Source organism: Sminthopsis crassicaudata, chromosome 1 (genome assembly GCF_048593235.1).
Source record: "Sminthopsis crassicaudata isolate SCR6 chromosome 1, ASM4859323v1, whole genome shotgun sequence".
In the NCBI taxonomy this organism is placed as follows: Eukaryota; Metazoa; Chordata; class Mammalia; order Dasyuromorphia; family Dasyuridae; genus Sminthopsis; species Sminthopsis crassicaudata.
In genome coordinates, this window is record NC_133617.1 from 115,743,145 (window position 1) to 115,815,233 (window position 72,089).

The 72,089-nt window shown below is 34.4% G+C and overlaps 1 protein-coding gene across 1 annotated transcript; it reads right to left on the reverse strand.

Moving 5' to 3' along the window:
- Nucleotides 1-7,066: 7,066 nt before the first annotated feature.
- COLEC10 (collectin subfamily member 10) lies at nucleotides 7,067-57,835 on the reverse strand. Its single transcript, XM_074266558.1, has 6 exons — nucleotides 57,556-57,835; nucleotides 21,959-22,030; nucleotides 19,478-19,549; nucleotides 14,438-14,491; nucleotides 11,950-12,045; nucleotides 7,067-7,648 (listed from the first exon to the last, which is right to left on the reverse strand). The coding sequence occupies exons 1-6, from the start codon at nucleotides 57,701-57,703 to the stop codon at nucleotides 7,260-7,262; spliced, it is 831 nt and encodes a 276-aa protein (XP_074122659.1). The 5' UTR covers nucleotides 57,704-57,835; the 3' UTR covers nucleotides 7,067-7,259.
- Nucleotides 57,836-72,089: the final 14,254 nt, after the last annotated feature.

Genomic DNA, 72,089 nt, shown 5'->3' on the forward strand with positions numbered 1-72,089 from the left:
TGGTGTTTGTGCTCAGCTGCTTGTGTTTGGCCGCTTCCCTCCTGTTTCCAATTTTCTGGAGATCTTTGAAATTATCTTCTGCTGATAATTTGTTGCACTTCCAATATTTGTGGATTCTGTTGGTCCAGAGTTAATTCAGAGGTTGGATTTGCTAGTCTGAGGGTTGTAAGAAAAGGTTTGAAAGAAACATGTGTTGTCTGTGCTATCTTGGCTCTGTCCCCAGAAGTTACCCTCATTATTCTCATGTGAACAACTTCACAGTCTCAAAGGTCTTTCCTCTCCAATCCATTCACTAGGGGCAGTCAAATCAATTTTTGCTAAAGTTTACATGATTATGTAATCTCCCCTACCTAAACACAATAATCTTCAGGAACCTTGTTTACATTTGGGATCAAATATGCAGTTCTCCATTTGGTATTTTAAAACCTTTAAAAAAAGTTTTAGTATATTTTTGTATGTATGTAAGGCAATTAGGGCTAAGTGACTTGATCTGTGTCATACCACTAGGATCTGAATTGTCTGAAGCTAGATTTGAATTCAGGTTCTCCTGACTTCAGAGTCACTGTACCATGTAGCTGCCTAGACATTTTAAGATTTTTACTACTTGCTCTCTTCCTAACATTCCATTCTCCTTCTACTTAAATTATTCCCCTATTCAAGCTCTATGATCTAGATATAATTGCTGATTGCTGTTCTGTATTTTTTCATCTCTTTATCTTTGCAATAGGTGCACATTTCTGGAACACTCTTCATCATCACCTTTAGCTTCTTAGAATCCCTGACTTCTTTCAGCTCAAATTTTAATTTTTTTTTTTAGGAAGTTTTCCCAACTTTCCCACCCACTGCTTCCCAACTGCTCCTACTTTCTCCTCTGGGATTATCTTTTGGCTATTTTGTATTTTCCTAGATATACTAATATAAGTACATGCTATCTCCCTCATTAGAATGTAAATTCCTTTGCATGTACTAAAGCTCAGGAAAGAGACATAGGCTGTACAAGTAGATCTAGGAATCATTTACATGGTGATGACAATTGAAAAATTACCTTAGGAGAGATCACCAAGATTTTCACATTTGCTTTGTCCCTTTGCAATTAGCATAGTGTCTAGGACACAATAAATTATGAAAAAATGATTGTTGATTGATCACTTGACTGATTGATCTTGAACAAATTACTTTATTCCTCCTTTGAGCATTTTTAAAATGCTCTTTATAAAGTTCTACCATCATTTCCCCAACTTAATGACTGTAGCAAAATGAAAAAAAAAATGACCAAAACATGGATTTATCCTATACCAGGATTTTTGTATTTAGTTAATCTTTCTGACTATGAGGCTCATGCCTCTTCACTTCTCATTTAGTTGTACTTAGACTTTTCTGATGATTAAGCTCCAAGAAACTCATTATTAGGGATACCTTCTTTCTGTAAAATCTAAGTCTTGGTGCTGAACCTCATCACTACCTACTATCTCTTTGATTGGAGAGTAAGGCCACAAACTCCAAATCTCTCTTTGAAAAAAGGAGTATTAGTTAGGAAATCTACTCATTTCTAGTTTGTTTGTTATCCCTTGATATTTCTTTGACTGACTTCTTTTCCTGTTGTTTGCATTGTTGAGTTTGTTGGGTATGTTGGTTTTTTTCTTGGTTTTACTGGCTTCACTTTGCATCATGTCTTATAGGTTTCCTTTGTTTCTTCAAATTTATCATATTTGTTATTTCTTACAAGGATAGAATAGTCTATTGCATTTGTTGGAATACAAGGGAGAGTTGCTGAAATACTTGGGAGCCACCTGACAGTGGCTGGTTGAAGATCCAATCCAGAATGGATCTCCTCTTGTGATAGGATGATACAAGGAGACTGAGAGGCAGTTGCTGTTCTCTGACCTCTTTGACTGAGAGACCATTGAGTTATCTGATCTATCTCCTCTTCCCTCTGCCTCCAATTTATTTCATTCCCAGTCTGCAACACCTGTGTCAACAAAGGCTGCCTTTCAAATCCTTCAGATGTTATGATCCACAGCTGTGGAGGTAGTCGGAGAATTGACCTGCCCCTTAACAGCATTGATATCCCAGAATTTGTTTAGCCATCATCCAAATGGTACATATTCTAAAAGAGCTGCTGTAAATATTTTCATATATATGGGATCTTTCTTTTTGACCTTTAATTCCTTGGTGTATATGGATAAAAGTAGTACATATGGGTTGAAAGCTTGGACATTTTAGTCACATTTTGCATTCTAAATTATTTTCCAGAATGGTGGAACCACTTCACAGATATCACCAACAACATATTAGTTTGCTTATGGCCATAATATGCCATCATGTGTGTCATCTTACCTTTTGCTTTTTTTCCAGTTCTAGCTATAAGAACAATAATGAAATTAATATCATTATTTCTGGAAAGGACATGAGAGTATTCAGTCATTTGTCCATTCAGTCATCTGCCTTCCCTCTCCAAAGTACCTTGGCTACTACTCCTGTATGTACATTATCTTCCTCTATTAAAATGTAAGGTCTTGAGGGCAAGGACTATTTTAATTTCTTGTATTTATATCTTTAATACTGAGCAGAGGAGTTGACACATAGTAATTACTTAATAATTCTATTCATTTATTTATACATTGTTCCCATAGTCATTTTGCCAACAACTAGCCATTTTGAGGGGTAATTTTTTGTGAATTTCCTTAAGATGAGATGAAATCTCAGAAATTTTTTAATTTGAATGTCTCACTCTTGTTAATATCCAAAAAATAGTTTACAATTCTAGCTTAAGAACTTTTCATAACCTTATCTATGGGGGAACAGCTCTTGGTTTTACATAAGAATGGGGACTAGACCTGTCATTTCATTGGTACAAGTGATTCCCAAAATAGGAAAATTCTTCCACCAATGCAATTTGTTACTTTCTTGGCATTTTATTGTCTTAGAGAATTGCCTACAACAAGGTTGAGTAATTTGCCCAGATCATTCATCCAGGGTGCTTGAGAGTTGTGTCTTGAAACCATATCTTTACTTTGAAATCAGCTCTATACATTTTCCCATTCTGCTTTTCCAATCTGTGTTAATTCTTTCTATATGTTAAATTCCAGAGTACTTTTATGAATGAAGACAGGGTAGGATTGACAATAGGTAGAAAAAAACAGAGGGTAGAATTTGTAGAGAGGTAAATTTCAGCTTTGCAGAAGGAAATTCAATGGGCTACCTTAGGAATTAGTGGATTTCTCATTGGAGACCTTTAAATGGAGGCTGAATACTTTTTAAATAATATCAAAGGAAAAGATTCCTGATTAGTTAGAGGCCAGATTTGTTGACTTCTGAAGGCTTTTTCAACTCTGAGATTTTATGACTAAATCTTAAATGTGAAGAAATTAGAAATGATCAGACTAGAGGGGAGAAGATATAAGAAGCACATGAAGGCTATCTTCAAATGTTTGAAGGGACAATGTGGAAGAGGAATTAGTCTAGTTCTTATCAGCATGTAAAACTGGAAGCCTCAAGTAGAAATTATGCAGAAGAGGGAGATTTTGTTCAATGCAAAGAAAAGGTTTCTTACATTAAATGTTTCCAAAACAAGAATGACCTCTCTTGGGAGGAATAGGTTAGCTATCATTGGAGGTATTCAAATGGAAGTTGGATGAACTCTTTTTTAGACAAACTTCAGGTTGGACCAGATGACTTCTAGATCTCATTCAACTCCACTTCTGATTGTTTGATGCCCAACATAAAAGAGAATGTCAATCAGGAAGCCTGTTGAGCACTAGGATCTAGGGAATATAGGCTTACAACTATCAATGGTCCCATCCATTAACTTGGTCTATCTTCTTGCTGACCTGATCCTTATCTTCATATCCTGCTTATATGGAATCTGAGATCTGACTTTTCTCCTATTTTTCAGCTGCTTCACTGATAACCTGAAACTTGATCTCTTCTTCATTTTAGACATGGCCTCCTCCAGTGCTGTCCATTTGCTGCAAAATCATTCAACTGATCCCTTAGCTTCCCCCAAGCTAAAGTAATAAGCTGCTTGTTATCCTTACTGGAGAATTGTATTACACATATGTGTCTAATATGTTATGTTTCTGAAAAGTTAAATACAATTCAGATTTTGGTAAGTCACAATTTAAGTGCATCACATTTTCATTTTTTAAAAAGGTATCTGATATGGAATAATTTTGTGATTTGAAAAAATGTTTTCAGTCAGAAAAAAATGTAGATTTTTAAAATGTTGATTCTGTAAAAACCCATACTTGTAGGGAATGTTAAATAACTATAATAAATTGTAAAGATCATCCAGTCCTGCACTCTCAATTTACAGATGAGGAAACTACCAGTTTAGATGTGTTTAACGATTTGTTTATATCATATGCTCTAGTTAATGGAAGGATAGGAACTTGGAGTAAGATCTTCTGACTGAAATTCCAGAGTCCTTTCTACTATACCACATTGCCTCATTGTGTTTTCATATGTAGGATTATTTTAAGTGAACCACACCTGTAGAGAGCTAAATAACTTAAAAATTAACCCAACAATTATATTCAGAGACACTGAAGATTATTTAAAGATTATTGACTACACAAGGAATTATTTTAAAAGGGATTGGAATAAATTGTACAGATTTTAATAGGGAATGTACAAAAGTAGGATGGAAATATAAGAAAGAATATGTAATCTTAACTATAAATAAAACATGGCAAACTACCTTCATTTCTTTTTTTCCTCCCCACCAGAGAAGAACATTTTGGTAATACTGACTTATAAGAGTGACTAAACTAGGTAATTTGTTTGCATTTTTAAATATGTAAACCTACTCTGATGATCAAAGCATGAAGGTATACTGGAGGGTTTGAAGAATTGTATTGAAGAATATGTAGGCTCTGTTAGATGAACAGCTATAAGGATCTGCTTAGTGATATATTGGGTTAGGTTGTCTAAAGACTAGTTTAACAAAGAATCACCAGGAGGTTGGTTTCTTCCTCACAAATATTTTCTGCCATACAGTAAGAGGAATCATGGTTATTCTTGAATTATATTAGTGCAGAAAGAGTCCACACTGATGAAATCATAAGCCTTTAAAGTACTGAAGAAAAACAAACCAAATCGTATATTGGAAAGGAATTCAGAGGGTATACAGGTAAATCAATACCAATGTTCACCAAAAAAATTCCATGAAGTGGTCAACCAATATTTGCTTTAAAACTTTCAGTGGAGGGAAGCTCACTTCAAATTATATCCCATTTAATTGGTTAAGCAATCATATATTATAACCAGTTGTCATGTTCTCAATTATAACTAAGTAGTTTAAGTTTAATGTAGGGTATTCCCATTTACTCTAGCATTTAATCAGCCAATATAAATGTTCTATAATTTGCCTTTAATGGGAGATTATAGAACTTCAGGTACAGTTTTATTGAACTTTCTGTGACTGTTTTACATGAAAACTCTACTTATGTTGTAGTTCAAATCATAATATCCAGGATTCAATAAATTTGCATTCAAATTCTCTTCAGAACTATTTCTGTGATGTAGCTCTAATTCGCTGAGCTATGTCTCAGAAGATAAGCATTACTCTATAGACAAGTTTAAAATCAATAAATTCTATTTGCTATCAATGTGGAGTAGAGTAAGAGAATAAAAGAAGAAACTTGGCCAATGTTTTCTATTGTTTAACTCAACTTCAACAAGTCTTATTTTTCCTACTATAATATAAACCAATTGAGGGAACAGATTACCTTTGATTCTTCATATATAAATATAAATTAATTGTTCTCAACAGGGAAATAAATGAAAGATAGAATTCAATGGCTCTTGTACTCTCTTCCAGCTCTGGATCAATGGCCCTATGAATTTCAGATGGTGATTTTTCCAAAAGTATGGATCTAATCATGTTATCCCTCAAACTATTCATAAAACCCAGTAGCTTCTATCACCTGGAAGATAAAATATTAAATTCTCTCTTTGAATGATTTCAAAGCTCTTCATAACCTTTTCTTACCACCGCTTTCTTCTTCCCCACTGCTACTCTCCATATCCTGCCCCAGCTTTCCAGTTTTCACTCCCTCAGGTACTTTGTGATTTTACCATGACATCTCCTGATTATTAGTACATTCACTGACTTTTCCCCCTTCCCTTCATCACCAAGGATGGAATTTTCTTTTTCCTTTTCTCTGCCTCTTGGATTTCCTGGCTTCCTTCAAGTCCCAGATCAAATCTTACCTCCTATAGGAAGCCTTTTATGATCATTCAATTCTAGTTCCTTTTATTGTTATTTAAAATTTATTATATATTTATCTTGTTTGTCATTGTTCCCTCAGCTCAGTATATCTTCCCCAACTGCTCAAAAGCCAAGTCAGTCTTTTTTTTTTATTTCCAGCACTTAGAACACTTCTTGACACATAAGTATTTAATAATTGTATTACTACTTAATAAGTATTTAATAATATAGTGATTGAAATGTCACTATAGGGATCAAGAAATAATTTGTGTAAGATATGGATCCCGAATAGCTTTGAAGGAAACTATGAATGTTCTGAGATGGAAGTGAGGAAAGAATTCATTCCAGACCCAGAAAACAGAATGTGTAAAGCTGCTGAGATAAGAGATAGAATGTGATATCAAAAGAGTTTCAAAGACTGCAATGAAGAACATGTGAAAGGAACTAATAAAAGACAGAAATAGAAAGATAGGTTCTAGACAATTTGTAGGGGTTTTTAAATGGCAGACCAAGAATTTTGTATTTTGTTCTAGAGGGAAAAATGACTTCAAAAAATGTGAGAGTATGGTCATATCGTCATTTGAGCAATATTAGTTTAGCAGCTGTGTGGAGAATGGATTGAAGAGGGAAGAATAAGAAAAGAGAGATCTATTAGAAAGCTATTGCAGCAGTTTGAGTGAGAGGTGATGTGAGTGTGTGTGTGAGTGAATGAATACTTGGAAGTTCAATGGCTATTTACATAAAACTTCTCTAAGTCCCTGAGTAGGATATGGAACAAAGAGTAATTTCAAAAAAAAAAATTCTAACCTAAAGTTGTATTCACACAAGAGCCTGAATTCTCCTTAGATGCCCGTGTTATCTGGTGAGGACTTTATTTAATAACAAACTTTTTTTGAAAGCAGTAAAGGGGAGAATGGTTACGAAGATGCTAAGCTTCAACGTGACATTGCTTACAATGGGGGAGGAGGGAAAATCAAAACATATTGAGGAAAAAGATTATTAAAAAGTTTAGTCACAAACACAACCACAGAGAAATGGCATCAGAAGCTCATTTCTTTTTCACAAATTCACAAACAAAGTACATGCTGAGGTGGCACTCTGTGTCATTCCAGTGGCCAGAACTCAGCATCTCCACACAGTCCTCATGACCATAGGGGTCACTGGGCTCACCCTCTTTCCAATTGCTGTAGTTTTGTAGTGGAGTATTATCTGTGAACACATACTGCCCTTCCCTCTCTAAATCATTCACTCCAATGAACACCCTGAAGAAGCCGCTGTCTGAGACGTATTTAGCAATGACTTGATTGGCCCTCTCATCCTTGGGCATGGCTAGCATCCCTCCACGGATTCGGCAGTGGGTCAAGGACTCCCTGTAGCTCTTCTCTTCTTGTACAATGTAATAGAATTTTTCATCTGTTTCTTTAATCCCAGCTATAACTTTGGAGAGAAAGAAACACAAGTAGACTTACTTATATTGACAAGGAACAAAAACAAATAATATTAATGATAATAATAAAATATTGATGGTGGAAGTTTTGTTCAGCTCAGACTTTGCTTATATGATTAAAAAAATAAAGACAATTCTACTTTGTTTTCCCTTTCATGGTTTCCTATCCTTTCACTCTCCTACTGAGCTTTCTAGCTAGAAACTTTTCTATCCAGCCCTTTAGCTGTGAACCCTCTCACATAGTATTCCAGTCATCAGCCCTCCCACCCAGTATTCCAACTGTGCACTATACTAAACAAAATGAATGAAACAATAGCAATAGTGAGGTTTATAGTTAATTGCTTAGGGTATCCACTTCTGACCAGATACAAGAGTATAAGTCTAGATTTAAGCAAGCCATGAGCATGCATTTAAAGAGGACTATTCTCTTTCACCCCAGCCAATTTCTAACCTGTTTCTGCCAATACTGCTGCTGCTGCTGTTGCTGCTGCTACTACTACTATACTGTGCAAGAAAATCAGAATAAAAAAGGAATTTAACAGAGCCAATATATATCTGAATTGGAAATACAATAAACAAGCAGAAATAATATCAAATCTTCCATGAACTAAATGCAATTCCCTTCTTGGGTCACTTTCATTCAAGTTTATGAAAAAGAGAGCTACCAGGAAGCTTTGTGGTCAAATCCCTACCTGTATCAAAAATTGAATTAATATTGTGGTCCAAATCATACCCAAATGCATAAAACCATAGGATAAGGAATTCAAAACTGGAATGACTTATTGTGTATCAATTAAAGTAATATGTATAAATTGCAAAAAATTATAGTCTTATATAACTGTTATTCTTATTCTGCTGATGTAAAAACAAGACTGCTCAGTAGGTACAATAATGGGTTTAGAATCAGGAAGACTAATCTTCATGAGTTCAAATCTCACTATGTGCCCTGAACAAGTAAGTTCATCCTGATTGTCTCAGTTTTCTCATCTATAAAATGACCTAGAGAAGGAAATGGCAAACCACTCTAGTATATTTGCCAAGACAATCCTGAAATAAGGTCTTGAAGGATCAAACATGAAAAACTATTCAACAATAGTAGTATAAAATACAAAGCTTATTTTGTTATCCTGGTTTCCCCAGCCCCATCATTGTTAGGATATGACTTCTGCATTTGGAATGGAATCTTTTGAAGTGCATAAATCCACGCTCTTTTAAAAGTTAGGCATATAAAGTCCCAGTCCACTAGGGAACAATTACTGGGTTGTAGATATAACAGTTCCTCTATTAGTGCCTAACTTGATGTCAGGAAATACTGTATTCTCAAAAATAATAGAAGCCATTGTTATGTCTTTTAATAAAGTACCTTGGAAGTTGTAGTCAGGGATGGGGGTGGGGTAGCAGGAAGGAGGCAATAATTATCCCCATTTTATAGGAGGTTATAATAAGGCATAAAATATTTAAAAGGCTTGTCAAAAATCAGACAGCTAGTTCATGATAGAGTTGAGCTCAAGGCCCAAATTTCCCAATTCCTGGTACTCTAGCTATATGTTCATGTAAGAAATCTTTTTCAGACTATTCTACAGAAATATGATGTCCTATGAAAGCTTTATTGAGGATTTTCACTAGTGAAAGATGCTTTGGAGGAATTATTGATGTCTAAGTTTCTTAGAAATTATTTCTGAATTCACTTCCTTCCTATTTGAGTCAAATTAAAGCCATGTCTTCAACTTGTAGCATTGCATTATTATTGTAAGTACAATTGAGGTCTGTGTCCGAAAGAGGCCAAAAATAAAAATTTATGACATTTGATGTATTCTGACCCAAAGAGCATCATAAAAAACAAAGACAAATCTTTGATTATATTTCCCACAGCATCCAACCCTAACCTCACTATTTCAATATTCATTATTTACCCAATCATTATTTTCATACTTTTGAATATTTTAATTTTTATATCACATTATTATTCCATATCTTCATTTCTTAGAATTATTAATTTCTTTCAATATTCAAATAAAATACCTTCTCTTATAGGAACCCTCTCTGATCATCCAATTATCAATGGTCTTTAAAGCAATTTATATTTATTTGCATCCATGTTATATTATTCAGGAGATTAAATTCCTTAAGACCTTTAATAGGTGTTTTTCAGACCTATATCTCAAAGATATCATAAACCAGGGGGAAATTTTGTGCAAAGTATTGGTAATTGGGGTAAATCTCATTCATTGTGGAATGACTGAACAAGCTGTGACATGTGAATGCAATGAAATTCTATTGGTTTTTTTTAATAATAACTTTTTATTTTCAAAATGCATGCAAAGATATTTTTCCACATTCATCCTTGAAAAACCTTTTGTTCCAAATTTTTCTCCCTTTCTTCCCCCAACACCCTTCCTTAGACAGCAAGTAATACATATAGGATAAACATGTGTAATTCTTCTAAACATATTCCCACATTTATCATGTTGCGCAAGAAAAAACAGATCAAAAGGAAAAAAAAATGAGCAAGATAGAAAAGCAAATAAACCTCAACAACAACAAAAAAATGAACATACTAAGCTGTGATCCATATTGAATTTTCTTAGTCCTCTCTCTGCATGCATATGGCTCTCTCCATCACAAGTCTATTGGAATTGGCCTGAATCATCTCATTGTTGAAGTGTTGTCCATATGAGCTGTTATTGCTCATATATAAAGTTCTCTTGATTCTACTCACTTCACTTAGTATCAGTTCATACAAGTCTCTCCAAGCTTTTCTGAAGTCATCCTGCTGATTGTTTCTTATTGAATATATTCAATGATATATATATATATATGTATATGTATATGTATATATATATTCTATAACATTCATATGCCATAACTTATTCACTATTTTCCAATTGATGAGCATCCACTCAGACTCCAATTCCTTGTCACTACAAAAAGGATTGCTACAAACATTTTTGCACATGTGAGTCCTTTTCCCATTTTTATGATCTCTGAGATACAGTAGAGAAACTGCTAAATCAAAGAGTATGCAACAGTTTCTTTCTGGACTTATTGGAACACTGTTGTTCTATAAGAAATGATGCGGTGATTGAATATAAATCAGCACATGGTATATTCACTGCTTTTTTCTGATTTTTTTTTTTGTGCTCCCATGGTTTTCCCCTTTTGTTCCATTTTTTTCTCTCCCAACATGATTCATAAAGTGTATTAAAAAAAAACTAAAAAAAAAAGAAATGACAAGGGAGATAATTTCATAAAAACCTGGAAGACTTACATGAACTGATGCTGAATGAAGTGAAAAAAACCACGAACATGTTAAACATGTGCAATTCTTCTAAACATATTTCCACATTTGTTATGCTGCTCAAGACCCAAGCAAATGGCAACAATAAAGAAGGTAAAAATATTATGTTGTGGTGATCAAATATTAATGTACATACTATTTTCTCAAAACCATACATTCTGTTACATCATAAAGGTATAGAGATAGCATTCTAAGATAGCATCTAAGTTCATTCCTTTGGACCAAAACTCTGGCAGGCTTTTTATCAAAATGTAAAGGGTGGGACAGTTAGGTGGGAGAATAGATAGAGTACCAGCCCTGAAGTCAGGAGGACAGAAGTTCAAATCTGGGTTCAGACACTTAACACTTCCTAGCTGTGTGACCCTGGGCAAGTGGGCAAGACAGCAAGACACTTAACCCCAATTGTCTCAGCCAAAAAAAAAAAAAAAAAAAAAAAAAAGGATGTAACCAGAAAGGGATTATCATCATAGAAATAGCCAAGTGAGGATTAGAACCAAAACACCACATTTAGTTGCTGAATTTATTTTAGATATAATAGTTCATGAAATACAAGGGAAGGGTTTTGATGTACATTGAGAGAGACAATTCTCCCCTCACTGGTGAAATTGAAATAAGTCCTAATATTTCAATGATAGTGTTTGTCATAGCTACTACCCAAGAAGTCTTAATTGAGATGTATAGAAGAAGGGTTTCCTTTGTGATGTAGCCAGAGTTCATTTTTAGGGGCATTAGTTTAGAAGGGAGCCACTTTGCAAAAAAAAAAAAAAATGCTGAGGCATACAGAATTTCACCTTTTAGTACTGTTATAAAAGCAAAACCATGTCATTGAAGAATTTTGAAGACTTCAGTGTCCATACCCAAGCATTTCCTTAATTACTAAGTCATTGCCTTGAATGTATTCAAACCATTTTCAACTTTAATGACTTGCATAGCAAATAGGCAATAAAATTATGGTGTAGTTTGAAAGCATTCAAGAATGCATAAAATACTCACCATTTTTGACAAACTTCATTGATGTCTTAAGTCGTGCAACACTGATATCCAGCTGTCCAACAACTTTACGGTATCTTCCACAATCACAAACAGTACCTGAGTAATTTACAGGGAATCATGAATAAACCAAAAAATATACATATATGTAGAACTGCTTTATTTGAGCATTATCTCATTAATGCTTCACAACCACCCTCATATAGAGGTTCCATAGAAATCATTACTCACATTTTATACTTGAGTAACCTGAGGCTTAAGTTAAATGACTTGCTTCTGGTTTAGTAGTTACCAGGTGATTCTACTTTGAATATTCTTTCCATTACTACTTCTCTTAATGGCTTTTGCCTTCCATTATCTCTTGAAGCAGCCCATTTTATTTTTGGCCAACTTTGATTTTTAAAGTTTTTCAGTACATTGAATATAAATCCTCTTTCCTGCATTTAGTTATTTTAGTCAGTACTAAAATATTTCAATTGGATTAAGGGAAATAGAGATTGTTACTTGGTCAAGGTCACATAATTGTAAATGTCTGATACCAAATATAACAGTTCTTTCTGACTTCAGTCCTATCACTATCTTCTCTGTATCTTGGGATGACTTTATTAATTTTTTTAAAATTGTGGCTTTTAGGAGGTTGTTTAAGGATTTTGAAAATGTGTAACTGTTTAATTGGAGTCAATTCAAATACTTAGGTTGTGAATTATCTATGCCATTCATTTTTTCTGTCTCATTTCTTTCTCATGAGAACCTGAAACCTTTATTACTAAGCACAGAGAAAATCTGCTCATCTTTCTTTAAAAAAATATTTACTTTGTCTTCATCAGCAGTGTTTGGGTATTTTTATTGAGAAGGCAGTTAAGAAAAGGCAACTGATAAGAGAGAGGGATATTACACTGAGGTATTTTATTATTAGTGCTCTCTCTGCCTTAGGGAGATTGAGAGGAAGAAGGTAGCTAAAACTAAAATTAGATAAAATGATAAATAATGTTAAATCTTTCAGAGGAAAAAAAAATACTATACTTATCTAGCAGTAACTCAGGTGTTGGGTAATGGAGTCAAATTAGAGTAGTTGATCTTCTGTAAAAGAAGAAATGAGCTGGTAGGGAAATCTTGGTGGAATAAAAATATATTAGAGCTCTCAAGGATCTCAGAATTCAACTTTTCTTTTGAGATTATTTTTGTTCTAATTTCATAATCTTATATTTTTCTGTTCACTTCATTTTTTAAAATTCCCTTATCTTGCCTTCTAGACTAGTGATCCTTAATGATTTGGCTTAATGATCCTGACACTCTTCCATACCCCCAATTTTTCCTACACCTATCTATCCCACCAAAAAAAATACCTATTTCCTGTCCAACTCCCTTATAACTCTGCTGTTAGGTAACAGGGTAGTAATATAGAAATTATGTATCACAGATGTGAAATAACTTCTTTAAGGTCACAGAATGGGTTAGTGGCAAAGCTGTGATTAGTGGTGGCTCATCCTGGGTATCGCTGATTGCCAGTCTAATGTCTTTTGCATTAACCATCTCAAACTTGAAGGGATTTTAATGAATATATCTGGATATTGGATTTTCAGTTAGATGACTTTTTACAAAATCTCTTTGGGGTAGGAAGAAGAGATGGAATAATGGAATAGAGGCAAAAATAATTGGTTAAAATAATCTGTCAGTTTCATTTATTAATGCCTCCCCAGGTAGCCCAGATAATTAAATCTTAACGTTTATTTTATAACTTTTCTTTATTCTCCCACAAGAAGGAAAAGATGAAGTTACAATGAAGCAATCCAGATACCTTTCCTTAAAAATATTGCTAATAAAACTGTCTCTTCCCAGTAGGAGAGCTCTTTGAAAACAGTGGGGAAAGTTCCAAAGGGTAAGATAAGTAAAACCTTAATTTAAGTAGGTTTCAATTCACACTTGAAAAAGAACTGGTTGGATTGAAAGTCTGGATTCAAAAGTCACTTCAATCAAATTAAGGGTGTATGATGTACACAAGTCATTTACTAAAGATGAACTGTAATGGTAAAAATAATTTCTTCAGATGGAAGACCTCTGTTTCAATGAAATCACAGGGTTAGCCTTTAACCTCTGTAAGTCTGGCAGCTCTTTGAATGAAATTTCTTGAGGAGCGTCATGCTCAACAAAGCGCTGCTGGAGTACTCCAGCTAATATCTTTATCTAGATAACTAAATCTGCTGACCTGATGTGTCTGGGATAGCTTCTCTCACAATTTGCTTGACAGGTGTGGATTGCACTGCTCTATTTCACTGGTGTCTGGAAAATCACCTAATGGTCTAAGAGAAAAAGTTCCCATTTTCCCCACTGGCTTATTAAAACTTGGTGACTCAGTCTGAGGAAAGTGTTACTTTTAGGAGAATGCTCAATTTTCTCTTCTTTTTTTGTCATTTGTTAGTGAATAATTGGTGTCAACCTGCGGGAATCTGGAAAGATGGTGAGAATGAAGAGAAAGTGAAATATAACATACCTGCTCGGCCCTTTCCACCTGAGGCACCAGGCAAGCCTTTCTGCCCTTTGTCACCTACATGAAAATGAAATGAAATCCAAAATTTAGCAAAGTAGTTATTAATTATTTAAGACAACCAATGAAGAGAAGGAAAGGAAATATTTAAGGAGCTAATTTCTTGGCTCTATATTCTTGAATCAGTCCTGGACAATGATGTGCTCATATGTGACTAGTCAAGCACTTAGCTATTTTATTTATTTTGCACATGGAATGATGAAGAATGGACTGTTTGGACACTTTGTAGCTCTACTGCTATATTTCATCCGATTCTAATAATCAGGATAGTATAAACTCGACCGAGTCTATTAAGATTTTTTTAAAAAGAGACGAATATTATCTGTGAGGATCAATTAGTGAGTTGTGCTTCAGAATTTCGCCTACCGTAAGGCATCAGTAAATTCATTAGATCCCCAATTTTTCTGGGTGTTGCCTCACCTTTGAGAACCAGACAAACACATGGGATTTTATGTCATAACTTAAGTCAATGAAAGTAGGCTGCTGAAAAGAAATATTCTAAGAGTTTTAAATTTTTCCTTTATTTTCGCAATCTGCAAGTAGAAAAAGATTGTTTAGAAGCAGACATGAATGAGAGTCAGCACCACTGCAATGCATAGAGACCTGATTTTAGATCAAGAAACAACTGAATTCAAGTCCCATAACTGAAATATTCTGAATTAGTTTATCTTACAAGTCACTGAACTGCCTAGTATTGTAGCCAACTTTTAAGATTAAGTTATAGGGAAAGTACCAGACTGTCCTGGTAGAGAGAAATGTTTTTTGTAGGAGAATTCTGTGAATCAATGAAATCACAGGTTCAGGCCTATCTCAATATGAATTGAAATATCTAAAAAAGCTTAGTAACAATAAAGAGTTATGTAGATGTAAATGATTAATGTAAGCTGTCACTAATGAATGAAAGGAAAAAAATATTGAACATACTGTCAAAGGGTTCAATTAACACTACTGTTTCTTTTTCTAATTTGTTATTTATTTTTAACATTTAAAAAATTGAGTTCCAGATTTCTTCCTCTATTCCTTTCCCCACCCATTGAGAAGGCAAGTGATATGATATTAATTATACATGTAAAATTATGCAAAAATATTTCCATATTAGTCATATTACAAAAAAGGAAGAAAAATAGAGAAAAAATATTTCAATTAGCATTCAGAGTTTATCAATTCTCTCTCCTGCAGTGTATGAGATTTTTCATCATTAGCCCTTCAGAATTATTTTGAATTATAGTATTGATCAAAGTAGCTAAGGTTATCATTACAATATTGTTGTTACTGTGTAAAATGATCTCACTCTGCTCACTTTGTTCTGCATTACTTCATAAGGGCTTTCCATGTTTTTTGCTTTTTTTTTGTTTTTTGTTTTTTTCCCCCTGAAACTGTCCCTCTTGTCATTTCTTGTAGTATAATCATATTCGATCTCAGTCATATACCCCAACTTTTTTCATCCATTCCCCAATTTATAAGCATCCCCTCAATTTCCAATGCTTCACTACCATCAACACTAACAATTCAGAAATTCAATTTTAAATTTTACATTTTGGTTTAAAATCACATTCATTTCCTGAAAAAAATTCTACTCAGTTAATTTTCTTTTATATAAAAAAGTAAAAAATTCTCTTTTTAAAGCAGAATAGTAAATATCAAACATAGATTAGTTATATCTGACAATATATGAGATATTCTACATCAATAGTTCCGACAATGAAGGGACTTTTAACACTACTAGAGATGAAGTTCCTTGTCCAAGGTCAGGGTTGAACTAAAACTTAACTTTTAATTTTGCTTAAGTCTTTTCTACTTTTTGTGGAATTTCAATTTATGGATTACTATGCAATAAATATTTGAGAATTACCTGCCTAGCACTGTGCTAGGTGCCACAAAAGATGCCCTCAAGGCCTTCACACTTTTATTTGGTAGACAAGACAAATAAATACACCTGAAAGAGAAGATGAATCTCAATGTCTGTCACATGACAAAATGAGTTGGATATATAGTAATTGTAATAGAAGTGAAGAGGAGAGAAAGTATTTGAACAGATAGTTGATGGGAGTACATGAACTTGAACTGGGCTTGGAAAGTAGCATCTTCAATTCAAAGGAAACTTTTTTTGTTGTTCCTGAGGCCCTGAAAGAGTTTTGATTAGTCATAGTATCCCTAACTAAATTTCTCTGACCTTTTCTTATCTTGATTGATAGGCAATTTAAAGCTGAGCTGAGATTAAGAGTAATGTGTGAAGTCACCTAGTAAGTTTGATAATAAATTCAGTAACAATTTAGAAATCTAAGTTTTAAGTTCTGTTGTTCTCACTTTTCTTACACATCTCCTGAAAAATAAGCAGTATTATCCCCAATTTACTGAAAAAGAAATAGAATTAGAGATTATGTGACTTTCAGGATACCAACAATAACAGGTGAAATTTGTATTGTTCTTTAGAGTTTACATAAACCTTTTAGTTACATTATCTCAAGTGGACTTCACAATAACTTGTGAGACAAAAACTACATGTATTATTCTCCCCATTTTATGGATGAGAAAACTGATATTAATTCACAGAGGGAAAATGATTTAGTAATTTCAGAGGCAGGATTTGAACCTAATAATATTTGACTTAGAGACAGCTAGTGGTGTGTGGCCAGAGTTAGAAAAATCTGAGTTCAAATCTGGTGTCAGATACTTATTAGTTATATCACTTCAAAGTGAAGCAAATCACTTCACTTTTATTTGCTTCAGTTTCCTCAGTTGAAAAATAGGGTTAATAATTGTACCTACCTCCCAGAGTTGTTGTGAAAAATCAAATGAAATATTTCTAAGAAGCTCTTAGCATAAGAAGCTAGCACATAGTATATAGATTGTATATATAAATGCTTATTCCCTTCTCTCTTCTATCCCTCCATTTCCTCTCTTGACTTCCAAATTATACAACAAATCTAGCATTTCTATGCTGTACTTGATCTTGAAGACCTACAGGAGAGAGATGGAGGAAGAGAAAGAAGAGAATGACAGCATATTTAATAAAAAAGCATTATTTACACTAAGTGATAACATTTATTTGACCACACTATTGTGCCTACTTGTAGTAAATCAAATCCCCCCCACCTATTCTTAAAATGAAATATTAATGTCCAGAAAGCTACCTTGCCATGGGAAGTGGCAATATTAAGGTCAGCCCTGAAAGGTGAGATTAATTTGAGTTAATGAAAAATTTAGGAGGGCTATGGAGAAAATGATGGTAATAAATTTCAAAGAACAGATTAAAAATGAAGTTAGTATAGGGAGGGCTAGAATAGTGTTCCTTATTCTTTTGCATCCCAGCACATACTCATAAATTTTCGTGACATGTCTGAAAGAGATGAACCCTATTGCCTTCTGATAAAAACTGATGTTGGATGGGGCTGGCACTGAGGGAAGGACTTTTGAAAAGCCTATATCTGATCATGATAATAAAGAATATAGAAATCAGAGGAGTATACACCTCAAAATAGTAGTTTATTGTTTGCTGGTAGATAAAGATTAGGAATTCTTATGTTAGGTGAATAGAGAGAAATTACTCTAGCACTACAGAATTTGAGAGCTTGGATGGATCTCAAGAGGCATCTATTACAACTCACATCTAGAAAGAAATTGACATTATGACATTCCTGATCAGGGGGCATCTTGACACTCCTTACAGACTTCCAATGAGAAGAAGCCCACCAATATGGCAGAGTAGAAAGAGCTCTGGCTTTAGAGTCGGGGAACTTAGTTCAAATACTGTTTCTGACACTTAACTTCTTAGATGACCTTGGACAACCCAGAACCTCACTAAGCTTCAGTTTTTTCAACTCTAAATTGAAAGTTTTGGACAAGTTGACCTCTGAGGTACTTTCAGCTCTAAGTCTGTGATCCTGTAATCTCTTGTATAAGCCATTCCATTTTTGAATAATTCCAATTTCCATTAAGTCTTAATTTGCCTCTTTATAGATCCTACCTATATTTACTGGTTATGCCCTCTGGAGCCAAATAGAACAACTCTTTCGCCATGAGAATCCTTCATATACAACGATCATGTTTTCCTTGAATCTTCTCTTCTTGAAGCTATACATTCCAAGTCCCTTTACTCCATCCTTTTATGAAATGGAATCAAGGCTCTTCATCATCCTGGATGTACCCTCTCCTCTGGATATTCTGGTTCCATCTCCTCTGAATATTCCCCAGTTTAATAATATCCTTCTTCTACTTATTCATCTATCCATATTGAATTCACAAATATTTTAGTTTGACTTCTAGCCCCTTGAAAAATTTCTTCTCCAAATACATTTCCCTTATTTTTTATTTACTTAGCACAATGACTAGCATATAGTTAGGATTTAATAAATGTTCATTGACTTTTGCAATAAGGAAGAGAATGGACCCATCTTTTTCAATGAATGTTTAGCAAGATTCTTATTGGAGAGAATAAGAGAAATAAGAGCTATAGAAGGAGGTTTGAGGAAGAATGAAACGATTTAGAAGACCTGTTGTGGTGAGTAGTATAATGAGTTAATTATGAATGCAATATAAATAATTTTCTATTGATGAAGAGCTTGCCACTGATTGAAAGGAAGAGCATGGTATAGAAAAAGAAAATCAGATTTGCTAATGGAAGTCTCTGGTTCTAGTCCCAGTTTTGTTACCAAATTGATACATGCCCTATTATTGAAGGTACAGTTATTTCTAGTTGGGATGATAGTATACCCTTCCTCTGACATATATGTCAGACTCTTCTATCTTTTTCCAGCAATCTTGATTAGGATAAATCATGAATTTTCAGAGACCACATAGCATACTTCTTATTTTTTGGGGGAAAACTAAGGTACAGCCAAACAGTAAAAACTTTAAAAATAATAGATATGATTTTAATTACTCAAAATCACAAAAAGCAAGGCAAAAAATCCTCAAGAAAATAACTACAATTTCATATTTAATTTGTATTGAAATGGCAATAGGAAATAAGACAATATGACTTACCCTTCCCACCAATTGGTCCAATTTTGCCAAGGGTACCTTGGTCTCCTATCTCACCCGGTTCTCCTTTCATTCCTAAAATCAAACCATATTATATTTGCTATTTTTAAAAATAAAATTTGTGAAATAATTGTTAGTTCTGTAAGGTATATGAAATAAACAAAAACACTTAGAGAAAATAGCAAAATGTATTCTATATATATGTATAATTTGATGTATCATGCAATATTAATTTTTATATACACACATACATATATATGTATTTATATTTCATTATTAAATGTTGAAAGACACTGACATGATGGTTTTAAAAAGTTGTTTTACGTGTGATCTAAATAGACAATTGTAGGAAAAATTTACTTTTACTACATAATGAAAGCATCACCCAAGATTCATTTTAAATAAGGTGCTGGATCTTAGAATTTGCATGTTCTATTATGATCCAGCTTTTATAACTTGTTTAAGGTTTAGACCATGAGACAATTTTACTTCTTATGATTCATTTAATTCTTATCTTTAAAATGAATTCTGAAAATATTTACGATAATAACTAGCTATTATATACAACATGACATTATATGCTATATATTTTAATATGAGTTTTTTACAAGTATCACACTAGAGGGTTATAGGAATAGAATCAGTGAATTTTAAATCTGAAACAATTTTAGACATTAGAAGTCAATTATTTAACCCCTGTATTTTATAGATAAGAAAACTGGAACTAGAGAAGCTAATTCCCTTGCCCAGAATCACACAGATAATTCATTCTAAGGAAGTGGGGACCAGAATAGGCTTGAACTTATTTAAGATGACTGAGAAAGATGTTAATATGCCTTTTTTTTTGCATCAATTCATAAGAACTCTGACTCTTCCCCCTTTCCCCACACATTTATGCCACAGCAGGAGTGGAGTTATATGCAGCCAAGTGAACCACCTGGGGATGAGGCTGAAACCTGGTGGTTTATGATTGGAATTCATCAGCATGCGGTGACAGCACCAGCTTATTATGGTGACAAAGTGTTAACTAAAGAGCATGGATGTTCCACTTCAACACCTATGCCTGTATCAACAAACAGGCCAGGGCCCCAAACCATCAAAGCCTTTGCCCTTCCTTATTCTTTAACTTGGATCTTTTTGGCCTACATCTCTGAAAGCATAAGGAAGCTTTAGAAGGGGTGGGTGGGATGCTTTTAAAAGAACAACTTTTTGATTCATGGTTGTCCACTTTTATACTTTGGGCAATGTGTCCTTGTACTATTCTTCTTCTTCTCCATTGAAATATAAGGATGATAGCAAGAAAAAACCAAATCTATGTTGTTGGACAGCAGCTCTGACCTAGAACATAGTCCTCCACTGCTTTCAGAGTCCTTGACTCCAAAGCTTTTGTTCTTTCTCTCTTCCTCTTTCTATCCTACTCTCTCATCCTTCCCTCCCTCACACCATTCTCTCTCTTCTTTTCTCTCCCCTCTCCTATTTTTTCTTCTCTCCTCTTTCTTCCTCCCTCCCTCTTCCTCTCTGTCTCTCTCTATATATTCTTCTTTCTCTTTCTCCCTCTCTCCTTCTCTCTCTCCTCACTATCTCTCTTTTCTTCACTTTCCTCCTTTCTCCTCCCCTCTCTCTTCATTCTTCAACTTTCTCCTATCTTCTCTTCCTCCTCTTCCCCTTCTTTCTCCTTCTGCTCTAATTTAACTTCTTCCCTCTTTCTTCTTCCTCACTCTCTCTCTTCCCCTCTTTCTTGCCCCTTTCTATTCCTATTTCCCTCTCTTTTCCCACTCTGTCTCATATGTATTTGTAGATTTAATATGGGTATCATATATTCATATATATGTATGCATGTGTATGTTTCTGTTCTATATTTATCCATTGATATCTATATCTACATATGTGTGTATGTGTGTATCATTTTGGGGTTTAGATGCTTAAAGAAGCTTCCCCATTTAGGATTCTTGTCAACCCTTGTAAACTTTGTGCTATCATGTAAACATTCCAGAAGGGTTTTTTTTTATTCTACCAAGAATAAGAATGCAAGGGGAACAGAAGAAAGCAGCCTGTTTTGATGATAAACGAAGAAATATGGAAAAAGTTATTCCTTCACCCCTTCATTTCTTACTTCATGATCTGGATAAGGAAGAAGAACCAGACTCTGAACTTTTCAAAATACTCCCTAAGCCCATATTGGTCCTTAGGGATTCTAAGGTCTCTGTGTCCCACAGAGAGGCCTGGGGAAGAGTTTCACTCATGCCATCACCAAGGATACAGGTGGAGAAATGGATTAGAGCCTTGTTGTTAGGAACTCTCCCAGGGATACTGGATGGTGAGTTAATTCACGTTAGTAACACATTTTATGCATCTCTGTGGTAAAGTGCTTTATGAAAGCAACTAATTTCCCATACAAAGGACATACTGTTTGACATGCTCAGCAGGGAAAGAGGGAAACGCTCATGAAGATACAGTATAAATTTCAACAAGCTTCTTACCTACCTTTTGGCCCCATGGGACCCACTTTTCCATGCTTTCCCTCCTCTCCCTTTTCTCCTTTCTCACCGTCATCTCCTTTAGGAACAAAAAATAAGATATGGGGAGCAGTTCAAATAACAACACAATCAATTGTGTCTCAGAATTATTATTATTATTCATTCTAGGAAAGCATTCAGCATTAATGAAATGAGTATATGTATCCGTGTGTGTGTGTGTGTGTGTGTGTGTGTGTGTGTGTGTGTTCGTCTATGCATACTCATGTTTAAATAGCACAGAAAGGGAGGAAACTTGTAGCATCTTTTTCTTTTAATTATAACATCCCCTTTCAACTTTTATTGTAGCTCAGGAAGAGCTAATGGTAAAAAAAAATACACACACAAGCTGCTAAATCACATTAAAGGAAGAACCCCAGTTTATTAGTCTTTATTTCTCCCTAAAGTCAACATTTTAACAACATACCTACCACTGGACAGTCTGCATCCCTAGTAGGTACTTAATACATGCTTGTTGAATTGAGTCATGTACTTTGAAACAGAATTAGAACCGGGGCCTTCAACCTCCTAAATTTGAGAATGACTACTTTCCTTCTACATTGATAAAATGAGGGGATTGGATTTGATCATCTCTAAGACCTCTTCTGGGTCTAGATCTATGCTCCTATGATCTTTGGCAGGGAATTGTCCCTGAAAGATTCTTGAATCTGTGCTGCTTTTTGTTTTTGTTTTTGTTTTTGTTTTTTGTTTGTTTTGCAGAGGACAGAACAAGGACAGTACATTCATTAGTGCATTGCCTTAAGTGGTAGCATTAGAGATTGACTTTTATCTCATAATAAGTGGTTGACAACCCATCAACAAGCATTAATTAAAAGTCTGTTATATGCCAGGCATTGTACTAGGAACTCAAGAAGTCATTCTGTGAATCAGAGAAGGGGAGGGAAAGCTTTCCAGAGAGCCAGTACAAAGGTTCAGAGATAGGAGGTATAGGATTCTTTGTGAGGAGCAGCAAGAAGGTAATTTTGATACTTCAAAAGGATAGAATTGTAAAGTGAGTAATTGATAATGAGACTGGAAAGATAGGTTGGGGCCAATCTGTGAAATGTTTTGGAATCTCAACAGGAGATTGAGCAATAGAAGCAAAAGGAAGCTGATGGAGTAAACTTAGTAAAGCAGTCAAAATGATCAGTTCTGCACTTCAGGAAGATTAGCTTGGCAGTCCTGTAAAGGAAGACTTGAAGTAGAGAGAGACTTGAGGCAGAGAGACAATTGGGAGGCCATTGCAATGGGAGGCGATGAAGACCTGATTGTGGTGCCTGCAGTGTTTTGTCATTGATAATTGACTATTTTGTTGTTAAATTGTTATTTCAGTTTTATATGACTCTTCAAGAGGTTTTCTTGGCAGAAATATTGAAGTGGTTTGCCATTTCCTTCTCCAGATCATTTAATGAATGAGGAATTGAGGCAAACAGTTAAATGACTTGTCCAGAGTCACACAGATAGTAATTGTTTGAAACCAGTTTTAAGCTTAGGAAGAAGAATTTCCTAACTCCAGGTCCAGTAGTCTATTTGCTTTATCACCTAGCTAATAGTTATCACTTAGAGAAAAAAATCTATTATACACATATGTGTGTGTGTGTGTGCGTGTGTGTGTGTATGTGTGTGTATATGTATGAAAATCAGATTGGTTCAAAGATAAATCATATAGTTTTAAAAAAAGGTGATTGAGAATATTAATACAACTTCTTCCTCATAATTCATAAGAACTTTGCCTCTTTCCCATCTCCCTATACCTTGAGCCACAGCTGGTGTGCTATTATGTATAACTAAGAGAGCCATTTGAGGATGAGGTTGTACATATGTACTTAGGTTATAATTGGAATTTGTCAACATAGGGTGGCAGCATTAGTTTATTATGGTGACAAAGTTAAAAAAACAAAACAAAACAAACAAACAAACAAACAAACAAAAAAAAAAAACAGTTGGGATGCTCCAGCTTGGCCCATAATCCTATGTCAATAAGTAGGCTACAACTCAAAGCCAAAGAGCCTTGTCTTTAATCTTACTCCTAGATCATTTCAGCCTGGACACTTGCCAACCTATAAAACCTAAAAAAGTATGCTTTGAAAAAGCAAAAAGCACAGTAAGTACACCATTTTTATCCTTTGAATAATGTCTCATTGCAAAATTCCTGCAATTGAGGTTCCCTTTTCCTAAATTAAAAATAGCTACTTGGATCAAAAAATTAAGTAAAAAACTGTAAAATAGGATGAACTCATTTTAATGCACATACACTCCTAGGGACACAAATCTCTCCCTTCCCTCAGGCTAAGAACTTTCTTTAAGGATCTTTCTCTAAGAATTTGAGCACAGAGCACAGCTAACTTATATTTCCCTTTTGGATAATTTTCTCCAAATGCACAACTATTTTTTAAACTAACTTTCACATGCATGGATTCTGTTATGTCATTTTGAATCAGACTTAAATCCACTTTATTTCATTGTGAATTGATTTGGTTTAATATCAACTCTGTTAAGATATTAGGGATACTCTGTTTTCCATAGCTAAGTTCCTGTCCCAAGCTTGGCATAACAACAATCCTTTGCAGTGGGTTGATCTCAGCCACAGCAAAATCCCAGAATTGTTTCATATAATTATTGCATTATTTTGACCCACATCAGGTATTCTCTGAGCTCAGACTAGCACCCAATATATCCATGATCCGTCTATGAAGCCTTGCTATGAATCAAACTTGTCACATTGTTGCTGTTACCCCTCATTGTCAGCAAAAGCTCACAGCAAAGCCATCAGTTGAAGTATTGAGATTTGGACACACTAAAGCTGATTCCCCCTCTCCTAGGAGTGGGCTCTTAACATATGCTTCTTTGCTACCAAGCTATTTCCCTCACTTTGAAATTAAACTTCTGCTTGATTCTTAACTCTCCAGTCTCTAGCTTGCTCTGCTTGGCTTTGGCCACCCACAAGTTAGAGGTTAGTTTAGTCTGCTTGACAACTCCCATTAAAAAAAAAAAAGTCTTTTCAGATCTGTAATGCAGGGTACAAACATAATCTCATTTGAATCTATTCTAACCCTATGTGAGAAGCATTATTATCATTCCTGTTTTACAGAAAAGGACTTTGAAGTTCAGAGAATTTATGTGATGAGTCCAGGTTCACATAGCTAGTTAAGTGTTTTAGGTAAAATTTGAATCCAGGTCATTTTCATTTCATATCTAGTGCTGTTCATTAAGAAACATTGTTTTTGTTTTTGTTTTTGTTTTTGGAAAGACCATTGAAAAAGATTGATCACCACCTATCTTTTGTCTTCTTAATACTAAAATGATATGTAATTACAAAAAGGAATTGAAAAAATCCTCATAGTTATTGAGGAAGCTAGACAAAAATCTAAGAAGTCAGCCAAGTTTCCATGATTAAGATTTATCCACAAACAGTTATATGGTTCTTGAAATTTCTCTGAGATTCATTCATTTGGATTTTGACAATTTCAGACTGAATGCTCATGTTTATGACAATTCATAGATTTAAAATATGACCATATGTTTGAATAAATTAAAATGCAAATACCCCCAGGAAGGAGAGAAAAAGTAACCTAAGAAAAAGGAAGCAGACTCTAAGTAGCTTAGAACAAATATTGCAGGAAGAGGCCTTAGAGATCATCTAAATTAGTATCTGGGCAACTTTGGCCAAATTCCAGTCTCACAGTGCCTCAGTTTAGAGGCCTTGGATTTGAAGACTACTTTGTAATTCTATTTTCTAGTCCCTGCCCATAATATTATAATTGTAGAAATAAATTCCTGAGCTTAAGTAACAGAGTTAAGATTGCAAATATGGATAGGCACATGCTGTGGACCCTGAAAGGAAGCTCATAGGGTGAGTCAAAATCAAATCTGTCTGAGTGCAATTTTTGGTGAAGGTTAGCTCTAAAGTTATTTAAGATCAAGGGACATGTAGTCAAATTACCTTGTACCATTTCCAGCAAAAATATTTGAACTCATAGCACAGAGGATTTCAAGTCCTGAAACAAGACTGAAATCCTGAAGTCTGAAAATAGAAATTTAGGACTTACTTCCTATCTAAAATGTCAGAGAGTTTGCATTCCCCTTCATTTTTTTTTTATTACCAGAGTCTCAATGTAGCAATGGCAATTCTGCAAATACCAGTTCTAGAATATTGAAATGCCACCATTCTTCATCTGATAATTCATAATCCTTGCCATTTTGTTTAGTCTTTCAGTCATGAATGACTTGTTGTGACCCCATTTAGGGTTTACTTAACAGGGATACTGGAGTGGTTTGTATTTTCTTCTCCAACTCATTTTACAGAGGAAGAAAAGTGTGGCAAACAGGGTTAAGTGACTTGCTTAGGGATAACCAGCTAAGTGTCTACAGCTAAATTTGAACTCAGGAAGATATTCTATCCACTGTGCCTCACCTCCTGTACTAACATTGTCAAATAATCGGGGCTTTGTTTTGTTTTGTTTTGTTTACCACCCTCCTTATGTTTTCCTTGTTGATACCATCACATGACATCATGCTTGCCAAGCTTTTCCCCATCAACCTCACAGCTGACACTAAGCAAGTGTCTGTTTACTGCCTGCCTATTCGAACCCTCATTAACACATTTCTTTGAACTTCTTGGTTCCAAGTAGAACAAAGAAGAATGAAGAAGGAACATATCCATTCACTGGTCCATATCAGCAGCATAGGAACCAAACAGGATCTTGGCATTGATTGGAACCTATAATCTCTACACCCTTCCAAATCACCTAATTAGTGCATTTTTAAGTGCACCAAATTCTGATCATTCACTTAAAGGCAACCCTTATTAATACCTTAGAATCCTTTACTGCATTCATCTTCTACCAATCATTCCAACTACTACATTATTCCCTACTCTTGGCCCTTCTGTGGCAGTATTATTGGATGACCACAAAAACATGCTGACATGGCAGATTAAAATTTTTGGATATTTCATTTCTTTTTTAAAATAGCTTTTTATTGACAAAACATATGCATGTATAATTTTTCAACGCTGACCCTTGCAAAAACTTCTGTTCCAACTTTCCACCTCCTTCCCTTCACCCCCTCCTCTAGATGGCAGGTAGCCCCATATATGTTAAATAGGTTAAATTATATATTAAATACACTACATGTATACATATTTATACAGTTATCTTGCTACATAAGAAAAATCAGATTTAGAAAGAAGGTAAAAATAACCTGAGAAGAAAAACAAAAATGCAAGCAAACAATATCAGAAAGAGTGCAAATGCTATGTTGTGGTCCACACTCATTTCCCAGTGTTCTTTCACTGGGTATAGCTGGTTCTGTTCATTATTGATCAATTGGAACTGATGTGGATCCTCTCACTGTTGAAGAGAGCCATGTCTATTAGAATTGATTCTCATATAGTCTTGTTGTTGAAGTGTATAATGATCTCCTGGTTCTGCTCATTTCACTTAGCATCAGTTCATGTAAGTTTCTCCAAGCCTCTCTGTATTCATCCTGCTGATCATTTCTTACAGAGCAATAATATTCCATAACATTCATATACCACAATTTACCCAACCATTCTCCAATTGATGGGCATCCATTCAGTTTCAAGTTTCTAGCCACTACAAAAAGGGCTGCTACAAACATTTTGGCACATCCAGATCCCTTTCCCTTCTTTAATATCTCTTTGGTATATAAGCCCAGTAGTAACCCTACTGGATTAACTTTTTGATCATATTTCCAAATTGCTCTCCAGAATGGTTGTATCCATTCACAACTCACCAATAATGCATCAGTGTCTCAGCTTCCCTACCTCCCCTCCAACATTTGTCACTATCTTTTCCTGTCATCTTAGCCAATCTGAGAGGTGTGTAGTGGTATCTCAGAGTTGTCTTAATTTGCATTTCTCTAACCAATAATGATTTGGAACACCTTTTCATATGGGTAGATATAATTTCAATTTCATCATCTGAAAATTGTCTGTTCATATCCTTTCATATGAACAGACAATTTTCAGATGATGAAATTTATCAGTAGGAGAATAGCTTGATTTCTTATAAATTTGAGTCAATTCTCTATATATTTTGGAAATAAGGCCTTTATCAGTATCTTTAACTGTAAAGATGTTTTTCCCAGTTTATTGCTTCCCTTCTAATCTTGTCTGCATTAGTTTTGTTTGTACAAAAGAGTTTTAACTTGATATAATCAAAATTTTCTATTTTGTGATCAATAATGATCTCTACTTCTTCTTTGGTCACAAATTCCTTCCTTCTCCACAGGTCTGAGAAATAAACTATCCTATGTTCTTCTAATTTATTTATAATCTCATTCTTTTTGCCTAGATCATGAACCCATTTTGATCTTATCTTGGTGTATGGTGGTAAGTGTGGATCCATGCCTAGTTTTGGCCATACTAATTTCCATTTTTCCCAGCAATTTTTATCCCAAAAGTTGGAGTCTTTGGGTTTGTCAAACACTAGATTGCTGTAATTATTGACTGTTTTGTCTTGTGAATCTAACCTATTCCACTGATCAACTAGTCTATTTATTATTGGCTACTTAATTTGAACTGGACTACCCCACCCTCACACACATTTCTACTTAATGTCTTGCCAATTCACTAGATTATATTACATAATGGATATTGTAAATTACTATTTTCAAGTCATAAATCTAACTTCCTTTCTCCTTACTGAAGTCATTATGTATAATCTTTTGTTTCCTTCTATTCACTTCCAAATATCTTTATCATTTGATTCTTGGGTACTTCATTCAATCCCTGGGACCAAATGAGATGAGACTCTAGCCAATGTTTCATCTCATTTTCTTCTTGACTCTCCACAGATTCTACCTTCTTCTCCTAGCCTGCCATGTTGTAACTAGGAAATCTCAGCCCTTGGCATTTCCTCCTTTATCTTTCCCAGAACACTTTCCCCAGAAACAATCTTGCCCATGCATTTTAATTCATTCTTTCCTAGACTCTCTAATTCCTCCTTGTGCATTGAAATAGTTATCCTTCCTCCTCTCAAATTTAAATTTTCATCATTCCCTATTTGTTATGGGCCAGAACTATGAAACAAGGATTCTTACAAAGTGTTAAATCAGTGGAACTGATAAAGACAATGGTTATCTAGTTTGGCATAGTACTTAATAGTTCTCTAGTTCAGTACATGTGCTTAGTATTTAATATAATTCTACAAGATTCATACTTATGATAACATAACTGTAAGAAAGCATATAAATTGGGACAAACTCAGCCAGAGTGAGAGCCAGAGAAGACAAGCAGACTGGAGGCTGAAGCACAATCCTGGGAACTCAGAGATAGATTCATTCATACCATGTCACATGACCTTGGTGGCAGGGCTCTCCTCCTTAGCTTCTCCACTGAAACCAAAACTCCGGAAGGCCTCTAAGAAAGCTAGCCCAGGTCCCAGGAAAGGAGACAAGATTGTGAAGGAGATAATAAACGATTTGGACTTTAACACCTGGCTACGCTTGTGGTGATTACTGAACAGAAACGAAGGCTGGTCCCAAGACCTCCAGAAAACCAAACAAGAACATCACACCTATTTGTTGTCTTCATCCTTTAGAATGTAAGTTCTTTTAGGGCTGGACTCAGGATTGTGTTGATAAATATGTAATAATGTAATTCTTGAAAAAGAAGTATGAAAAATATTTTAAAATTTAGTGTGCATTATCAACATTCCCCCTTCCTTTTCTTAAATTTAGACAATTAAAAAAATAAAAATGTTGATTTGTAGCATTTGAATCTTTCAAGATTCAATTTACATAGAAAATTTAAAAATTGGTTCTCAGTAGTCTGCAAAAGCTTGTCCTGCACACCTCTAGTAGGAATGGACTTGTTTGTTTATATTTGTATCCCCAGAGCTTAGTATAGTACTTGGTACACAGCAAAGGCTTAATAAATACTCTATCCATCTATTTCCTCTGAACTTCATTTCCTGAGGTTATCACTCAGGTCTCTTTTAGTCATTCACTACAATTTCTCTGAAATATTAACTCTGAAAGCTACTCTGTCATTCTTGAAACTCTCTCCTATTGTTGTTAACTGTCAAACTGCTTTTATAATTCTCTAATAATCCAATCCATATTTAAATGTCTTATTTGACTAGTTTCTTTTTTTTTTTTTTTCAATTATATGAGCATTGGCCAGGATTCAGTCCTAGATGTCTGTTCTCCATATACATATTCAGCAGTCATTTATATTAGAAGCTGCAGGGGATAAAAAGATGTGTTAGACCTTATAATTTACAACCTAGTATGAAAAGGTATGGCATGCGTGCACACACACACACACACACACACACACACACACACACACACACAGAGCTACAATAAAAGACAGTAAAAGATTCAGTTCATCTAAATGGCAAAAGGTGATATATATTTTTTCTCTTGGAGATCTCATTTCAGAATCATAAAATCTTAGAGTGGAGAGTGATCTCAAAGTTCATCTAGCCTTATTCTTAATTGATTAACAATTACCTCCATAATTTCCCTTACCAGTCACCATCCAACCTTTGTTTGAAGATCTCCCAGAAGAGGACCCATCTCAAAAGGCAACCTTGGGATGGTTCTATCAGAAAGTTTTTCCTTACATGAAGTCTAAATTTTTCCCACTGTAACTTTCATCCATTGCTCTATTTTTTCCTTCTGGGACTAAAAAATGAAAAAACAAAATAAAACATCTAATTTTTTTAAACTATGACATCCCTAGAAAACTCCTCTGACATCCTTCTGAATTCTTCTTTAGGGCAATAGTATTAAACCCAAATAGAAACAGGACCACTAACCCATAGTTAAAAGTCCCTGAAGACTGTTCATTGATTTAGAAAACCCATACTATTATTACCTATTCTATTTTAAAAACATTTCTAAATTACATTTAATCTCGCTGAGCCATTCTTGTTGCATAGAGCAATAGACTGTGTTTGACATCACTCTTCTATGACTATATTCCTAGTTCTTTGAACAAAATGTTTTATAGAACTAAGTCATATATGAGGTTCTCTCTCTCTCTCTCTCTCTCTCTCTCTCTCTCTCTCTCTCTCTCTCTCTCTCTCTCTCTCTCTCTTTCCTTCATATGTGTCCTTACTATAGCTAACTCTGGTTAACCTACCAAATTCCTTTACAGATCTAACCTGCCATTCAATGGCATACTCAGCCCTCATGGCATATTCCTTTAATGGACTCTTCCAAACTCCTTTCCTTGGTAACCCTCTTACTCTCCAAAATCTATTTCATATTTACCTTTTTTACCTCTTCATTTTGTCTTTGACAAATAAATAAATGTCCTTTTTGGCAAAAAGAAAAAAAGTTTTATAAAAGAAGTTCACCACAAACACATACACATATATATTACATATATATGTATATATTTTACCATATTAGTTGCCTTCCTCTAGATTCTACCTTTTTTATCTAGTTATGCTACCAAGACCTTAGAGAAATTGATCTAATCAATTTATCCTTACATTGACAATAAATTGCAAATCCAGATTTGAATTCAGATCTTCAGACTCCAAATCTGGTCTTTTTTTTTTTCCTGCTATACTATATATTAGGGGCAATTTGTGAAGTGTGTTAAATTCTAAGCTAAGGAGATAGTGTTTAATTCCTTGGATAAAGAATAATTTGTTCAGTTGTGTCTAATTCTTCAGGACTCTATTTGAGATTTTCTTGGCACAGATACTGAAGTGCTTTGTCATTTCTTTCTCTAGCTTATTTTATGAAGGAAACTGAGATAGACAAGGTTAAGTGACTTGCCCAGATTTCAACTCAGGAAGGTGACCTTTCCCAATTCCAGGTCTGGTTTTGTATCTATTGTGCCACTTTGCTGCCCCAAAGAAGAATTACTGAAAAGTTTTGAGTAGTAGAGTTATGGAATGAACAAAGTAGTGCTTCAGGGAGATAAATATATATCATAGACGAGCAGGAGAGATAGGAGATTTACAGAGCTTTCAGAAAGCTAAAGGATTGAAATAGAAAAGTGGTAATGGAATTAGAAAGGAAGATAATCATTGGTACAAAACGTAATTCTAAGGAGGACTCAAGAAGCTCTGGTGGTAGATTAGATATAGAAGGTGAGAAAGAGAAGAAAGTAAAGAATGAATCAAGTTTCAAGACTAAGAGAAGGCAGAATGGCAGTATCATGAATAGAAACAAAAGAACTAAGAAAGTGAGCCAATTTAAGAAGTTAAGATGAATAGTATAGTTTTTGACACGTTTGAAGTGAACGTGGACCATCCAAGTAGAAATGTTTGGTAAATAGATGGAAATATGGGAACAGAGCCAGGGAGAGAAATAAACGCTAGGGAATAGGTTTAAGAGTGATGAATAGTGGTAATTATTGAAACCATGAAAATAACTGGATGCAAAAAGCAGTAACTGATCAATGTCAAGTTAAAGGAGGTCTATATTTGAGTGCTCTGCCACCTGGAGTCTGAATTCATAGAGGCAGTCAATCTAGAAGGAGAGAGATGATACTCCCCTGCTTTCTTCTCTAGTAAGACTAAATCTGTAGAATTGTGTTTAGTTCTCAGCAGGATATTTTAAGAGGAGCATTGACAAACTTGTTCATATCTCGAACATCACAGTGGTGAAAGGCCTCAAGACAACCAATCAAACAAACAACAGTAATTTATTAATTGTTTACTATCTGCTTGGCAATGTGCTGATGGTGTAAAGACAAAAATGAGACAGACCATATCCTTAAGGAATTTATACTGCATTGGGAGAGTAAAAGAATCAGTTGGAGAATTGGAAATGTTTAACATGGAAAGTCTTAGAGAAGGCTATCACAGCTATTTTCAAGTATTTGGTATAAAGTCATCTGAAAAGGGGATGAGATATGTTCTACTTTGCCCCATAATGCATAAACAGTGAGTGAAAATTATAGAGAGACAGATTTCAGCTCAATTTAAAGTAAAGACTTCCCAGGAATTAGAACTATCAAGAGTGGAAGGAATTACCATGGGAAGTAATAAGTTCTTCTGAACTCCTATAGTATTTACTGCCTGTATCATTAACTTGATTATAAATCATGTACCACCTTTTGACATCTCTTCAATTGCCTTGAGCTATTATTTAAATTTTATATTATTATTTAATATCTGACATACTTTTGTCTTGGCTCTTCAACTCAATTGTAATATTCTTGAGAATTTTTTACACTTCTTTGTATGCTCAATTATTTGCTAGCTCTTAATGCTAGGGCTAGTAGTGATCTTACTTATCACATTTCATTCTCAGCTTCCTTATCTGTAAGGGAGAGAGAAACATCCTCTGCCCATATCAGAGTGTTATTTTGGAAATGGAAAAGCAGAAGAATAAAAAAGTTATTTATCAATTACAATAAACTCTATAAATGTATTATTATTATTATCATTATAGACGTATAGATACTTGAGTTCAAATCTAGCCTCAGAAGCTTCCTAACTGTTTATTTTTGGCAATTCAATTAACTTCTGTTTGCCCCAGTTTCCTTAGCTGGAAGGTATAAATAATAATTGTTCTAGTTTACAATAAATGTGCAATATTTATTATATAGGGATATGTATATATTCTTATATTTTATATATAGATTACATATACTTATACATCATTATAAAATTACATATAGTTTTAATAAATGTACAATATTTATTGTATAGGAATATTATCTACATATTTGTGTGTTACATATACATATATACACATATACAAATACATATGTGTGTATATATATGTATATATATATGTGTGTGTATATATATATATGTGTGTGTGTATATATATGTATATATATGTGTGTGTATATATATGTGTATATACTAATATATAGTAGGTACTATTTAAGTGGTTATTCTCTTTCTTTCTCCCCTTAATATTATATTTTGAATTGATCCCTCCCTCAGATTTTTGACTATATAGTTTAATGATCTATGAGCTATCTAAGAGACTACATATGGTAAATTGTGTATAGAACTGGCCTCAGATTAAAGGTTGGGACTCACCTATGACAATGCTGGCTATATGACCTTGGGCAATTGCCAATGAGCATTAGTAGAGGGGCTTTCCTTAATGGAAATTCTCCTTTCAAAAAAAAATCATCAGTCCAGTCCAAAAACTATAAACTATATTAATGGCATGCTAGGCTCAGTAGTTGCGTTATGCAGCTCACATTTGAGCTATAAAGCCTGATCAAGAAAGCTGAGTATTGTTAACATTTTACATTCTCTTCTATGTGATCAGCTATGTAGCTACTTTTGTAGTTTCAAGTCTTATTCAGCTGAGCAAGAATTATTTCTTAGAGCCCACAAGCCCTTTGTAGTCACTCCATGTCTGAGGAGAAAAGCTAATATTGTGTTAAGGAAAAATACAGAATTAGTTGCTTTTCCCTCCCCTTGAGGTCTCATTCATTATTCAAATGCATCATCAGGCAAGCTGCTAGAAACATATATAAGTAAGCAATGCAATATTCTGGGACTACAAGGAATGCTTGCTTCTGTTTTCCCTAAATGCTCCAGATTGAACAGTTGTGGTTACTCTAGTCTTCTTAGGAGAGACTTAGGTGAATATTAAAAAGAAAGTGAGGTAGGTATCTTTCCCTGCGCCCTGATCATGGGAACCTACTTTATCTTCTCTGTGCTTTTTGTTTTCATTGACCTCATTGAGAGAAGGAGCTGTCCAGTGCTAAAACATACCTAAAAAGCAGCATGATGCAGTGGAAACATCATAATGCATTGGAATTAGCATAAGAAAAGCTGCAGCTCTACCATTTGTATGACCTGTGACAAGTCTTTTCCTGTTCCTGTTCCTGGGATTGTGCCAGTATGTATTTAACAACTGATTTTCCAGGGTGGGGGGGGGGGGGGCGGGAAGTATAAGCAACCACACATTTAAATCCAATATGCACTATTAGCATTTTTTTCCATCACTTTCTTAAGTCTAGACAAACAACAGAATAATAAATCAAGCCCCAATTTGTAACTTTTGCCAATTTCTAAAATGTAAATGTGCACAATGAGAATTTAATTCAACTCTCAAGAGCTAATTTGAGCCAGCTCCAACATATTCTTGCCTGAGCTTCTTGTTTCTTAATTTATAAAATGAGAGCAGGGAGAAAGTGTTCTAACTGGGTTCTAATATTGAGGAAAAGAAAGGGTGTTTTTAAGTCTTTGTTTCCTTAGAGTTTAAATCAGAGCCTGACAGATAATAAATGCTTTATATTTTTTAATTGATTAGTCATTTCTGTTTCAATTCTAAATCTATGATCCTATTTTTGAACAAACACATAAAAATCAGCAATGTCAAGTATTTGGTTTGGTCCAAAAAGCCAATCACACAAGTTCAAAAGATTGTGACTACAAATATAAGACAGAGGAGGAGAATGACTAGATGGGTGTACATATTAAAAATACATATATATGTTTTAAGATGCTGAAAGCTCCATGTGAGTTAACAGTGGATGTTACTGCCAAAAATTACTATCAACTTCCTCAGTATTTTGGGACTTTTGCTTCTGTTGAGATGGGAACTGCCTACAGCAATGTAAGCATAAGCCCTCTCCAACTTTTTAACTAGACTTTGGAGAATTTCTGTGGGCAGAGGGTTTCACCTTCTCATTCATCAAGGCCATAGACCATAGAACTAAGCTAGTCTTCATACAAAAGAATGAATCCCCAGGCCTAGGCATAAAATCTTACCTCTGTATGAATATATGTATAAATAGATGAATGGAATAATAGATGCATACATTCTTGAATGCATAAATGGGTATATTCATGTATGAATGAGTTCGTGAATGAAAAAGCTACTTATAAAGCATTTGCTACATACAGCCTGTATGCTAAGTGCTGAGGAGGGTTCAGATAAAAAATTAAAACATCCTTGATCTCAAGTTGCTCTCACTTTAATAAAAGAGACAAAATATTTGAGAAGTTTCAAATTCAATGCTGATGGAAAGTTCCTAGGGCCCCTTAGGTAGGATCCTGTAAAACTGATAGTTAATTGGCATGACTTTTGAAAACCAGGATCACCTCCGCATCATGATGAAGCATTGCTGCAGAACTTTAACATTATAAGAACTTAAGCTTTGTTATTTCAATTCCAGAATGGAGAATATGAGAGTTCTGTTGTACTCAGCCTCCTTCAGCAACTCACATCAGCAGTGTTTGTTCAGCTCTAGACATCACATATTAATAAGGATGCTGCAAAATCAGGAAACATACTGAAGAGTTTGAAAAAATCATGAAAATATGATAGAGCATTTGATATAAGTCTCAGTTGAAAGAAGACTGAGAATGCTCTGGGAAAAAGAGGTTCACAGTGGGGGTTGCTTATTAGCTTTGAATGTTTTAAGGGTCATGTGTGGATTTTTTTTTTCTGCTTGGCACCTGAGGGCAAAAAATAGAAATAATGGGTAAAAGTTGCAGAGGCAAATTTAGGTTCAATATAAGGTGAGACTTTCTAAAGATTATAGCTGTTGAGCTTCCTAGGATTGTACATTTACTATCATTGCAGGTCTTCAAGTTGAGACTGAATGATCACTTGTCTATAACATTTTTTAGGAGATTCATGATTTCTGAGGTCTAACTCAAAGATTCTTTGAAATGTTTCATGAAGCATATTAAGCAACTACTAGATACTTGGCAGAATTCTAGCTTCTATGAAAGTTAACAAAGTAGGGTTATAGCAACAGGAACACCAAAGTTTCCAGCAAATTAGTGATTTTCAAAATATTTTATTCTTATGAAATTTAACTGCTCTTTTTCTATTCCCTAGACATTTTCAAGAAAAGGAAAACTACTTGTGTCTATACCTATAAAATCATTGTGGCCTCAAGCTATTTTAAAATAACTTACAAATACAAGACTTAAAAACCTCTACTTTACAAAAAAGTCTTACGGAATACTGATCTGCAGTGAGACAGATAGTGGAAATAGCTTTGGGTTTAGAATCAAAGAAAATCAAATGATCAAGTTTTCTCTACAGCTCTGCTCTTTACTGCCTATATATCCTTGGTCAATTGATTTTGGGGGCTCCCTTTCTTCAAATGTAAAATTAATAGGGGCTTACTAATTGACTTGTAAGGTCTCTTCTAGCCCCAAGTCATATATATATATATACACATATATGTATATGTACACATATGTATGTGTGTATATATACATATGTATGTATATATGTATGTGTATGTGTGTTTCTTTGTTTATGGTTTATCTTTTTACAAGAATTTGAGTTCTCTAAGAGCAGGGTATGTCTTTTACTGAAGTTTTTCAACTCCCTTTGTGCCTTGCAAAATGTTTTGTACCCATTTAGTGTTTAACAATTTTTTTTCTGGAAAAAGGTTGAATGAGTAAAAAATGAAATGCAAGCCCATTTGAAATTTATTGCCTAGAATCACTTTGCCCCCATTCTTCAGGCTCCATTACTGACACCACTGTAATCCACTTTTCCACTTCCCTTTTGGTAGTAATATTTCCCATGGAACCTCTATATTAGTCCTTTTATTTATTACAGTCCTTGGTCTTAAAGTCAGCAATGAATCTAAGTTCAGATAATATTATAGTCTCTACTTACATCTAAGTTAGAGAGAATAAAGCACCTTGAATAAAATCTATGCTATAGCTAGAGTTTTGTGTGGATATCAAATCACCTAATCTTTGTGATAGTGATTATGTTGTGATTAAGAGAATATAGAAGTGAATGCCTGGTGTCTAGGGAATTTACAATGGCTTGACAGTGAAGTCCTGTTGTCTCTAGATTGCGATTGTTCTCTGGGAGGAGATTTCTTTTCTGTAAATCCTTTTCTCTGGGAGCAGGTTTCTTGAGGGGGGAGAGGGCTTCTGGAGGCAGCCTTGGCTTTAGCTCCTGTCAGAATGTCTCCCTCTAGCTCCTCTGAATCCAAAGTCATCAGCCATCACAAAGGTAGATGTGGGAATGAATCAAACTCTGCCTCCAAGAGTGTGGGTTTCCCAAAAGTCAATCCTAGTTGTGAATCTCCCAGAAGTCCATGAGCAGGCTTTTCCTTTAGACTAGTGAATCTGCTCTTGTTGAGGTGTCGCCAGCCAGCACCACAGTAGAATCTCGAAATGACCCCTCCTTCCTGAATCCTGTCTCCTTATATCCTCCCAGAGAATGGGCTTGTGGGTACTCCCTGGGCTTGTGGGTACTCCCTGGGCTTGTGGGTGCTCCTTAAGGAACCAATGTAAACTCCTTTAAAGGTTTGAAAATCTTTAAATGTGTGAACTCTGAACTAGAGAATTGTTAAGTACCATGCTAAATTAGACAACCGAGTTAGCACCTAGTAATAATCCTAACATTTGACTATGATGGTTATGTGCTTCTTTGTATTCCCTTCTGTGTTTGTAATAGGTTCCCTGGCTCTTGATCCTTTTGAGAAGCAGCCAGGAGCCTGTATGTTGTTTCTGTTCCAAAAGAAGTCTCCTTACACTTAAATACTTTGTGGCTCCTCTCAATTCTCTGAGCATTGAGACATGAAATCTATATTTTATTCTCTGAAACTTTGACATCAGCCACAGAATGTCTTTCCTTTACTCTCATGACCATCCCTCTCTATTGGTGCTTTTTTATCTCTACGTCAGAACCCTTATGTTCAGCTACATAAATGGTCATCAGTAGCTTGGAATTTTAGAGTCCTTAATTCTACAGCTTAGATTTGAAATCAGGGTGTGGAGAGAAGCCACTGCACTTCTTGGAAGGGAAAACTCATAGGATCATAGATTTAGAGGTGGATTGTACCTGAGAGGCCACTGAGCCCAACTCTTCCATTTTACAGATGAAGAAACCAAGTCCCAGAGAAGTTAAGTAACTTCCTATTTAAAGTCATGCAGTAGGTAACGAAATGGTATTTGAACCCAGATCTTTTTATTTTTTAAAATCAGAACACTTTTCATCACACTACATTATAGTTCCCATCAAACATTAGAATTAGGAAACTATTTTCCTATAAGAGCACTGCTATACACAGGAGGCAGGTTCTATATTATTTTTAGTATAACACTTCTACATCTATATTGTGTTTTTATTACTGTCTGGGTAACCAAAACACCATATTCGATATTGTTTTAATAGAGAATATTGTTCCAGTTTGCAACCAAATGACTTACAATGACCTTTTGCACATAACCTATTTTTAAGGTAAGGAATTGTCTGTGTTTATTTTGCTTCCTTCAGCTGACTATATGCCTATCTTGAAGGTTTTTTCCTGTGTTTCCAGAAATATGTAGCTCATGAAGGAGAAAAATTATTCATTAAAATGCTAAGAAACATGACTTTCTTACAACATTATTCTTAGTGGGAACTTAAATGTATTCTCATGGATCCTTACAATGACTCTGCAAGATAGGATATCATGCATTATTGCTGCTTTTAACTGAGGGAGATGTAACCTAGCATAGAGGACAAAGTACTGAGTGTAGAGTCAGCAAGACCTAGAGGAGGCAAATCATTTAATATACCTGTTTCCTAAATAACCTCTTGGGATTTATATAATTCTTAAATAGGGATTACAATCTGCATAGAAGAGCAAGTGAGCATACCCAAAGTTCTTCATATTGATCAAATTATAAAGGAGACCAGGAAGAACGGATGTTTCAAAATCAAATACAGAAGCTCTAAAACTGGCATAACCCTGCTCTCCCAATAATCCACATGACACAGAAGGTGAAACTCTCTCTTTTTTCTGTTTCTCTCTATCTTTTTGTTTCGCTATTTTTGTCTTTTTGTGTCTATATCTTTGTGTCTATCAATATCTGCTTCTCTCATTATCAGTGTATCTGTCTCTATCTCTCTGTCTCTGTGTATTTTTTTCCCCTTTTTGAACTGTTCTTAAAATATCACTCAATACAGAAACTTCAAGTAAGGAAGCTACTTTTACTTATATAGAACCACATTTACTCTAAAATGTAGTCTTAGAAAGATGTCCATAGAATTAAAGACTCATCGTAATATAACCTCTACATTTTTGGGGGGGTTCAAGGCAATTAGGGTTAATTGACTTATCTAGGGTGTCAAGTATCTAAGGCTGGATTTGAATCTAGATCCTCCTGACTCCAGAGCCAATTTTCTATCCACTGTGCAACCTAGCTGCCCCATAACCTCTACATTTTAAAGAACATTAAGGTCTGAAGATACTAAATTGTCAAGTGACATGATATTTGTAAAGGTCTGTAAATTTTAAAGCCCTATCTAAATTTTCGCTATTGTTATAATAATATAATAATGGCTTAAAATCATATATCACTTTTTATTAATCAAACATTTATTAAAATTTTAGCTTAATTTAAGCATAAAACAAAGAAAAAACAAAGAATGCCTGCCATCAAGAAGCTTATATTCATTCTAATGTAAAACAATTTGATAGAACATAATACAATATAAATACAGAGTAGAAGGAAGGCAATATAAAAGGGTAAAATAATTGGAGGAGAGGCAAGGAAAGGCTTCCTGAAAAAATATTTAACTTTGAAATGAAACAGATAATGATTTCTAGAGAAGATCTGACATCTTAACATATTTTTCCTTAAGCTCTATCCAACTGGATTTTCATTTCCTGAGTGATAGCTAACTGATAGCAGATAAGGTAGTCCCAAAGATTTTTACAAAAGTTAATAATATTAATGCCTTAAATTTATAATTTACAAGTCTTTCACTGTCTCATTTTAAAGCAGTCAGTAGGGCAGAAATTTTTATCTTCATTTTAAATGAGGCAATTGGACACTAATGTGTGACATAGGTATCCATGACCAAGAAGAACAGGGTCTGGAGCTGTGATTTGGTTCATTTTCATTGATTTAGAAAATTATTTTTTGTGTGTGAATACTGTATCTACATTCCCTTTTTCAAATTTTACTTTATTAAAAAAAACAGAATCAGAAAAGGAGAAAAGAAATACAAAATAAAACAAAACAAAAGAAAACATTATCATTTGCCCAGAAAAACTTCAGGTAGGATTCAAAATATATAACAGCAAATTAAGAATATAAATATTATACTATTATTATAGAAGAAATTATATTCAGGAATGTTTTTTCTCTATGTCTTTATAAATTGTTCTTTTGTTCTCTTCTTTGTACCTTATTGACTTTTTTCCCCCTTTCATTTCCCACCACCACCCCCAAGCAAGATATAGTTAAGAAAAAAAATAATATATGTACGTATGTAGACACACTAACACATCTTTCCTATTCCTACTGACTTTGCTTTAATTCTGCTTCTTAACTTGCTTTGCTATTATTTAACTTTTCCCTACCCATAAATCCCTCCCTTATTTTCTTCCCATATCCTTTGCTTTCCCCTTCCTTCATCCCTACCCCCTTATTTCTTTATAGATTTTCAAGAATGTCATATCCTTCATTATATATAGCGATAGATAGATATAGATATAGTGTTGCCTATTAAAACCATTCCTGATGTAAATAGGTTTTCAGAATTACAAGCCCTCCTCCCCAATAATGCCCCTGTGTCTATTCTTCTTCTGCATCTCATTTGTATAAGACAATTAGAATTGTTTAATTTAATGCTGCCAATCTTTCTTTTGTGTTAACCTCTTGATGATATGAATCTTAAACATATAATGTACATTTCCCATGTTTAAAAAAAATAAAACATTTGTCCATGTTGAGTTCTATAGGACATTCTTAAACGAGAAAACACTACTACTACTCTTGAGATGCTCTCTCTCTTTGATTTTGTGTTTCCCTTCTCCCATTAATAAGGTCTTTCCAGAATCATCATTTTGAAGAAGGGGCCAGGCTAGCCATCCTTCTGTAGGTACCTTCTATCACCACTGTTATGTAGTTTTTTCTCCTCCCTCCCATTTAAAACATAAACATCAGCATTACACCTTTCATTTGTTTTCACACTTTTTTTCTATGTATTAGTCAGTTATGTGGATGTTTTTCCCTCTTTAAAAAAAATTGCATTATAGGATGGCTCTTTAAGAGGGAGTTGGGTTAATTAGAATATGTATGATAATCTAAGTAACAAAAATAAAAACTTTTTAAAAAATGAATATTAATTCCTTGAAGGTTGGACTGATATTTTTGTTTGTATGTTTTTCTTTTTTTTCTTCACCCAGGCTCAGTAGAGTGTCTAATATATAGTTTATGCCTAATATATGCCACTGATTTGTTGAATTTTCTAAACAGTATTACTACAAAGCTGTATTAGGTACTGAGAAGTTGATTGATTTGCCTAATGCCACACAGCCAGTATGTGTCAGAAATGGTACTTGACCCCAGATTAACTTGGATTTAAGGCTTCCAAGGCTCTGTATCCAGTAAACCACACTACCTCCCAATGCTAGACAATAATAAAATATCAGCTCACATTTATGTAGCATAAATATCTTTGAATAGCTTATTCCTCACAATCATTCTGATAAGTAAGATGTAAGCACTATCACTTTTTTATATTTAATTTAAACTTAAGAAATAAAAATAATCACTTTTATAACATAATGCAATAGAAAACAAAAAGCAACTGCAAATCTATTATGTGCAATTTGTTATTCTTTTAAAAATATAAAGTTACCATATAGCTTTCTTTCCCCTCTTTTTCTTTTCCTCTTCCTCCCATTTTCAAAATATTACAGATAAAGAAAATGAGGAGCTAAGAGGTAAAGGGGTCTATTCTTAATCTTTCATCTGGAATGTGTTACACATAGGATTCAATCCTATTTATTTTGACTTAGACCTGTGTCCAGTGCTTGTCCCATTACACCATGTTACCTCTCAAGACATTTTGTTTATATTCCATTCTCCCTTACTTATAGCAATTCTTCTCTCTCCCATTTCCTCTCTTTGCTTTTTCTTCCTACTCTTTTTTTTTTCTCCTTTCTCCCTTGGTTAACTTAGTTCTGCCAACTATACTTATAAGCATTATACCCATGAACATTATTTAGGTTTATGAACCCTACATAGAATAATTTGTCTTCTGAATAAAAACAACAGGATAGTTTCTTATCAAGGGATTGCTTATTTTATGGGATTTGAAGAAGGTTTGGTTCTTTTTAGCTTTAAAGCTTAGGGGAAAGGGCAAAATCACAGAATATTAGAACTGGAGAGAACCTTAAGATCATTTAAAACAGGGATTCTGTTATTTTTGGGGGGTGTATGTCATGGAGCTGTTTGGCACTCTGACAAAGCCTATGATTTTCTTCTTAAAATATTGTTTTTAAATAATAAAAGGAAATGCTAAATTTCAATTAGAGAATAGTGATAATTAAGATGTTTATGAACCCTGATGTCCACAGACTTCAGGTTAAGAATCCTGAGAAATTCCATTTAAAATAATTGTAAATATATAAAATATTTGGGTGTCTACCTGCCAAATAATCCCAGGAACTATATGAACACAATTACAAAACACTTCACCAAAATAATTTCAGATCTAATAATTGGAAAAAATAAATTGCTTATGGGTAGACTGAGCTAATATAATAAAAAATTATAAGTATAATTAAATTAATTTACTTATCCACTCAGTAAGTGTCATACTAATCAAAACTACCAAAATTATTTTTTAGAATTAGAAAAAATATTAACAAAATTCATCTGGATATTATAATAGTTCTTAGCATGAATACGTTGGCATTCTGATATACTTTTGTATCTTATAGATACCAAATGTAATTGTGTTCGACTTTATCTTTGATATTTCCCCCTCTTTGCTTTACTTAGAGATAGCCTGCTTCAGCTCACCAAAAGAAGCTACCTTCATATCCTGCTCTATGTAGAGTGACCTAGAAAGACTCTGTAGCCGTTATAACAAAGGATTTCTCCAAGGCTAACAGGATATGTGCAAACCATGGTGCTGATACTATTCAGTATTGGCTAAAACTGATGAAGCTACTCAAGAAGCCCATTTAGAAGTTTGAACTATTCCAATTGTGACCTTTTATTTTAGTTTGATATTAAATGCCATATTGGTGCCATGCTTGTATACCAATCTTCTGGTCTCCAGTAGAGGCAATGTGGCATATTGGATAGAGTGTTGGACCTGGGGTCAGGAAGACCAGTGTTTGAATCCTATTGCTGATTTTAACTATCTGAGTTACCATTAGTAAGTCATGAAATTTCTATGAACTTCAGTTTTATCATCTATAAAATGAGATGTTACACTAAAATTCCTTAAAATAACCTATCAGTTTTATGCCTCTGATCTTATGAGCATTATGATGGCTATTTTGAATAGTTTCTTATTAATTTGCCTCCTGGAAGTTCATCTGACATCAAAAAGTCAGATCCCCATGATAATTCTCAACTCTCTAGCACTCTTGAAAATCTATTAATGTTGTATGGATTTTCCCCAAGGAAGTACTAAAACTCTTGTTCTTGTCCTTGATTCTTGTTGGATATCCAAAATATCATAACCTTTTGTACACTTCCCGATTGTATTTTAAAATGCAATTAGAAGCACTCCGAAATTCCTAGAGTACAAGAAACAACATACTTGACCTTATCACAACCTACAACTATTTTCTGGAGATGATAGTCATACCAGAGTAGAAGGTATCCTGACTGACCTAGCCCTTAATTACAAATAATCATTTTTTGCAAGTAAGTTATCTTTGAGACATAACAAGGATGTAGAATCTTTATTTTTCTTGGACTGGACTTTTATGTTTCTGCTAATGTGAAATTTTAGGTTTCAAATAAGAAATGCAACGTCAGTTAAGTCATCCAGGTATTATTAAACTTGAGTCTATGAATATTAGGAAACAAATTTTTATTGTGTGCATGTAGTATCTTCTCATCTCTATAAAGAGTAAAATATGTCAATATAAGAAGAAATTTTCAAGAACTTTTTCACAACAGTAGAACACTGAAAACCAAGCATGTGGTACAGAGAACAAAAAGAATGTTTATGGGTTGGAACATCCTGTAAGATGTGGGAAGTAGTGTCATAATTTTGGCAGAATGTGCCAGAGAACCATCCGGTTGGGTTTCTATTCTCACAGAGACAGAGAATTTCCAGAAGCAGAATTTTATAAGCATAATTATTAAGAATGAAAGATGGATAAAAACTCATGCTTCCCCTAAGGGTTACAGAATAAGACAGAGATAACAGTGTTAATTTAGTATGCAACCTAAGTTACAGCAACATAAAGAAACCCCTCCAAAAAGAAATAAACCTGGGTAAAAACAGTCTTCTTCTCTCTTTCCTTTCACCCTTACCCTCTCATATTTGAAGTTATGTACTTCATAAAAAAGAAAAGGATGAGAAATATGTTACTTGTTGTTTTAAAATCAGATCATGGCAAAGCTATGTATAAGGTGAGATTAATAAGACTTTGCTTAAGTGGTCATAGATGTAGAACTAAAGAAATTCTTGGAGGCCATCAAGTCCAAACTTGTCATTGAATGCATGAAGAAACCAAGCAAAATGATTTGGCCCAAATTCCATAACTAATAAGTATCTGAGATCAGATTTGAAAACAAATCTTCTTGACTCCAAGTTGAGTATAGCATCTAATATTCTATTCTACCTTTCCCTAGGAAATAGTATTGTACAATGGGAAGAGGTCAGGCTTTCAAATCAGAGAATCTGAATTAAATCCTTACTCTAAGGCATAACATTTGTAAAATTTGGGCCATTTAATCTCCCTGGGTTTTAACTTCTTCATCTGCAAAATGAGAGATTGGTCTCAAAGGCCCCTGAAGTCCCTTTCATTTCTCAATTTTTGACTCTATGACCACTTCCTCTTGGTAGAACCTCTGCCACACACATGGCCTTGACAAGAATAGACTCCAAATTAAAGTCTCTCTAGGTGGAAACTTATTATGGCTACCTCCTATGGGCTCTGTGTAGTAGTAATCATTTGGATTTCATGAAACTGTCCTGTTTTTTGCCTATCTATCCATTTTAAATCCTTCACCGTTCTGAACCATGTGAGTGGTATCCATGGATCTGACTTGGAAAGTACTTATTTGGAGAGATTCTTGATTAGTTTATTTTTTTCTCCCTCTGCAATGCCATATACCAGGGGACTAAGAAGGAGGAATAAGGAAAAAAAAATCAAGCTGTTTTTCCAAATGAACTTTCTTTGGTCCTAAATATAGGCAGGATAAAAGTGGCAAGGTTTATAACAAAGAAGTATTTCCCAGGGGTATCCCTCTCTTGAAAGCCTTTCTGTTGAAGGAAGTGTGTGTGTATGTGTGTGTGTATGTGTGTGTGTGTGTGTGTGTGTGTGTGTGTGTGTGTGTGTGTATGTGGTGTATTGGGGGAAAGGGGACTGAAGAATCTTTTTTCTTCTTCTTCTCATATTGTTCCTCCCAAATGTTGGTGATTGCTTCTGTGGGAAAATTCATTGAGAGTTCAAGACAACCAACTTAGTATGACCCTTTGGAATAAAATCTATTTTTAAACTGGGAACTGCCTGTATTCCTTTTTAATTTCACTGCATACGGGAAATTGAATTTTAAAAAGACAAGCTAAATTTGTTTTTATCATTATGTGGTAATTGCTGTTTTGTGATTTGAAAGAAAACCTTATTGTAATAGGCAATTGTTAGAAACTTTCTTTTCATTTTACAAATACTTTAAGGTATTTAAATGTGGTAGCATTAAGTAGAAATTCCTTTATTAAACAAATTAAAATTATGCTGATGTTTATATCAGAGCAATTATACAGAAACCACTCTAAAGAAATCTGCATTATTTCGATGAAATATCAATGAAATATTGGCTAATGTACCAACTGTTTGCTAGACATATCTACACCTCATGGAAATGCCTCAAGCTCAACATATCAAAAATGTAATATGTTACAATTTTATCCTCCCTATTCTTCCCCTCTTCCCAATCCTTGAGTAATTCTGTTGAAAATACCACCATTCTTCTAGTCATTCAAGTTTGCAACTTTGAAGTCATCCTTAACTCTTCCTTCTTCATTATTTCCCATCTCACTATCCAATGGTCAGGTATCAATTATATATAACATCTCCCAAATCCATCCCCTTTTCTCCAATCACACGCTACTCTTTAACTTTATTCTCTCTTGCCTCATCATTGCAATAGCCTTGTCATTGGTCTGTTATATCTATTTTCTTTTCTCATGTGCCCAAAGTACAAGATCTGAATATATCACTTCAAAAATCAACAGTAATACTTTAGCTAGGCAGCATAGAGAATGGAGTGCTGAACTAGAATAAATGCAACTTAAGTTTAATTCAGATATATGTATATATATTTGCCCAGGATCATATAGATAATATGCACATATCTATATGATCCTGGGCAAATCACTTAACCTTGATTTGTCCCAATTTTCTCAACCACAAATTGGAAATTAGAAATAGTAATAGCACCCACATCAAAGGATTAATGTAAAGATCAAATAAGATAATATTTGTAAATTATTTAGCTCAATGCTTGGCATGTGATAAGTGCTATACAAATGCTTATCCCCTTCCTTTCCCCTTCAATAGGTTCTCAGGTTACTCAAAACCTTCTACAATATGGTTCCACCTCCTCTTTTAGTGTTTTCTAATTATTCCTATTCAAACTCTCTTTTTCTCAATAGCAAAATTGTTTTCATTCATTGTAATATAAATTAGGCTACCAATTACTTGCTGGTAACTCTATCAGAGTGATAGCAGCTAAGTTTTCTTAGTGCATTGTTTATTTAGCTCTTCTTAATTTATGTTTTTCATTCATTCATACCCAGAACAGTGCCTTATATATCATAAGCATGTAATAAATGTTTGCTGAATTGAATGTTGTTGATGAAAATTCCCAAGGAGTCTAGGTAGAGAAAGAAACAGAGAGATCCAATATTTTCATAGAACTGGTGACAGGACTATATTATATTTGCTTGTATTAACTGTCAAGACCAATATGAATCATGAGCTTTGTTGAAGTTTAAATCTGGACATATAAAGTTATAAAACTTGCTATGACAAAGGAGAAACAGTGGCTACAGTGCATCAACCCTTGGATTTAGCATTATAGTGAAAGAGTGAAATTATTTTGCATCCCTCCATCCCCAATAGTCCATTTACTAATATTTCCCTGCATTGTTCAATAAATTTTGCTTAGGACCAGTATAAAGCTCAGAGAATAAAATCTTCACCAAATTGAAGAACTGATTATATAATAATAATAATAGTCTATACATTGCACTATAAAGTTTGCAAAGTATCCCTTATCTCAGTAGAGTCTCACAACAGACCTAGGAAAGGCCATGAATAAAGAAGAGTTCTAATTGAAATACCAACATGATACGAATAGTCTTTGAGTCATTAAGAGCCTCAATGCCAAGATAGAGGAATAAATTTGAATCTCCCCTTGTCAGAGCTCCATTCATGGTAGTACTAGATATCTTTGAGATGGTGCAGGTCTCTAGGAGATGTAAGGCTATTTCTTTCTTTAATTTTTTTTTATTAGAGCTTTTTATTTTCAAAACACATGCATGGATAATTTTTCAATATTGACCCTTGTAATACCTTGTGTTCCAAATTTCCTCTCTTTTCTCCTACCCCCTCCCCTAGATGACAAGTAATCCAATATATATTAAATATGTTAAAATATGTTAAATCCTATTATGCATACATATTTATATAATTATTTTGCTACACAAGAAAAATCAGATCAAAAAGGGAAAAAATGAGAAAGAAAATAAAATGCAAGCAAACAACAAAAAGAATGAAAATGTTATGTTATGATCCACCTTCAGTTCCCACTGTTTTCTCTTTGGGTATAGGTGGCTCTCTTCATCACAAGATCATTGAAACTGGCCTGAATCATCTCATTGTTGAAAAGAGCCACCTCCATCATAATTGATCATAATGTAATCTTGCTGTTGCCATGGATGTAAAATGATCTCTTGGTTCTGCTCATTTCACTTACCATTAATTTATGTAAGTCTTTCCAGGCCTCTCTGAAATCATTCTACTGATCATTTCTTATAGAACAATAATATTTCAAAATATTAATATATTATAACTTATTTAGTATAAGGCTATTTCTTGACTCTATTTTGCTTAACCCTGTGTCTTGACTCTCTGGAGCATGATGTGAGTCTTTCTTTCCTGTGTCCTTTAATGAAAAAATAAAACTGTTTCATATTTTAAGCCTTGTGCATCTTAGTGCTCATAAAGTAAACTAAGGATCATCTTTACTGGAAAGTAAGGCATTGAGTTTCCCAATTTCTACTTAGGTAGATTCAATGAGTTATAGAAAGTCAAGATTTTGAAAGTTTATCTAAGTCCTCCATGTTAGGTGGTTACCTCTAAATTGGATTTATTGTGGTTTAGTCATTTTAGTTGTGTCTAATTCTTTGTGACCCTATTTGTGGTTTTTCTTGGAAAAGATTAAACTAGAGTGGTTTTTCCCATCTCCTTCTTCATCTCCTTTCACAGATCAGAAACTAAGGCAAATAAGATTAAGTGATTGGCCCAGGGGCACACAGCAAGTAAATGTTTGAGGCCAGATTTATATCCAGGAAGATGGGTTTTTTTAATTTGAGACCCAGCACACTACCCATGGTGCCCCCTAGCAGCCACAAAACAAAACCATGGTGCTACAAAAATTATTCTTAAATTAAAACAAGATCTGCATCTCTGCAATAGCTATATATTGCTCCAAATTATAATCTGTAAGAACAAATCTGATCCCTCTTTCATATGCAATCTTTCACATTTTAAGTGAAACTGGCTCTGGATTTGGAATCATAACACTTTAGTTTACATTCTCCACCAGATATTTATTATCTGAGTGAGTCTGAGCAGGTCACTTGACTTCTTTAGGAATTAGCTTCCTTATCTTGTAAAATGAGGGAGTTGGATGAGATAGATAATATAGCCTTTAGAAGTCTCTATCAGCTCTTCATTTGTGCTTCTATAAATGAATTGCTTTCCCAAATAAAAATAAAATAATCTCTTCTTCTCCAGTTTCTCCAATTAGCTCTTATATGAAATGTGTCCTGAATCATTTTACCATTTCTTCTTTTCTGAATGCATATCTATGGCCTTCTTAAAATATGGTATCCAGAACCAAATACAATTGTCTAGATACTCTCTGAACATGATCAAACATCATAAGCCTGGAAGCAGGATGACTCTTGAAAAAGTTTCATGGAAAAAAATCCTGTATAGACAGAGATGGGTGCAGAGGAAGGGACTAGAGACCATTCTGAACACAATGAAGGGAACTGAGCAAAAGAGATGAATGAAAAAGGTAGAGAAAGGATTGTTTAATTTGTTTGACTCTCGCCTCAACAAGCTATGATTTGCATGTGAGTTATTTATTGCCATATGTTATATAAGCCAGAGATCCAGCAACAGTATTGACATTTTTCAAATAAGTATACTGAGAATGACACTCTTTAAATATTATACCCAAAGTTACATGGCTATAAGTAGTGATAAGACTTGAACATAAGCTTTGAATATAAACCTAGATTCTCATCCCCTTTACTACATTATGCTAAATATCTAAACAAGCTATGCACAAGTAGAGAAGTTGAAAAGAAAATATAGAACTCTTAGGTGAATCAGCATTTGGAGCAATGATCAGCACTAACGCACTCAGCACTTTGCAGATGAAATCAAATGGACTATCTACACTAAGTCCAGCACCAATAAGAAAGCTCCTGGGAGTTGAGAACAAATGACTAAGGAGGAGCAAACTGAACAAATCATAAAAATACAGCAGGATAAAACTTCTATGGGCAAAGTAATGAAGTGGGGGGGGGGGAAGAAACAGAGAAAAAAGGGAGAGATTCAGACAGAGAAAGAGAAAGAAACAGAGGCAGAGAGAGATGAAAGACAGAGACAGAAACAGGCGAGAGATAAATTGAGACAGAAAGACAGAGACAGAGAGATAGGGAGAAGCGACAATGTGGCAGAGACAGAGAGAGCATTCAGACATAGAAACCAAGAGATAGAGAGGGACAAACACAAGAGACACAAGCAGATAAAGATAGAAACAGATCAAAGAAACAGAGAGTGAAGATTATAAGTCATCCATTCATGTTACTCAAGGGCAACTTCATACTATAGCTTCTAAGAACAGAAGGAAAACATGGGACACAATACAGTATCATTAATTCTAATAGCCAATGAGTATTTTTGAGCCCCAAACCTCATTTGTTCCAGCCAGTTATCCCTTGCACAAAATGCATGGCTTCTTTGCAGTGTCCCCACAATATGGAAAATTATGTAAAATTTTTTGGCCCTTCCTATGTAGGTAGAAAAGAAATCTAAATGTTTGGTTTTTTCTTTTTCTTTTATAGGCTGTTTATAGGAGTACCTTATTGTAAAATGTGGGTTAAACCTTTGTGTGTCATCTGCCACTTTTTCAAAAATACCCCCAATTCCCATTTAATTTCTCATGACAACTTACAATATAACAAAACTGTGAAGGGGAAAGTTGAGAATTAGAGGTGATAACACGTTTGTTTGCTTGTTTTTTGTTTTTGTTTGTTTTTTTGCCTGAGTGTATGTGTGTGTATGTATATGTATATATATACATATATATATACATATACATACACACACACATATATACACACACATATATATACACACACACGTGTATGTGTATAAGCAGTTGTGTCGTTTCAGCTATGACCACTAGAGGTCAGACTTACATACCAATTGTTAGTAAATAAATACCCAGGGGATAAAAGGCTTCATTTCTCCCACTAAGCAGGGAGTGAGTAGCTTCAGACTTTGGTTCACACAATGAGACAAAGATAAAACAATAGAGAATGGCACAGACTTAAGTTTCTCACGAGTGATAAGAATTTTCTTCGTATTACGAATAATAGATAGTTCAGTGGGATGAAGATTGGAGTTTGAATCAAAAGTCTCTACTACTTGCCACCTGAGCAAGTTACCTAATCTCTTGATGTTTTTCATCTATATAATGAAGGTTTAGACCATACGACCTCTAAGGCTCCTTCCACCCTATAAAAATGGATCGAAGTGGGTAGGAAGGTGGGGAGGAAGGAAGAGAATCTAGAGCACAAAGTTTCCAAAAACAAATGTAAAAAACTGTTTTACATATAATTGGGGAAAATCAAATATTGAAGAAAAAAAAAATGGTCCCAAGTGCCTTTGGTCTTCTTCCAATTCTACAATACCAGAGGAAGGAAAAAACAATTTGGTAACATTTTATTTAGCTGAATGTTTCTCAAAATGGTTGTAGATACATAATTAGGACCCATATTGATCTACAATCTATTTTCCTTATAGCAGTCCTGTGAGATGGGTGGGTTTTTATCCCTATTTTAAATATGAGAGAACTAAGATTCAAACAAAGAGTGTTGGATCTGAACTCAGAGGACTTGGATTCAAATACCTAATTCTGCTATTCATCATCTGGGTGATCTCTAAGCCTCGGTTCTCCCATCTGTAAAATGAAAGACTTGGACTAGTTAATTCTGAAAGTTCCTTTTAGTTCTTAAATCTATAATCCTAATTTTTTTTTTGAAGTTAAATGACTTGCTCAGTGTTGCACAGTATGTGGTAGAGCCAAACTGAAAGCTACTGATAAATGTGACAGAGACAATTAGCAATATAGTAAGAGGGAGTTATTTTTAATCTCAGGAAAAAACTGTATTAAGCAATTGCTTGAAGCTAAAAGACATTTAGGTTGCTTATCAAACAGCTATAGAAATGTCATAGTGGAAATTAGAGAGAGAAAATAACAAGGTAACGAGGATATCATTATTGATGTTTAGAAGAGAAGGCAAAAATGTTTAGTCATTTGGTTAGAGTATGAATTAAAAACCCTCTAAGCAAGTTAAATGAAAGTTTATAATCAGAGCTCAAACTCAAATATAAAATGAATAAGTCAACTAAAATCTTGGGCTCTATCCTAGAGATGGTAAATTCTGATTTTCTTGAAGGCCTTTCAAATAGACCCTGAACAACTGTTGGGTGTGTTATAGGAGGAATTCCTTTCATATATGAGTTGGACTAAATGGTTACTGATGTACTCTTCCTCCCTCTTTCTCCTCCTCCTTCTCCTTTTCCTCCTCTTCCTTTTCCCCTTTCCCCTCCTCCTCCTCCTCTTTCTCTTCCTCTTCCTCCTTGTCCTCTTTTTCTTTCTTATCCCTCCCTCTTTTTTCCTCTTCTCCTCCTCCTTTCACATTTTTCATTATTATTATCATTGTTGTCATTTTTATATTCCACCCCCTACTTACTTTTTTTTTTTTTTCCTTTTGGTCCTTATCCTTTACCTTTTCTTCCCTCTTCCTTCTCCTTCATCTAACTGTATCTTTATTTCTCCTAGGTCTAATCCTAGCCCTAATCCCATTACTGATTATTGTGTGACTTTTGAGCTAGTCTATTTACAATATGGGCTGGTTCTCCTCTTCTTAAATAGCCTTTTCTACATGTTTACCATATTGGTGCTCTACAATGCAGACACCTTATTCATTTAGCCCTCTGTATCTCATAATAGACCATCCTCAAGCCTCTCTTGTAATATGAATCACAGGTATATGATACCATTCCTGTCTGTGTTCTTTTTTTTCTCAATACTGTGCTGCTGGATGTTAATAATTCTCACTCCCTCTCTGCTAATAGATGTTAATCCCCACTATCACAGGATATGCTCACAACTCCATCCATCACAATAGCAAAGTGCTGTCCTCTGGTCAGAAACATGGATAGAACCTGAGTACAGAATGAAGGCTCTCTCTGGGAAAATTACTGTCATTTGTCCTTGCCCTGTTCTCTGAAGTTTATGATCTGGCCTAAGCAGGCCTATGGTTCTGGGTAGGAGAGAGTACAAGGATGCTGGTGTAGGCTTCTGAGGAATGGCTATTTTTTTTTCAAATAAATTGTCTCCTCAAAGACCAGAATACATAAATACATAAAGTTTTGGGGTTTTTGTTTTTGTTTTTGTTTTTAGAATTGACTATTGTTTCAACATTAAAATATAATTTCCAACCTTTCTTTTTACTTAAAAAATATAAAATGATTCCAACATTTTTCTTTGGAGAGGTAGATGAGGGTAGGAGAAAAGAAAGTTTCAGGGTCTGATTCCCCTGATCCACATAACATTAGCACATCAATTAATAAACATTTATTAAGTATTAAATCTACAGACATTGTACTATCTTGGAATCATAACTCTAGAACTAGAAGAAACTAGAACTAGAAGAACTTTAGGTACCATCCAGTCTAGCACCCTCCATCAATACTCTGTTTTACAGATAAGTCCCAGAAAAATTAAATGATCTATGTGAGGTAGTAAATAGCCAAGGTCAGATCTGAAGCTGGGTCATCTGCACTTTGATTGTGATCATGCAAAAGACTATCAGCAGCAGCATATATTCTCCATGTACTCGCAAGCCCATGGACTATATTTTCAGATGCCAATATTTACTAGGAGCTCTTTCCAAAATCACATTTACCTTATTTCTAATTAGCTCAGGGAGTGAAAATGGATCTTCTATTTCTGTCCAAAGTAAGAATCATTGACTGCCCCCAGCACAGGAAGAAAATACACGAACTAAAATCAAGTCACTAAATCTTCATAGGGAGAGATATGCTTCCTAAACTCATTTCCCTGCAGATATGCTGGAATCTCAAGAAAAAGAGCTGTTCCTACATTTGTGAGTCCCTGGTGTCCATAATCCCTAGTAATTCCCCTTCTTTCTTTTCAATTAAGCACGATGGGGTCATAAAACAGTGATGAAACGTTATTCTCTCCCCTCAATACTCTTCCATCCATGCTTTTGTCTTCTGAAAAAAATAGACTATAGATAGTACAGAAAATTTTCATCTGAGAAATGAAATAAATGGACCAAGCCAGATATAATATTGTCAGTTTATACACCAGCTTTTAAGAGTCAATTGTTACATATTTATACCTCAAAAACTGACCAATCCTACAAATCTGGGATTGGTATTTTGCTTTGTTGATTATCTAAATCTAAGAAAGTAATGGAGAAAATGTTAATTTGGATTAAATTTAGAAGTAGGTCATGTGTATGTAAAAGATTTTAAGGTTATTTATCAAACAGCCACAGAATTGTAATGTTGAAAATTAGAGGTAGGGAATAGAATATCATTATTGATATTTAGAAAGGTTGACAAAATGTTTAGTAATTCAATAAGATTATGGATTAGAAATTCTCTAACGTGGGTTAAATGTTGCTCAACAAGTAAATGTCTTTTACATATTTATATAACATTAAATTATTCATTTTAGAGAGCTACTTATTAAACATATATCCATATACTCTAGCCCAAGACCAAACACGATAGGAACAGAATTCGGTGTTAAAGATTCACTTACCACAAAGATAAATTAGTGTTTTACTGAAGTGATTTCAAAGCAGGTTCTCTTAAGGCTATTTTTTTTATTTATAATAATAATAATCTTCATGTTGACAGAAAAATCAGCCAAGGATAGGCATGAGAAGATATGTTTTATTTACTGGTCTGCCAATGATTTTAGTCACTCATCAGTCAACAAGCATTTATTAATTACTTTCTATGATCTAAGCTTTGTGTTAATCACTTGGAAACTAAAAAAATAAAAATAAAACAGTTTTTATCCTGAAGAAGCTCATATGTACACCCATATACACTCAAGTAATGGGGTGTAGGAGTAGGGTGAAGAGATTTGAGAAAAAAAGTCCCAGGTACTTTGGGTTAATTTATTTAAACCCTCTAAGTTTCTCCTTCAGAAAATAGTTATGACCTACTTATTTTGTGAGCTTAAAATACCATAATATGAATTTGCTAAGGGGCAAAAAAGCAAGATGTAATTTAGAAACAAGGTATTTTTATGTTGCAAGGGAGCAGATAAAGAAAATTGAAGACTAATACTAGTCTTAGAAGTGAATAAGTTATTCTATTATAAATGCACAAAAAATAAAAGACATAATGAAGAAAGTCACTAAATGCAGAGAAAGATTTGATAAATAACAGTATGTAAAGAATAATTTTACATATACAGACACACAAAAACACACACCTATAAAGAATCTAAAAGACCTGGATTCAAATCCTAGATCTGGTAAATAGGGACTTTATTTCTATAATCAAAGTCACTTAGCCTCCTTCTCTAGGCAATTCTGGTTTAAATTTTAAGTGGATAAAGAGGAATAAATCATATATCATTGGTGAAGAGAATTTCCACATAGGAAGTTTCTAAATACCTGAAAGAAATTACAGGTCTGTTTGCCTCCTTCACCTCCCCCACAAAATGTAAAAAGAAATCTATAAAATAAAAAAAAAAAAATAACTTTCAATAAGACTAATGTCCTTTGAATTTTCCTCTTCTTCCCATTTCAAAGGCCTTGTCCTCCCATTATTTTTCTGAGCAAAGTGATCCCATTTCTCAATGCTCTTTCTAAACTGATTCAGGTTCGTATGGAAACCTGGGGAAAATACCCTCTGAGCCTCCATTTAAAGTACAGTTTGGTAGTTCCTATAGGCAATCTAGCAAGAGTTTCAAATGGATCTTCAATTTCTAGTCCAAACTTTCTTTTGTGAACAGTTACCCTCCTATTATTCATTTATTCACCAAACAAACTCCTCAGCAGCCCTGAGGTCTCATTGTGTCTCTATGCATTTATTCTATGGTATCAAAGGTTAAAACTTGGATTGCAATCTGAGGAGGAAATTAATTCACTGATTAAAAAAAAAAACTGCAATTTAAGCAACACACATTTAAATATCTGACAAGCATGAGGAGATGTATTTCTGATAAAAAAAAAATCCCTTTTTCCCCATTTAAAATTTAAAACAGCTGCAATTTCTTCCACCCTATAGAGCCAAGGGAAACAGCATGAATTCTTAAGCAGGGAGCTGGGCTCTGCACTGCAGTGACCACTTCTAGAACAAAAGAATATGAGCCAGCACTGGGAAAACACCCACTTGTCGACTAGTTGCACAAGGCACAGCTGTACCTTGTTTCTATTGGAAATTGGGGTGGGGGTGGGAGAGTTTGCTCTGTCTTAGCTTTTAGGAACTTAGTCCTCTAAATGGTCTTCAAAATAGGGAATTATACTCATTCCCTAATAACCTTTCTGCCAAGAAACAAAAATAAACAACTATCACTACAGCAAACACCCACCCAATACACAAATTAATTAGAGCCCAGAAGCCTTTGTGCCCAAATACAATGATCTACAGAAACTATGAAAGATTTAATTTCCAATTTAAGAGGCTTTCACATAATTCCTTTGTTCAGCATTAGGTGATTGGAAGCAGCCCCTGGAGAGGAGATGTCCCAACTTCCATCCATAGCTCTTCTCAGCCCAGAACTCTCAGAAAGGGTTCCCAGCCTACCAGAAAGGTGAGATGTAAGTGGAAGTGTAAAAGAGGGCAATCAAGAAGGAAAATGTCCTTAATAAGGAAGTTTAACTTTCTTCCTGCATTGGCTTCTACTGAGGTAAGTGAAGAAGGTAAACTACCTGCCTAGCATTAAATGACCTGCATAAAGAAAGCAAAATGAACTCTGGTTTCCCAAAGCAGAAGGGAAGAAGGGGCTTGGGGAAAGACAAGAAAGAGAGGCATTAAGTTGGTTTGGGGTAAAAAGGGGAGGGCCTTTCTGGATTTACTGATTTTTTTTTTTTTCCTTTTTCTCTCCTCACCTTTTGGTCCAGGTAAAACCGTGTGTGTGGAGCAGACATCAGGAGGAGGGCGGCTGTCAACGTTGAGACAGAGGCTCTGAATTTGGAAAAAAAACAGCAGGAGGAGGGTGAGAGTATGCCTTCCCAGTCGAGTTCTCAAGTCATTCATCTCTGTGGTCCCTCAAGAAACAGTGTTCAGATGTTCCAAACAAACAGCTTTATTTTAAAAATAAAACCTTCTGCTTTCGGGAATAAAATGAAGTATTTGGAGCTCATATTCTCAAGGGACTTAAGCAAAAAGAGAAGCAAAAAACTGGGATATCCTGGATTGTTTACTTTCTAAGTTTTCCACAGAGATCATACATTGTCCAGAGTGTTTGTTTTAAAGTGACAACTGTTTATTGCAATCTATCTCAAAACTATTAGATAATAGCCCTGGTCAAAAGAAACATTTCAGGAAATTTAGGCCCTGGTTTCACTGTCTGTTAGGCACTGAGATCTCAGATACCAACATGTGAGTGTGAAAGGTTATTCTAGCAGTTATATTATCTTGTTTATGTTTAAGCAAACGAACTTGTATCTTTTAAAATAGTTTATGGATGTGTCACTGCTGAGAGTTTCTTCATGACAGAACACAGAATTTGTTTACTTTAACCACCAGTCATGATGCATTTACCCAGTGATGTTGCTATTGCTCATTGTTAACTTAATTCCATGTGACATTTTGGCACTGGGCTGGGGGACTGGAATCCTGGGTTCCAATCTCAGCTCTGTTTCTCACCAGCTTTGTGACCTTGGGCATCTAAAAATGAAGGCTCTGGACAAAAATCATAGAATTAAAAGCAAACTTAAATACCATCTGGACCTACCCCCTCATTTTATGGATGAGGAAACAGACTCAGAGAATTGAAATATTTCTTCAAGATCACACAGGGAGTAAATGACAGACCTGGGATTTGAACCCATATCATCTGGTTCCAAATTCAGTGTTCTTTCCAGTTGCCATTCACATGGAAGATGTGTTATGCTGAATCCAAATGGAGGCCCTTTTAAATGATGAAATCCTACTCATGATCTTTGTCCTTACTAAGGAAATTTAACTTTCAACATTTTTGCAAATGGCATTATGCTAATTGCATCCTGTCCCAGAATACTAAAGAACTTATTCAGTGAAGTCGAGGGCCACTCAAAAATGGCCCTGGACTTTCCTAAGAACCTTGAGACATATTCCCAAGGTTAGATGCAGAAAGTCTGGGGATGGTCAGAGAAATGCTTAAGATCCAGTCATAGTTACAATCACACAAAACTAATAATTCCTTAATCTCTTTCCTATTGGAAGATGACATTTGTTTCAGACTTTTGCTAGGAGACTACCTTGTTTTAATTAAGACCAGAAGAGAAGAAGTTAATGGATATTACATTAATGTAAAATTAATACCAAAGATATTTGTGAAGCTGTTCTTTTTTGTTTTTCTTTTTTTACGGTAATTTTTAATAGTATTTTATTTTTCTAAACACATGTAAAAGAGTTTTCAACATCCATTTCTGTAAAACAGCATGTTCTAAATTTTTCTCCCTCCTTCCCTTACTTCCCCCTCCCCAAAACAGCAAGCAACCAGATATAGATTAAATATGTACAATCCTTTTAAACATATATCCATATTTATCATGTTGTGCAAGAAAAATAATGCCAAAAGGGAGAAAACATGAGAAAGAAAGCAAACAAACCAAAAAGGTGAAAATATTATGCTTTGATAGATAGTAAGTCTCCATAGTTCTCTCTCTGGATATGATTGGCATTTTGCATCCCAAGCCTATTGGAATTGTCTTAAATTACTGCATTGTTGGGAAGAGTCAAGTTCATTGCAGTTGATCATCACATAATCTTGTTGCTACTTATCTCCTGGTTCTGTGAAACTGGTTTTCTTAAGCCCACCATTATGATATTACATTTATCACTCTTGAAACTCATCTTATTAAGTGAAGCCCAATGCTTTAGTCCATCAAAATGTTTTTGGATTCCATTTCTGTCCTTTGATGTGTTCTATGCCTCAAAGATTTGTTCCATCTTCAGATGCCATGACTATTCCAAATATGAATTTATTCAAATCATTGATAAAAATGCTAAAAATCACAGGATCAGTCACATAATCTGGGAAGTACTTCATTAGAGACTTCCTTCCAAGTTGACACTGAACCATTATTGACTTCTTTGTGCCTGATCATTCAACCTGTTTTGAACCTATGTAATGGTCATATTTTCATATAGAAATCTTAGCAAATACTTCCTTAGAATCCATGCCTACTACATTTACACAAATCCACTGATTGTCATTTTAATTAGCCTATCAAAAAAAATTGAGCCTTGGTCATCATATGTTCCTTTGCTAGATGCTCACTAACCAAGTAATGGTTACTTGATCTATTAATGATCTATTCTAAGATTTTCCCAGGAATGCAAGACAAAATAATAGTCTATTGTTTGCAGATACTATTTTTTTTAATGAAAATCGGGATAGCATTTGCCCTTCTGTAGTCTTATGGTACTTTTCCCCTTTTAGTCAGTCTCTCAACTATCACTGACAATGTCTTAGCAATTGAATCTGTCAGTACTAAAGTCTGTGGTTCTTCTAGATCATGTGAATTGAATTCATGAAGGGCAATTTCTTGGGTATCAACTCCTGATATTTTCCTAAGATTGAAAAAGTGGTGACACCCTCATCAAATTTGCTGATGGTATAAAGCTTCTAGAAATAGTTAAAACAAAGGGTAGTAGGGTCAAGATCAATACAGAACTTGATAGGAAGATCAGAGAATAATATAACATGATCAAATTCAATAAGGTTGAATTTAAAGTCTTACTCAAATATTGAAACATATCTGTGATATTATTTACATGGGATTTCTCTTCAGTGATGCAGACAGATCATAAGCTATCTATGCCTATTTGTCTTGTATAATTTCCTTGCTATGTCCTCTCATCACTTTTGATTTACAAAACAAAAAATAACATTTTAAACACAATCTAAGTCTTACTCTTAATTTAAAACAAAAATCAACTTTATAATTTTGATAGGACACTTATGTGACAATACAGCAGTTTGTTTAAAAAAAATAGCTGGGGCAACATTGTTATGATAATCAACTATGATAAGCTTAGCTGTGTTAAACAATACAATGATTCAAGACAATTCCAAAAGACTCATGATGGTAAATGCTGTTCCTTTCTAGGGAAAGAATAATAGGGTCTGAATGCAGATTGAAGTATACTATTTTCACTGTGATGATTTTTTTTTTGGTTTGTTTTTTATTTTTGTAGTTTTCCCCTTTTGTTCTGTTTCTTCTTTCACAACATGACTAATGTGGAAATATGTTTGACTTGATTGCACAGACACAGTCTATATCAGATTGTTTGCAGTGTTGGAAAGAAGCAAGGGGAGGAAGGGAGAAAAAAAATTAGAACCCAAATCTTATAAAAATGAATGTTGAAAACTATTTTTACAAGTAATTGAAAAAATACTATTTATCAAAAAAGAAAAAGATCTGGAAGTTTTAGTGGACTGCAGACTCCACAAAAGTCAGCAGGGTGAATTAATAGACAGAAAAGCTAATGCAGTTTGAGATAGCTTTGAGAGATGCATCACTTCCAGGAATAAGGAGATTTTGGATTCACTTTATTTTATCAATGATCCAATGGCTACCTATGTCTGATTCTATTTGAAAATCTTTGTTCCATTTGCAATGCTTGCTGGGTCATAGCACCATCAGGCGAAACATGTGGAGGGAATGAGTTATTGCAGTGTATCTAAGCAGATCCTCTATGTTGAATTAAAGGGGCTTGCAGGTGGTCCCATTACATATTCCAAGATACATAGAATCATAGCAAGAGACAGGGTTAACTATCTAGACAGAGAGTAGAGGCCAGCTTTTTTCACTAGATCTTAAAGTTTTTGAGGACAGGAAACTATATTAGGTGCTAAATATACAAATGCAGAAACAACCATACTTTTTTCATCCTGTAACATCCTTACCAATATCATTTGTATCAACGTTTTGTGTAAGATCATAGAATCATAGTTTAGAGGTGGAAGTGACCTCAGGGGCAATCTAGAATGATCTCTTCTTGGTACAGAGGGAGAAAAAGAGACTCTGAGAAGTGATGTAATAATACCTGTGGTCATATTGCTAGTCATTTCAAAGACCGATTTTAAACCAAGTTTTCCTTACTCAAAGAATAGCATTTCAAGTCAAACTGTGACTGGGGAAAGAGCTTAGTTTAAAAAGGCCAAGGTCTTTCACTTCTTCTGGGGCCATCTCCATAACCTGACTCCGATGTAATGATGTCATTTTAGTCTTCTTTGAGATTGAAGAAAAACAACCAACTAACCAGAGAAAGCTAAGTGATACAGTTGATAGAATATTAGACTTAGAATATTAAAAACATGATTTCAGATTTGCTCTCTGACATTTATTAGCTTAGTACCTTGGGCAAATCACCTAACCTTACTTCTGTGTGCCTCAGTTTCCTCAACTATAAATAGAGATAGTAATAGCATCTGTCCTCTGGAGTTCTTGTGAGTATTAAACATGATAATTTTGTAAATTACTTAGTAAAGTGCCTGGTACATAACTAAGTAGGTCCTTAACATTTCTTTCATCTCCATTTAAGGAAGGCAACAAGGTTAGCCATGTTTCATTCTACTCCAGGATACACTCTAATTTTTTTCTACCTCCCAATTTTTCAACTACCTTTTAGGTATTGTCATCTTCTATTGTGTGTAAGCTGGGGTAGGACTGGGGAGGGGAATGTTTTCTGTCTTTCTACTTATATTTGTATTCCCAAAGCTTAGCATGTTGCATGACATATAGTAGGTGCTTAATAAATGCTTATTGATTGACTAGTTGAAATAAAGTGATTGCTCAAGGTCACAGGGTTAGTAAATAGCACAGTTGGAAGACCTTATATAATTAAAATCCAGTGTTCTTCTGTGCCCTTTCCCATATATACATGTTATTGGTAATATGAGACAACTCACTTATATTTCTCACCCATCTTTTTGTTGCTTTTTGGGTTATAGGCAGTTTTGAGTCTACTGAAATTACAGCATTTGATGATTCCACGTCATAGAGCATTAGTAGGAAAATATTCATGTTGAAGATATGGGCTTTTGCAGCAGAAAGTCATGAAACACACTCATATTATTTTTTATTGATTACTGAATAAAAGCTACAAGCTAATAGATGTGAAAAAATAAAGGAGATCATATATAGTGCTAGGCTCTGTTAGTGAGAAAAATAATGACAACATTTCAGTACTACAAGGATCCATCGGGTTTTTTTTGAGGGCATAGGGTATCCCCTTACTGGTGCCAATAAAGATTAATAGCTGGTATAAAAGTAAAATAGCACAGTTATCAAATTTTCAATGATACAAAACTAAAAGAGATAGTTAACATATTAGATGAAAAAGTCCATATCCAACAAAAAATCTCAATGGGTAAGAATAATAGACCAAGTCTAATAAGATGAAATTCAGTAGGGACAAATGTACATTTTTATACTTGGGTTCAAAAAATCTACACCATAGTATTGGAGAATCATGACTAGACAATGGTCAGTCAACCAGCTAATAAGCATTTATTAAGCATATTATGTGGCATATAGTAAAAAACAAGTAGAAGGAAAGAGAGAAGGAAAGAAGCTTACATGCTAATGGTAGAAGACAACACATAAATGGAAACTGAAAAGGTTGGAGATGGGGTGGGGAAAGAAGGATACCAAGTGTGGGGAAGAGTTGCAGAATGAGATATGTCTGGCCTGGGCATGCTACTTAAATGGAGGGTCTGAGAAAAGCTGCTCAGTTAGAAAAAAAGACTAGAGATGCAGAGGGTTACTTCTTTTTTTAAGACTGAAAATGCTATGTTGTAATCCACACTCAGTTCGTACACTCCTCTCTCTGGATATAGATGGCTCTCTTCATCACAAGATCATTGGAACTGGTCTGAATTATCTCACTGTTGAAGAACATCAGAATTAATCATCATATAATCTTGCTATTGCCATGTACAATGATCTCCTGGTTCTGCTCATTTCAATTAGCATCAATTCATGTAAGTTTCTCTAGGCCACTCTGAAATCATCCTGCTGGTCATTTCTTACAGAACAATAAAATCCCATAATATTCATATACCATAATTTATTCAGCCATTCTCCAATTGATGGGCAGCAACTCAGTTTCCTGTTTCTTGCCTCTACAAAGAGGGCTGCCACAAACATTTTTGCACATGTAGGTCTCTTTCCCTCCTTTAAGATCTCTTTGGACGATATGGGTATGCACAATTTGATAACTCTTTGGGCATAATTCTAAATTGCTCTTCAGAATGTTTGGTTCTGTTCATAATTTCACCGACAGTGTATTAGTGTCCCAGTTTTCCCACTTCCCCCCAACATTCTTCATTATTTGTTCCTGTCATCTTAGCCAATCTGAGAGGTGAGTAGTGGTATCTCAGAGTTGTCTTAATTTGCATTTTTCTGATCAGTAGTGATTTAGAGAACCTTTTCATATGACTAGAGTTAATTCTCTATATATTTTAGAAATGAGGCCTTTATCAGAACACTTAAATGTAAACATATTTTCCCAGTTTATTGCTTCCCTTCAATTTGATCTGCATTAGTTTTTGTACAAAAACATTTTACTTAATATAACCAAAATTATCTATTTGGTGTTCAATAATGAGTTCCAGTTCTTCTTTGGACACAAATTCCTTCCTTCTCCACAGATCTGAGAGGTAGACTATCCTTTATTCTTCTAATTTGCTCATACTATAACTCTTTATATCTAAATAATGAACCCATTTCAACCTTATCTTGTTAAATCGTATTAGGTATGGGTCAATGCGTAGGTTCTGTCATACTACTTCCTAATTTTCCCAGAATTTTTTTTTTTTTGTCAAATAGTGAGTTCTTATCCCAAAAGCTGCAGTTTTTGGATTTGTAAAACACTAGATTGCTTTAGTCATTGATTATTTTATCTTATGTATCTAAACTATTCTACTGATTGACTATTTCTTAGCCAGTCCCAAATGGTTTTGATGATCTTTGATTTATAATATAGTTTTATGTCTGGTGCCACTTTCATTGGCATTTTTTTTATTGATTCCCTTGAAATTCTTGACCTTTTATTTTTCCAGATGAACTTTGTTATTTTTTTTCTAGACCTGTAAAATGATTTCTTGGAAGTTTGATTGGTGTGCCACTGAATTAGTAGATTTAGGTAGTATTATCATTTTTGTTATATTAGCTCAGCCTATCCATGAGCACTTGATATTTTTCCAATTGATTAGATCTTACTTTATATGGAAAGTGTTTTGCAGTTGTGTTCACATAGTTCCTAACTTTCCCATGGCAGATAGATTGTCAAGTATTTTATACTATTGATGGTTATTTTAAATGGAATTTCTCTTTGTGTCTTTTGTTATTGGACTTTGTTGGTAATATATTAAAATGCTCATGATTTGTATGGATTTATTTTATATTCTGCAACTTTGCTAAAGTTGTGAATTGTTTCCAATAGTTTTTTAGTTGATTCTCTAGTGTTCTGTAAGAATAACATCATATCATCTGCAAAGAGTATTAACTTGATTTCCAGATAATTTGATTACTTCTAATGTGTGAACTCCAGTACTAGAATAAGAATTCAGGATAAAGAGTTAAGGCATGAAGAAATCCAAAGTGTAGGTGCAACAGAAGCATTTCCTGACAATTTTGTGTGTACTTGGTGTATGCTAGTCAACAGTATGGCAGTGATGCATTTTGTGCCACAACAAACCAACATTTTGAAAGAGTAAAGTTTTACTGCTGGGATTGTATTTATTTATTTAATTATATCCTTCTCCCCTAGTTCCTTCATTCCCCCTCCAAAAGCAAAACAACTTAAACCTTGCCCATCTGAAACTTCTCAGAAATATGACCTAATTTCTTGGGACTAAGGCTAAGGATGGATGATTTGAATTGATCTTTTACTTGTCCCATTCATAATATTTTTCCCCAAATATTATCTATGTATGCCAATGTAAATATGCATACATACATACAACAGTTACTACCAGAGTTAGCAGTTAACACAATAAAATTCAAGTTTGGAACTCAATGATGACATTTTAAAAAATGACAATATCATATCCCAAGCAATTAAATCTCCCTTTTTCCTATGTTTATGAAAAAAAAACAAAACAAAACAAACAAAAAAAACCCAAAACAACAGCCTTACTTTAATTCATTTTACCAACTATATCCTAAAAATCCACAAGATGGTGATGTTTTCTGATAAAGATAAAACTCTGGTGAAATGAATCATTCTGAAGAAATCAGGAGCTATAAAATGGTACATCTCTTCAAGAAACTGACAAAAAACAATGATACAGTGTGTTGAACTTTATAAATTGCTTTATAGTCATTCACCCCTATGAACCTTATAGTAACCCTGGGAAATCAGTACTGCTGGTATCATTATACTAAAAAAGCACTCTCAAAGAAATTAAGTAATTTGTCCATGGTCACACTGCTAGTGAGTATTAAGGGTCTCAGGCAGGAATTGAATCAATGTCTTCCTTACCCTTTATCAATAACCTTTTTATCAATTAGCCAATCAAATTTGCTATATTATTCTTTAAAATGGCTACTTATGTTGAGTACTGCCTTTGATTTAAACAGACTTAGGCGCTCCAAACCTTCCCCTTGACACACACTCTGACAATATGACTGGGATAAATCATTTGACCTCTCAGGTCCCCTAAAAACTCTTTACAAAGCAGTTACTGAACTAAAATGGTAGAGGGGATTTTATACAAGGTCTTCTATATATTAATATACATCTAGACCAAAATAATAGCAACAATTTAAACTGTAATGTGATCTTTATTTTCCTCCCCTCTCCCTCTCTCCTTTTCTCTCTCCTTCCCTTTCTTTGTTCCTCCCTCCTTCTCTCTCTCCCCCTCTCTCCTTCTCTCTCTCCCTCCTTCTCTTTCCCCGCCTCTCTCTGTCCCTACCTTCCTTCTCTCTCCTCCTCTTTCTCTTTCTCTCTCCATCTCTTTTTCTCCCTGTCTATTTTATTTTTTACCACAATAACCTATAAAGTTACCTATGAAGATAAAGAGATATTGCAATCTTGTGTCAATAGTAGGAATACACCTCTCATCCAATCAAATTTATTTTGAAATTGAATTTTAAAAATCAATTAGATGGAGCTGATTTAACCTGAGTTTAATAATTAACTATAGGCATTAATTATAGGCATTTTCTTGCAACCACCTTCCCATCCCACCCTCTTCTAGCCCCATGATATCAACCTGATCAATCTTCATAAATATATTATTAACTTTGTATGACTCAATTCTAGTAGGGGTCCAGTGGATAGAGGACTATACTTGGAATTATAAAATCCTCAGTTCAAATCCAGTCTTAGACTAGCTGTGTGATTTTAGGAAAGTCATCTAACCTCTATCTGTCTCAGATTCTTTAACTTTAAAATTGGGGTGATAAAAATAGCATCTACTTCCCACACATTGTTATGAGGATAAAATGATATTATATTTATAACACACTTTATAAGCCTTAAAATCCTATAAAATGATAGATATTATTATTATTTAATATATCACCTATTAATAGCATCATTCTTCTAAAGAAATTGCCCTTTAGAAGATTTTTATTTAATATCTTCTCAAGTCAAAGTAATTAATCTAACTAGTTCTTTTATATAGGACTGTTATACTCCATACTCCATTTTCATGGAAAAGAATCAAATGATAAGAGAATAATTTAATATAAGGAAAGATTTATTTAAAAAGAAAAAAGTTTAGCACTGTGCTAAGCTGGATTTACTACAGATTTAGCTAATATCAAACACTATCTACACCTAGAATAATTTGACAATTACAAAATTAGGAAACTTTAGAAATGTTTAAAATAGTTTGAATGCATGACATAGATTTATGAATATTTGAGTTCAAACCCTGCCTCTGATAATAGGCAATTCACTTCTCGGAGTCTCAGTTTTCTCATCTGTAAGATGGGAGATAATAAAAGTTAGTTTTCAAGGTTTTCATGTTCAAAGAAAAATATGTAAAATGTTTTATAAATATTAAAATTATATGAAAGTGTTTGTTGTTGCTGTTATTATCATTATATCATCATCATTGTTAAAGGAGCCATAAAAACCTTTTTTTTTTTTACAGATGGATCAATGCCATAGATATAGGATTGATTTTATTCAGCATATTCCTTCATTAAGCAAGAAAACATAATACATTTTAGAAATATTTCCATTTTAAAAAAAGGATGAATAAAGAACTTAGTAATTCAAGGATGAACCTTTAGTAATATAAACAGTAAGTTACTAAAATCACTGAATAATTATTGTACTTTTTAAAAGTTTTAGTAATTCTAAAAAAAGATACAGAATTAATTAAATTCACAGATGTCTCCAAATTGGTAAGTAGTGGTCAATAGCTCTTGAAATAGGAAGAGGAATCTAATTACTTGAAAAGGTTGGCATAATAGTAACTTTTGAAAAGGCTACTGAGACCATGGACTTGAAGCAAATTGTTGTGGCTGTTGGCTGTCTTTTGTTCTTGAAGAGGATCATGACATCAAGGAAGTGATGCTATGACATACAAATGAATTGGATTTAAATCAAGGTTATCTATCTTACTTTACCCTCCAGAGCCATCTGCATTCAGAGGCAAGTTATAGATCAAGAGGCAAATCAATGAGGAGATCAAGGAATCTTGTTTATTATACTCCATAATTTCTTGAATAAAACCAACTCTCATAAGCCAATGCACTGAAATTCTTAGTTTGTTGTTATGCTTGCATAAAAAAGTCGACTAAATGAATAATTGTGACATGGTCACCCCCATGTTTATTTTACTATTCTCCCCCTACTTTTATCCACAATTAATGGGGGGAATGGTATGTTCAACATTTTCTGAGTGGCTGACAGCAACTTTATAACATCTGTTCTTCTGCATTTCAATTTTCATAAAACTGACCACCAAGTAATATCCTGAAGCAAAATACAATGCAGACTTTTGTTCAACTAGACATAATATATATACTTCAGCAGAAGTGTCTTAATAGAATTTCAGAAAAGGTAAAAAAGGAAAAAAAAAACCTTTATATAGAGTACTTCTGAAAAATATGTCATAGAATATGTCAAGATGATAGCTTTGACTCTTATTAGTGAGAATGCAGAAAGTATAAAGGAATATTAAGTGGGGAATGGTCTTTACTATCATAACTACCCACATTGATAATAATAGAGGAAAATTTTTCTTCAAGATGCTACACATATTTGTGTATTTTAATACTAATATTAACTAATGGGCAACACAAGAAATTTGATATAAGCACACACATCTGATTCACTATTAACAGTTTTATTTTTGTTGTTGTTTCAGCTGGCGTGACCCGATTTGGATTTTTCTTGACAAAGCTACTGGATATTTGCCATTTTTTCTCCAGCTCATTTTACAGATGAGAAAACTGAGGCAAAAAGGAGTAAGTAATTGCCCAGCATCACATAGTAGATGTGAAAGACTGTATTTGAATTCAGATCCTCCTGACAACAGAACCAGCTTTCTGTGCCACATGGTTAAACCATGGTTTAATTTACGAACAAGGAAATCCAGATATGTTCACGTATCAACCTGTTTTTTGGGTTTTTTTTTTTAAAGTTTTGATCTCTATTGAAGATTAGCCAGTGAGTTATCTAATCTCAGAATTAGCTAATTTAGGAACACTGATGATAAATATTCACAAAATCATATAATTTCTGAATTGCAAGGGTCCTCAGAAGACATTGAATCCAACCTACACCTGAAAAAGAATCCTCACTACCAGTACATTTCATGTGATAATCCATCCTGTGCTTGAGGACATGCAACCAGCAAAAACCCATCTCCACAGAAGGAAAGACATTTTACTTTTGGACAGCTCTAATGTGAGGAAGGATTTCCTCGTACCAAGTCTAATATATTTTCATGCAATTTCATCCCACAGTTCCTAGTCCTAGCCTCTCAAAAGAAGCATAGCAAATCAAATGCTTCTTTCATGTAGCTTACTTCCAAATACTTGACCAATTTTTGTTATTTTAAAGATTGAGACTTCCCAAATTGCCCAGGCTGGAAGTGCAGGGGCTATCATTTATAGGCCTAGTCCCACTACTAATTAATTAGCACATCAATAGTACAGACAACTGGTTTGTAAAGTCTAATGTAGCCCAGAACTATTGTACTTAAGCAATTCTCCAGATTTAGCCCTGAGGACCTAGATTACAAGAATATACCACCAGACCTGTCCTTCAAAATATATGAAAATAGTAATCATGTCACATTTTTTCTAAAGAAACACATTTATTCAATTTGATAGGAAAACACAAATCAAAGAAAGAATATATAGGAAAACATATATCATATGTACAAAGTGAAGGAGCCTCTTATTGGTAATTCAGCTCAACCAAGAGTAAGAGAATCCTAGATCTTACCCAAAGAGAAATATCCTAAAGTCTCTACTGTAGGAAGCTGGGGAATAGGAATAAATCATGTCATTTTAAAGTTATTTTCTTCTCCAGGCTAAAATTCACTGTCTGTTAATATAGAATAAACTCAAGGCCCTTCATCATACTGATTGACTTCCTCTGGGGATTCCTACTTATCAATGCCCTTCTTAAAATGTGGCACTAGATATGGTTTAGCCATAAACGGGCATGGCAAAATGGTCATGACCTCATGCCTGGAAGCTCTGCCTCACTTAATTTGCCAGACAATTGCATCGTGTTCTCAGCTTCTCCATTATACTCTTGATTTTTATTTGACTTATTGGCCATTAACCAGAAGTTTTTCAGAAAAAAAATTCTATTTCTCTTTAGTCCTGCACTGGATTTTTAAAACTCAAGTCTAAAATTCAACACTTAACTCTATTTAACATCCTTTTGTTTAGTTTATTCTAATATTTTAATCTGGCAAGACTGCCTGTGGTATCAAACTCAAATAGAAATAAGAGCAGGTAGGGAAAAGAGGGGTACATAAGAATCTTTTCTGGGTAAATACTGACTTAGAAAATCACATTATCTATTTTTTTTTTTTTATTTTGTTGGCTATTTCCCAATTACTTTTTCATCTGGTGTAAGTGTTGTGGGCCATAGTGTAGCCCACATGTTTAATGCTTATTTTAAACCACAACTTATTTTGAGTTTAAGAGCTACCCTTGTAAATATTGGGTTATCTGAAAATTTGACAAGAACATCTTCTCTATTCTTATCTGTGATTCTTCAGTTGTTTCCAGTTATGTCTGGCCTTTTGTGACCCTCTTTAAGGTTTTCTTGGCAAACAGTGGTGGGTTTTACCTTTTCCTTCCTTCTCCAACTCATTTTACAGATGAGAAAACTGAGGCAAATAGGAGCACTCAGTAAGTGACTAAAATCAGATTTGAACTCAAGGAGGATATCTTCTGAATCCAGACTCAGTGCACAACACATTGCCCATCTTGCTTCCCTTATGTAAGTCTCCCAAGTTGACATGGAGCCTTAAATGACCAATTTAGAGATTTGGCCACTAAATCACCTTTAATTTCACTTATTACTGTTATCTACTTCACATTTGACTTTTTTTTTCACCCAACATAATTGCAGATAGAATTTATCAAATGCTTTCCCGAATTCTAGTCTATGCTAGACAATTCTACCTATTACATTCTTCTCAAATCAATTTAGTCACCCTTTCCAAAAGAAATCCGTTGAGTCTGGCCTGACAAGACTTGAACAGTCTTTAAGATAAGAACACTGCATTAAGATAAAAATAATAATAATAGCAAAATTTTATATAATTCCTATTATGTTCCAGTAACTATGTTAAGTGTTTTACAAATATAATTTCATTTGACCCTTACAACAACCCCAGGTGATAGGTGCTATCATTATCCTCATTTTTATGTGAGATGACCAAGACAAACAGAGGTTGCAACTTATCCAGAATCATATAGCTGGGGCTCAACTCTTCTTCACCCAGGACTGGCCTTCTATCTACTATGTCACTTAACTGCACCAAACAAAATGTTATGATAAAGACTTTAGAGATGACTTAGTCAATTATCTCATTTTACATATAAAGTAATTGTAGCCTAGAGCATTCCTTGTAGAACATTATATAGAGCTGGCCCTTTTAAATCTTAACCAAAGTATATGTCAAGTCCCCTATTACTTGTTATGTTGTGATATATCAGTTTCTGGTCCTTATAATCAAATTGTCAAGCACCCAGATGTTGTGTATTCCAAATTTGGAGAATTTGGGACTTGTGTGAAATTTATTAGCCTTTTCTGCTCCAGAAAGAATAAATATCCCAGAAATTATGTGCTATTTCAGTGGTAGTCAAAACATTGATGGATTCCCATCTCTATATGCATAAGTAGAGAACCAGGAGTATCTTTGTGATTGCAACAAGGGAACTTTCATGAGGTTTTTAATCCAAATATTACCCACTAGCTTCTTCCTAGAATT

Excerpts from the sequence above, each read along its gene's own strand:
- COLEC10 (XM_074266558.1), bottom strand. The coding sequence starts at position 57,703 with ATGAATGACTTGAGAACTCGACTGGGAAGGCATACTCTCACCCTCCTC. Across the intron at positions 22,031-57,555 it reads GGTTTTACCTGGACCAAAAG|GAGATGACGGTGAGAAAGGA; the intron begins GTGAGGAGAGAA and ends TTGTTCCTAAAG. Across the intron at positions 12,046-14,437 it reads AGGTGGAAAGGGCCGAGCAG|GTACTGTTTGTGATTGTGGA; the intron begins GTATGTTATATT and ends TAAATTACTCAG.